The sequence below is a fragment of the Chelonoidis abingdonii genome, chromosome 26, assembly GCF_003597395.2.
Source record: "Chelonoidis abingdonii isolate Lonesome George chromosome 26, CheloAbing_2.0, whole genome shotgun sequence".
Classification (NCBI taxonomy): Eukaryota; Metazoa; Chordata; order Testudines; family Testudinidae; genus Chelonoidis; species Chelonoidis abingdonii.
In genome coordinates, this window is record NC_133794.1 from 8,267,792 (window position 1) to 8,324,957 (window position 57,166).

Sequence of the window (57,166 nt, forward strand, 5' to 3'; positions counted from 1 at the left end):
TAGCGTGTGAGGGAGAGAGGGAAATAGGACGAAAGGGAGGATAGAGATGGGGGAAGGGATCAGAGAACACGGGAGAGGCGAGAAGAGAGGAAGAAAGAGAGTAGGGGCGAGCAGGAAGGAAGGAGATCAATAGCGTATGGCTCATCCGCGTCTGCCAATAGCAAACGCCTCCACCAGCTGGAGATTGGACTCTAGATATGGAGGGCTCTAAGTTCTACCGAGAATTCTTTCCCGGGGTCTGGCTCTAGCCCACATGCCCAGGGTCTAACTGATCGCTGGGTTGGGAGGGAATTTCCCCCAGGTCAGAGTGGCAGAGACCCTGGGGGTTTTATACCTTCCTCTGCAGCACCGGGCACTTCAGGGTTTGAACTAGAGTAAGTGGTGCGCTCGCTGTAACTTGGAGTCTTTCAGTCATGGTTTCAGGACTGGCTAATGCAGCCAGAGGTTGCAAGAGTGAGTGGGCAAGATTCTGTAGCCTGCAATGTGCAGGAGGTCAGACTAGATGATCATGATGGTCCCTTCTTGCCTTCAAGTCTATGAGATCAGGAAGAAGGAAAGAAAGGAAATGGATCATGGGAGCTAAACAGAACTGGGCCCAGCTCTTTGGAGGTGCCACTGGGCCCAAAGCCCATTTTCCGGGAGCTTCCTTTGTCTCCAGACTCTGGATGGGGCCTAGATTGCCAGGACAGCAGCCATCCAAACTTGGGCACCATGGAGATTGCAATTCCTATTCCAGGTTCCTGCTTGCAGCCGGGCGGACCCAGCCTGTGAGATGAAGGGTCAGGTGCCACCCTGGAGCGAGCTAGCGCTTTGATTTAACCAGGAGTGTGTTTTGCTTACGCCAGGGCTGGATCAGTGCCCCGGTGTCTGCACTGACTGTGGGGCACGTGAGATTGGGGTGCAGCCCATGTGACTGTCCCTGGTTCAGGGCGCAGCTGCTGGGGATCACCTATCCCTCCCCCCAGGAACGTTGCCCTATCTGTGCCAGTGTTTGGGGGACGGGCCTCAGAGAACCCCATTGCCCAACATGGGTTCAGCCTGCAGATGCATCAAGCCCCTTTGCTCACCCTTGAAAGGGCTGTTTGCCTGCTGGTGCTTTATCCACAAAAGCTGCAGATTCCCTGGCCAGAGGCAGCTCCCACTTCCAGCCCCAAATCCCACTGGAGCTGAGTGTCTGTTTCCCCTCTGGGAGAACAACAAAGCGAGTTATTTCGGGGAGGAAAGGTCCCTGCGAGGCTGCCCTATGGCTGGAGCCACAGAGCTGCTGTCTGGGCCAGAGATCTGTTTGTGCGGCTGGGAGCTGTGTGTGTTTGCGTGACTCCCCTTTTCCCATCAAGGCCAGAATCTAAACAATCTTGATTCCTGTTCTGGCTTCAGCGGCGGGCAGTGGGCAGGGCTCCCTGAATTGCAGGAAACGGAGCCATCAGCCTGTTTACGTAGAAATCACAGACGGAGGTGGGTGGAGAACCCTGGGCTCCCAGGACCCAGGGGCTCGTCTATTTAGAAAGGGGTCCAGAACCGAAGGAGACGGCTGCACAGCGGGGAGGGACGCTTGGGGACAGGGGTGAGGTCAAGTCTTCATCATGTTTAGTTTGGCAAGAATTCCCTTTTTACAAGGAAGAATTTAAAAAACAAAAAACCCTCCCTCTCCATAGGAGCAGCTGGGAAACTTTTGGCTGCCTGCTAGGAGTGTATTTGTATCACTGATAAGCCTGATACCAAAGCCCACTGGAGGACCCAGTCCGCAAGTCTCTGCAATGCACAGCTGGCCTGAAGGATACTTCGGAGCAGGCCCACGGAGCTGTATCTCCCACCAAATCAATTCCCTGCCATTGCCACGAGCCCCCATATTTTTCTGCCTGTGATCTCCTTTAGTCTAGTACAGATTACTGGCCTCAGGACAGAGGTAACTGGGCGGGGTTTCGTGGCCCGATATGCAGGAAGTCAGCCTAGGTGGTCTGGGGGTCCCTTCTGGCCTTAGAAGCTCAGATTTTGATGCACAGAGGAGAGGTGTGGTGGAGGGGAAGGTGAGTCCATCTTCATCAGGCCTTTCTGAGCCATTGCTCTTTGATCCTGCATGTTCTATTGCTTAGACCTAGTTAAATCCCGCTAGCTGCACTGCCCTGCTTTGCCCTGCTGCATCCCATTACGTCTGTTACTCCCTGGCTCCCCTTTGAACTTCCTAGGTCCCCCATTAGTTCCTGCCGCCTACTCTGCCCCTGCTGTGTTAGTGATCAGATCGTGTGGAACTCGTTGGTTCCCTGTTTTAAAACTGTAGCTTGGTTGGTGCAAGTTGGGTGCTGTGCTCCACGCCAGAGATGGCTGCATTTCAGTGGTGGTGAGGCTGCGCAGCCTGTAAAATGCTTTGACGTAGCTTTCCCTGGGATGCAAGGAAGTGCAGCAACACAAGTTGCTACAATGAAAAGAGGCTGATGTATCTATTGCTCTTCACACGACAACAGAGCATGAAGCCACCGCAGGGACACAGCTGGGTCACAGGTAAGGAACCATGCTTACTACACACATGCCAGACCTAGCTACAACCACCCTGCTGCCCTGGCTGGTTTCTGGTGGCTTCTCCAGCCCCAAACACAGTAAGCGCCACTAGCAGGTTCACAAACCATTTAAAGGTATACCACCCTATACCTGTCTGCTACCCTTCTGTATACAAATGGACTGTTGTCAATCATTGCAGAGTTTGCACTGAGTTTATTTACACGCATTACCAATGCAGACTGATCTTCTGGAGGCTGAGTTTAGCTGAATGCATTTTCATGCAGTTATGTGTCGTAAAGATCTCCTGTAATCGCTCTCAGGAAGAGGTGGTAACTGTGATATCCAGGCCAAGTTCCACTCTGGATAATTCCGTCCTACCTACCTACATCCTGCCCCCTCCACCCTGGCAATTTCAGTTGACTACAGAATCCTTTATTTCCTCTCCAAAGTCATTGTGTAGCTTTGCCGAGCGACTGTGGAGCAGCTGATCCATTCCAGCCCAGACGTGGCTGCATTTCAGGGATGCATGAAGTAACCCCCTGTATGTAATGAAGTTGCACAATAATAATATCATTTGCATTTGCAAAGAGCTTTCAGATCCTCCAGGTGAAAGAGGCTGCCGAATTGTGAGACTGTGCCATTAATTAATTCTGTTTTCTCCAGAGAAAATGCTGCAAGGAGCCACTGGGAGCTTTCTTCTGCTTGTTCTGACTGTTCCAAGGAGCTTTCCAGCCGGTATGTAGCAGAATAGCCAGAGTGACTAAGAACAGTGCAGTGTTCCCAGAGCATGGTTGTTTCTTTATGTAGCATGCAGGTAACTGAAATAAATGGTGGGACATTTGGAGATTTAGTTATATACTCGCCTCTCAAAATAAGTCACCATCCCAGGCAACTTATTTGTTCCCTGTGTGTCTGCCTGGAGAGGTCAGAAGAAGGAGCTGGGAGTCAGGATTCCTGGGTTCTATTCCAGCTGTACCCATGACTAGCCACGTGATCTTGAGTGAGTTGTTTCTTCTCATGTGTCATAGAATCTCAGGGTTGAAAGGGACCTCAGGAGGTCATCTAGTCCAACCCCCTGCTCAAAGCATGGCTAATCCCCAGACAGATTTTTACCCCAGATTCCCTAACTGGCCCCCTCAATGATTGAACTCACAACCCTGGGTTTAGCAGGCCAATGCTCAAACCACTGAGCTATCCCTCCCACTGCTGACCTCCCTCCCAGTGTTAGTTTACTATGGTTCATAACATGCTTTGAGCTCGGTGACATGAAACTGAGAGATGGGATGCAGGGAGTATTCTTAAATACCTAGGGCTTTTCCCTGGGGTGGGATCCTCTTAGTCATGGAGAATGCTGTCTTGGGCTATTAACTGGACATCTCTCAGTGTCCTCCAGTTACCCCAGTCTGCTCATCTCCGTCACTGGTCAGCCCCAGCCCAGGGTTGTCTCTTCACCCTGTTCACAGCTACCCAGTGCTGAAGCAAGAAGGCACTATTTGAGGCCTCGCTGTTAGAGCCAGTGCCATGGGAGAGCTCTGTGCAGAGGGAGACACTGGCGGGTTTGCATTAGAGATGAACCCAAGTTGTGATACAGGCCAAATCCCAACCACAGCATACGTAGGGCTCTGGGGCTTCAAACCAGAAACCTTGCTTGGGGTCAGAGCTCACAGCTCCAGCCTGACTCTGATGGGCCAAACACCCCAAAAAGGCGAATTCAGGTTCAGGTCTCGACTTTGCCCCTGCTCTGGGGAATGCCATGATGATGATGATTGTCCCCAGCCTAGGTTCTGGGTTCCAGACATAACTTTAGGGCCCAGGTTTAGAGACAGGACCAAGACTAAATTCCAGATCCAAATGCCCCTGAGTGGCGCTCAGAGTCCAAATCCACATGTGAAATTGCGATGGGATGAACAAAAACAGCTGGATCAAAAAACACTGACCTTCCTGAAGTTAAAGCCCTAGAGACAAATATCCTGGTTTGAGCCTGTCCCCAAATTCTTTCTCATCTATCCATCACATTTGTCTAGCTATTTATTTAGCTATTTATCTGCCAGTCTAAGCCTGGATTTTCAGAAGATCTCAGGGGCAGATTTTCTGGTGATCAGCACCTAGAAAATCTGGCCCGCATGGCCCAGCCTCGACTAGCTGACCCTCACCTATGTGAGACTTGCTGTTACAAGAAGCTGGTTTGTGTCCTCCAGTATTTATTAATGACCTGTCTCCCAGCCCAGTTAGAGTCCTCCCATGACATTCAGGGAGTGCCGGATGTAACACACCCCAGCTGGAATGTGGGGAGAGTCCTGTGTGCCCACCCTGGCTCGGCCCGTCCATGAACAGTGCTATCTCGTTTGTGTCCTGCAGAGAACCTGATGTGCGCCTGTGATGCGCAGATGCAGCCCTGTCACAATGCCACCTGCTTGGGGAAGGTGTGTTTTGTGAGCAAAACCCTGGAGAATGGGAAGGCCATCCAGGCCAAGGGCTGCCTGAGTAACCATATCCTGGAGCACTGCCAGATTCCGGCCATGGAAGAATATGCCATGAACTGCTGCAGCTCCAACATGTGTAATGAGAACATCAGTGTCTTCCTGAAGGGTACGGCCTAGCCGTGTCCTCGGTCCCTGGCGTGGCTGGGTGGAGGGAGCTCTCCTGTCTGGTAGTTTGTCCCAGGCTCCCACTCCCTGCCTTGGGGAACCCTCCAACAGCCTTTGGGGAGACAGGAATTTCCCCGGAAATCACTCTGAGGCTGCCCTGGTTCCCCTCTGCCCTTGTCCCCTCAGCTCAGGTGCCTCCCAGCCCCGAGCTCAGGCCCTGGGCTGCTGCATCCATGCTCACTGGATCCCAGCAGACTCTGTCCACCTCCTTCAGTAGGAGGAGAGCTGTCAGCAGGAACTGGGGTGATATTTGCTGTCAGCTCTCCAGCTCTCTGCTTGCTGCCCCTGATTTGCTCAGGGCTGCTGGGGAGTCGGACTGGCCCTTTCACACCCACAGAAAGGGTGGCTCCTAGCAGCCCCGAGGCTGCTCTAACTTACACCAGGGCCCTACATGGCTCTAGAATATGAGAAAGAGAAAGGTGGCCTGAAGCCCCCTCCCTGTCCCAGCACAGGAGCACAGAAACCAAGCTGCAGACCGCACAGTCTATTCCATCCAGGCCTGATCCCTGCTCTGACTCCACGCATACTGCATTTGCCTCTGGACTCCACCACAGCTCGTCCTTTTCTTCCCCTCAGGCCAGGAGCAGCCCGAAGAACCCGCCTCTCTGAAGAACCTTCTGCTGATGATCCTCGTCCCCTTGCTGGCCCTCCTCGTGCTCGTCACGCTCATCACACTCTCCTTCTGGAAGCTGGCTCAGCACCGCAGGAAGCGGCTTCTCATCAGACATGATGACTTGGGGGACACAGACTTCATACTGAAAGCCTCCATGGTTGGAGACAGCACCTTAGAGGTGAGTGGTCCTGAACAGCCTGCCCGCTACGGACCAGAAATGGCGATGGCCACAGGCTCCCACCCTGCAAACCCCCCCGGGTCTGAAGGCCCCAGAGTTCTGGAGAGGTTGGATCCAAAGCTGAACTTTGTGGCCAGAGCCCATTGCTGTGTCACAGTGAAGGGCTCTCTCCCTAACTAAGCGGATATAACATTCAGCAGTGCAAGTAAAGCGGTACCCTCCAGTCTGCAGTACCAGTATGGGGTACTGGAAAGCCTTGGGGCTAACCCACTTCTCCAGGGGCAGTGGCTGCGTCCTGCTCTTTAAAGGAGCAGAACGCAGATAGGGAGAGTATTCATTCTTTGCAGCCAAACTAGTCTAACATGCATTTTGTTAACTGGAACTGGAGCAGCAAAACAAAGAAAACAAATGCCTCATTTTCCAGCTTTGTGGGTGAGAGAACGATAAGTGAAGATTATAAGGCCAGACACTGATGGCCTTAAACCAGCTGCCTCAGGAATCTGCCGAGAACTTTGTTGAAAATACGTTCCTCATCTTAGCAAAGGAGCTAAGACTTTTCACACATCTGCCCGCCTTTATTCGAATGAAGCTCCTTCTGATCTGACAGCTCGGGCATTGTCAGTTTCATCCAGAACAATTTACGAACTTGGAACCTTATCCTGTAAACCCTTAATCATTTGATCAATCCCATTGAAAACAATGGGACTATTTACATGACTATGGACCACTTTTGTGGGCTGGTAAGAGTTTCAGGAGTCTGTTCTGTTCCTATAAAGGAAGTTGAACCCCCCATTGAAAAATGCAATGTTTGACAATGCCATAAAGCAGTTTAGGATACAGTTCTGCTTAAAATTTGTTTTTAATGTGTCATATATAGGCTGAAATGACTCCTCACCCAACTCCTATATTCCATAAAGCAGACGGAATACTACATATCTAGGGGGAAAGTGAATAGTTAAGCATGTTGATGTTTGTATGTACAAAGGGGAGTTGTCGGAGGGGACGGGGAGAGCGTGTGGGTCCCGGGCTGGGGGCAGGGCAGGGAGGAGTCACATGGAGGGTCACGTGCCCCACTTGTCTCCCTCTCATGAGTGCAGTACTGGCAAGAAATGATTTCTACTTGCACCACTGATAACATTGAATAGGAAAGGTATATGGGTGGCATGGATTTTATGGTCTCCATAATTCTCTCTCCAGTTCACCTCTAGGTGCCACACAGCCATCTCTGTTCCACAGGTCACTGGTACCCCTCCTTGCAGCTTTTACTTTGTCTCCACCCAGAACAATCTTCATGCCACAACCCCACCATCACGTGCCCACTCTCTGCCCCTTCCTATGATCACACACCCCGTCTCCATGCCCTTTTCCCCCAGCCAATCTACGGCGATGCACCAATCCCCACCCAAAATCCATGCATTAACTCATCCATCTTCCCCCTATCACTGTGCCTATGTGCCCCATCTCTAGCCCCAGATCACCACCAGGCAGCTTCACCACCCTTGTGCACCCCACCTACCTCCCAGCGCCCCGCTCCTGATTGCCATGGTAACCGAAGAGATGGGAATTTAATGTTACTTGAGGGGTTAATGTGCCACAAGCCATTTGCAAGGTTACCTTGCTGCAAGCTCTGTCACTGACTTCCAGTGATCTGTCCCTCAGGACCTGCTGAACGAGGACTGCACGACGGGCAGTGGCTCCGGGCTGCCCTTTCTTGTTCAAAGAACTGTGGCTCGGCAGATTGCTCTGGTGGAATGCGTAGGTAAGAAAACCCAGCCACTGCATCTGCCTTTAAACATCTGCACGGGGTGAAGGAGGAGCCCCCTGGCTCAGCTATCAGCTGATTCCTTCAGCCAGTGAGCCAGGCATGTCCCACACTCCATCCCGGGAGCAGCTAGAGATGACCATGAATCCTGACCCTCGGGAGAAATTTCGGACTCTGGTTAAGGCCATCTTTGTTACCCACCCGCTAGCCCATGGCCCTCTGGAGATGCTTAGTATAGGAGGGGGAAGGATGAGCAGGTCTTGGACTGGAGCTAAGCTCTTCCTAACCCCTAATCCCTGATATCTGATGGACTGGGCTCTGGCCATGAGGCTTCTGGCTTAACTCTTCATGGTACAGACTATGCCTGGCCCCAGGGGACTCGACCTGACCCCTAGCCCGACAGACCAGGCCCGGCCCCGGGGGACCTGGCCTGACCCCTAGCCCGACAGACCGGGCCCGGCCCCGGGGGACCTGGCCTGACCCCTAGCCCGACAGACTGGGCCTGGCCCTGGGGGACCCAGCTTATCCCCATGACTTTATAGGCCAGGCCTGGGCATGAAGTCACCTGTCCTAGCCCCTAATTGCTCAGACTAGACCCGATTAAGACAAAGAAAAGTCCTGGCAATTTGGTAGTGAATAGATTTATTTTCTGACGGCCTCAGGCTGCTGGGTTGCCCAGCGGCCGTCAGAGGGTGCAGTGCAGTGGGTCAGCCATGGGACCAGATTGCCTCTAGTCATTGATCCACAAAGAACATAAAACTTATCCTGAGGTGGCTGAGGTTGCTAAGCCTCTCGCTTAGGCAGCAGTGGCCTGGGCTTCTATCCCGACGTGGTCCAGTGGGGGCAGGGGTGCCCCATGTGAGCCCATCACCTGGGCTCGCTCAGCACCGGCAGGCAGCGTGACGCCGTGTCCGTGTCATGGCAGGGAAAGGACGCTACGGGGAGGTCTGGCGCGGCGTGTGGAACGGGGAGAACGTGGCCGTGAAGATCTTCTCCTCCCGGGACGAGCAGTCGTGGTTCCGCGAGACGGAGATCTACAACACGGTGCTGCTCAGGCATGACAATATCCTGGGTGAGTAGCAGCCCACAAGGGTGTTTATGTGGCGCCTGGCCTGCTAGTGCACCCCTGTTCCATGGCCCCTTCTGCTTTGTCCCCCTCTAGGCTTCATCGCCTCTGACATGACGTCAAGGAACTCTAGCACCCAGCTCTGGCTCATCACTCACTACCATGAGAACGGCTCACTCTACGACTACCTGCAGAGGACGGTGCTGGACACCCAGACCTGCCTGAGGCTGGCCTGCTCCATCATCTGCGGCCTGGTCCACCTGCACGTGGAGATCTTCGGGACCCAAGGGAAACCAGCCATCGCTCACCGGGACCTGAAGAGCAGGAACATCCTGGTGAAGAACAACATGCAGTGCTGCATCGCAGACCTGGGTAAGGAAGGTGGCTCAATGTACAGGGCCAGAGCCAGGGCTGTAACCCAGTTGTGTGTGTCATTTTGCTTGGGGAACAGAGGAACTGACTATATCAGACCTTTGCCTCCTCTATGCCTAACCACTGTCTGGATTCCCTTTCACCTGTGCGCCTTGTGTTGAAAAGGCAGGTGCATCTCTAGGGGATGATAAAAACAAAGGCTGTTTCCTCTGCCAGTGGAAGGGATGGTCTACTCATCAGAGCTTAAATATTTAGTTCCCTGGAGTCACAGGTTCAAATCCTAGTGGGGTCAATTCCGGGGTACTTTTTCCTCCCCAGAACAAAATGGTAGTGTTTCAGGAGGTGTCAGTCCCCAGGTGAAAATAAATAGCCCCCCACTTCGCAGCCCCACTGATCAGTAGAAGGGAGGTGAGTGGGATAAGCCAGGGAAGGAAAGAAAGAACAATCGCCATGGGAGACAGAGGCACACAGGCTGTTCTGATCCAAGGTGGACTTCCCTGGGCTGTAAGCAGAAAACTTTGCCAGGCCCAGATTTCCTCATAGAGAGAGGAATGAAAACCCAGGCCCCCTGTGTCCTCCAGTTCAGCCTGCATGATGCTGCTTCCTTTCAGGGCTGGCGGTCATGCATTCCCAGGGCAGCGACTACCTGGACATTGGGAACAACCCTCGGGTTGGCACCAAACGCTACATGGCTCCCGAGGTCCTGGACGAACACATCCGTACCGACTGCTTCGAATCCTATAAGCAGACAGATATCTGGGCATATGGTCTGGTGCTCTGGGAAATCACCAGGAGGACGGTTGTTAATGGTAAGGGGCAGTTGGGGGGCTTTGGGCAGTGAGACGCTGTGCTCCTAATTCTCTGTCCGCATGCACAGACACACAAATGTGGGTGTCATACAAGGACCCTTCTCTATGGATATGCACACATCTGTCTGTCCTTTTATAGTACCTGGAGACTGCCTGGGGCCCCTGGTCTTTATATATGCACAGAATATCTTGATGTCTGCAGACACCTGAAAGGGTCCTATCTATTCTGCTAACCTTCTATATTCACTGTCTTATACCCAGACTGTGAACTCTTTGGGGCACAGACAGCCTCCTTGTTCTGTTTGCACAGCACCCAGCACACTGGTCTCCTGGGCCAGGACTGGGGCTCCTTGTACAACCTCAATACAGATAATGCATCCTAACCTGCAGAGAAAGAACTGGAGCTCTGACTGGCCGGGCTGAAGCTGAGACTGCCTGTTTTAATAGGAAGTTGGCAGGCTCAGTGTCCTGAGTGTTGCAACAGAAGGCACTGGGTAAATAGGTCGGTTTAGGAGCATGGCACAGCCTGTGGCTGCAGCCGCAGCAGAGAGGCTGAGCGAGCGGCAGGCTGGAGTGAGAGCCGCGTCCTCCTGTGAGTTAGTGAGGCTCCCAGTGCAGAAATCAACGCTGCTCTGGGCTGTTCCGGTGAAGGTTTTCGGCTGCTCTGGGTGTTTTTTGCCCAAAGATTAGCTGTAAATTATAAACACTGTAATCTAGTGTCAGCGCTGGGCTCCCTGATTAAAGGGCCCATTCGACTCAATCAGCGCTTTGTTTGTTCAGCACTGATTAGAAAACAAGCAGCATCAGAGAACTGCTTGGAACCTGGCCACATCCAGGGGACTTCCAGCTCCTCCGGAGCAAGGGCTGGTTAACCCAGAGTGTTTCCCTCGTAGCCTGCCATGGCCAGGGGTTGGTCAGTGCGGGCCTTGGGCAGAAGCAGCTGTTGTGGGATGGGGATGGTGGGGAGGGCAATGGAGCTGAAGTGGAGCAATGACCCAAGAACAAATGGACCAGATGCAGACTCCTTCTCCAGGGCTTTGGGAGGTGGAATTCACCTCCCCTGCCCCATTCTCCTCCTGCAATAGCAGTGTCAGAATGTGGGAGGAGGGCTTAGCTTTTGCAGCTAGGACGCCCCCCAGGCACAGTCCTCTCGCCCTCTGGCAGCTTGGGGCGCTGTGGATGGTGAGCCTGGTGTGGTGGCTTCAGTCCATGTCCCAGTGGCCAGGCCTCCCTGGCAATGGAATGCCTCTCCCCCCACACACACACTCATTGTGGCAGCCTCAGCAGACGGGCCCAGGCTGGAATGAGTGCCACAGAGCCCATCTTTCCCTCCAGGGCAGGGCTAAGGGACACAGCAGGGGGGAAGGTTGACCCAGGTGGACACACACAGAGGCCTGCGGTCTCCCTGGCGTCCAGCTGGCATCTTTCACCAGCAGGAAAAGTCATTAAATGGGGGAAGTTAGGGGCAAAGTGGAAGCTCCCCCAAGTCACAGTCTGGCCAGGCTAATCTCATTTACAGCTCCCAGGAGCTCCCAGATTAAACACTTCACTTAACGAACCCAACAGTGCCCTTGCCTTGGCTGCCTTTACCTTTGTGGGGCCAAAGGCCTCTCCCAGCACTCAGTGCCGGGGAAACACCTCACTGTTCACTGCATCCCGCGGGGCAGGGTGAGGTGGGGGTTACACCCTCTGCCCCGAGGCTTCCAATCCCTTTTTGATGGAGGCTTGTGAGGTGCCAGATAAGAACTTCTCACTGCAGTGGGCTGATGGGACCCTGGAAGGGCTTTGGCAGCCAAAACGGATTAATCTCTGGCACAAAGACATATGGAGGCACTAAATATGAATGAGCCAGGGCCAGCTGCTGGCCAGTCTGTGATGAACAGCTGCCTGGCCTCCAGCTCACCACGAGGTGGCGGTTGGCGCTGCGTCTAAGACGAGGTCGGCAACCTTTCAGGAGTGGTGTGCCGAGTCTTGATTTATTCACTCTAATTTAAGGCTTCACGTGCCGGTCATACATTTTAACATCGTTAGAAGGTCTCTTTCTATAAGTCTATAATATATAAGTAAACTATTGTATGTAAAGTAACTAAGGTTTTTACAATGTTTAAGAAGCTTCATTTAAAATTACTTTAAAATGCAGAGCCCCCTGGACCGGTGGCCAGGACCCAGGCAGTGTGAGTGCCACTGAAAATCAACTTGCGTGCTGCCTTCCACACACATGCCATAGGTTGCCTACACCTGGTCTAAGACAAGGTTCCCAGATGAGCATTGGCCTGCTAAACCCAGGGTTGTGAGTTCAATCCCTGAGGGGGCCATTTAGGGAATTGGGGTAAAATCTGTCTGGGGATTGGTCCTGCTTTGAGCAGGGGTTTGTACTAGATGACCTTCTGAGATCCCTTCCAACCCTAATCTTCTATGATCTGAACTGGTCCCTGGTTTCCTGCAATTGCAACCAGTTCCAAAGGGAAACCCAGGGTTGGGGGAGTTCCCTCCCTATGAGCAGCCCTGAGGTGTTCACTACAGGCTTGGTGCATCTTCCCCGGAAGCACCTGGTAGCCAAGGAGGATTCCACCCAGGGTCTGATTTGGCAACCCAAACAGCACAGACTGAACCTGATGTGAGCTACGCCAGTGTGAATCTGGAGTGAGGGGGTGTAGTTTGTGGGTCAGCTCCTACAACGTGCTAGCACTGTGCCCGGTGTGTGAACACATTCGTGTCACACATCCTGGTGCGCTGCGTATCTGGTCATGCCTGCTCACGTTACATACCTCTGTCACGTTTCGTGCCATCCAGGATGTATAGCATGCTCGGTGTTAGTGTCCCATTGACTGGTTTTGCCCACCCATGTTCATACATATTCATACCATGGGGAGGGTCCGTAAGACTCTGCAGCCACTATCAGTACAGACAGCATGGGGAAAGGATCTCTGGGATGAAATCCTGGCCCCACTGATATCAATGGCAAAACTTCCATTGGCATCAGTGTGAGCAGTTCACCTCTGTTCTTCCGCTCCTCCAGAGACACGGCTGTCTATACGCTGTACAGCACCTAGCGCAGTCTTGACTGGGCCTCAGGCAGTGAGGTAATAGATGTGAGTCTGTTGTTTGAGACCGGAGCTACTAGGGGTTCTTCATGTCCCGAGTACAGTGCTAGGACAGGTTCATCTCCTTAGAAACAGGCACTCAGCAGGTCCGGGTCCATCCAGCAGAGGGCAGTGGTGCAAACGTGCACTCGCACGCGCACACGTGCCTGAGTGGTGCACACTCCTGCTGTTTGTCCTGTGGCTCCTGATGAACTACAGTCATTGGTGCATAGTGCTGATTTTATGCTGCATGACCATGCCAGCTTTCCTCACATGCTGCCTTCTCTTCCTCCGGCAGGGATAGTGGAGGACTACAGGCCTCCTTTCTTTGACATGGTGCCAAGCGACCCCAGCTTCGAGGATATGAAGAAGGTGGTTTGCATTGACCAGCAGACGCCCAGTGTCCCTAACCGGCTGTACTCTGACTTGGTAAGTGTGGCAGAGGGCACAGATCCACTCCAGTGGAGTGACTCTTTTTTAACTCAACCACTGTATAAATCCATAAATCCATAAATAAGATCATAAGACTGTCCAGACTGGGTCAGACCAATGGTCCATCTAGCCCAGGATCCTGTCTTCTGACGGTGCCTGGTGCCAGGTGCTTCAGAGGGAATGAACAGAACACGGCAATTATCAAGTGATCCATCCTCTGTCGTTCAGTCCCAGCTTCTGGCAGTCAGAGGTTTAGGGACACCCACAGCATGTTGCTGTGTCCCTGCCCCTCTTGGCTAATAGTCAATGATGGACCTATCCTCCATGAACTGATCTAGTTCTTTTTTGAACCTAGTTATACTTTTGGCCTTCATCACATCCTCTGGCAGTGAGTTCCACAGGTTGACTGTGTGCTGCGTGAAGAAGCATTTCCTTCTGTTTGCTTTAAACCTGCTGCCTATTAATTTCATTGGTAACTCCTGGGTCTAGTGTTATGTGAAGAAGTAAATAACCCTTCCCTAATCACTTTCTCCACACTAGTCATGGCCTTTTAGACCTTTATCATGTCCCCCCACCCTTAGTCATCTCTTTTCTAAGCTGAACAGTCCCAGTGTTTTTAACCTCCCCTCATATGGAAGCTGTTCCATCCCCTAATTATTTTTGTTGCCCTTTCCATATTTTTCCAATTTTAATAGATCCTTTTTGAGATGGGGTGACAAGATCTCAGTATTCAAGGTGCGGGTGTCCCATGGATTTGTATAGTGGATTTGTGATATTTTCTGTCTTATTATCTATCCCGTTCCTAACATTCTGCTCACTTTTTGGACTGTCGCTTCGCATTGAGTGGATGTTTTCAGAGAACTGCCCCCAGTGACTCCAAGATTTCTTTCTTGAGTGGTCACAGCTAATTTAGACCCCTTCATTTTATATGTATAGTTTGGGATTATGTTTTCCAATGTGCATTACTTTGCATTTATCAACACTGAATTTCATCTGCCATTTTGTTGCCCAGTCACCCAGTTTTGTGAGATCCTTTTGTAACTTTTCCTGGTCAGCTTAGGACTTAACTATCTTGAGTAGTTTTGTATTCTCTGCAGACTTTGTCACCTCACTGTTTACCCCTTTTTCCAAATCATTTATGAATATGTTGAATATTATTGGTATCAGGACAGATCCTTGGGAACCCCACTATTTGCCTCTCTGTACTGTGAAAACTGTCTATTTATTCCTACCCTTTGTTTCCTATCTTTTAACCAGTTACTGATCCATGAGGGGACCTTCCCTCTTACCCCATGACAGCTTACTTTGCTTACTTTGCTTAAGAGCCTTTGATGAGGGACCTTGTCAAAGGCTTTCTGGAAATCTAAGTACACTCTGTCCACTGGATCCCCTTGTCCATGTGTTTATTGGCCTTCTCTCTCTCTCGTCCCAACCCAGATTTTGTCCGCCCTGGCTAAGATCATGAAGGAATGCTGGTACCAGAGCCCCTCTGCTAGGCTCACAGCCCTGAGGATTAAAAAGACACTAAAGAAGCTGAGCAGTTCCCTAGAAAAACCCAAACAAGATGATTAACTGCGGGGAGCAGGCCCGAGAGCGCTGCCATCGGGTTTCTGACTCACTCAACCTCTGAAGCAGCAAAGAAGCCAAAGAGGTTCAAGGTCACCGAGTTTATGCTGCGCCAGGGAGGGGGCCAGGCCTTTTTGCGCAACTCTGAAACAAACCGGTTTTCCTCGAAGTCCAGCCCCGTTGTGGAAGGAGAATTTTAATTGGCCACCACTCCCCAGGGACCATTCCAACCTGCTGCAGAAAAGCCCCACTGAGCAGCTGCCAGTTGCCCCAGCATGTCTTTCGCAGTCGCTCTCCAGTGTCCTCAGAGTTGTTTTTTTGGAGGTTTTTTTTTTTTTTAATTAAAAAAAAATTCTCCCAGCCCATTTATAAAAATACCCGCTGGGTCTGTGAGCTGACGCCAGCCTGTCTCGCGTGCCAGACGGGAACATGAGCAGCAGCCCGTGCCCCACCCTGCTCACAAGAGTGGGGCGTTGACTCTGGACGCCACATCAGGACCATGTAAAAAGCAAGAATCTCAGTTTAGCCTTTGGGATCCTTTTGCACATGGACGAGTGTGCATGCATGTGCATGTGGGCGAGTGTGCATGCACGCATGTCTATCTGTGGGCACGTGTAAAATAACACAGTATGCACCCTGGAATCACCAGGAGGCGAGCAGCAGCGCAGTGACTGGAACTGGGCTGTGATGAACGCTCTGTGCTCATTCAGGGGCTGCAGCTGAAGCCACTGGGGGATGCACTAATTTAGCATCCTATTGAGAACTAAAGCTGCTCTCTATCCCAGTGGAGAGACCTCAGGGGACAGCCTGCCACCCTACCCTGGGGCTGAACACCTGTGGGGCTGCAGGTGTCATTTCTCCCTCCTGCGGTGGAGTTCTAGCCTTCACGCGCACCGACTTTTACTGGTCGTCATTCAGAGCCAGGTGAGGCTCTGTGCGGGAGGTGGGCCCAGGGGCTTTCTGATTTACTTTCATTTATTTACACCGGGCAGGAATTTGGTGCAAGCAGCCATTTGGGGTCTAGTGTTATCTTGACATTTCCTGGGTTGTCTTGATCTACCCTCTCCCGCCCCCAGAGGCAGGCGCAGAAGGGCAAGAAACACTCCCTCTTTCAGTGGGTCTGCCTCATTTCCCCAGCGTGTCCAGCTACTCCATCCCCACCAGCTGGCAAGCCAGCCCTGGCCAGCTTAATCTCACTGCTACCCTTGGCTGGAGAGGTGAGTTCCTGCCTCCTCCTCCATCACTGACACAGCCCAGCCTGAAGGAATCTGGGCTCTGTTCAGACCTGAGCTTCCCCAGTGAATTTGGCACCAGCAGGGCTCCCCGCCCACAGCTCCCCTGGTGACAGCAGCCAGGAATTCCCCGACGGGTGCAATGTGCAGTGTGTTTCTTGTATTCTGCAAAGGATGGTACTGGGTTAAGTCCAGGTTAGCATCCCCACCCCACCTCGCTGCTGCAGATCCCAGACGCCCTGTTAGCTCATAGATACTCCCTGCTGTAAAGGTACTTTGGGGGCATTCACTTCCGTGGGAACGGGAGTCACATCATCGTGTTCCAAGCAAACCTGCTAAAGACGGGTCTGAACCGCTGCGTCTGGCCCTGGCCTTGTCTCCTGTGGAGGCCTTTCCATCTGTGCACACTGGCCATGCAACGTGGCTGTTCTGACGGGGTGTCTTTCCCCCCACATTTTGCACAGGTGGAAATGACAACACAAGGTGCAAGGCAGGGCAGAATAAGACCCCAGGTCTCCCTAAAGGCAGCCCAGACTTCCAGCCACTGGAGGGGCCCACCTGACCCTCCCTTGTCTGTTACAGACAGAGGAGCCCAGAGGGACACTCCAGGTCCGTAAGGGACGCAACATAAGCCACATTTTAGAGCCGCATCTGAACTCGCCCCGGCTTTGGGGGGCTGTTTGGAAGCAGCGTTCTCATCGGGGTCCCTCTCTGGTTTATCCACATCTGGAACTCTCTACAGCTGGGACACCCCACCCCCTAATGCTGCCCACAGCTGCCCTGCTGCTGTCACACAAATGCGAGGACAGCGCTGAACAGCTGCGGGGTTCTATTGCTGGTGGTTTCAGCTGCCCAGCTATCAAGGAAGATACAAGCATGAGCAAAATATTGTGGCTGTGTGTGTTTGTTTTTGATTAACAGAGCCAGGGCTCAGCCCGGAGATATTCTGAGCACCCTCAGCTCCCCTTGATTTCGCCTGGAGCCGAGGGCGCTCAGTGACTCGCGGGGGCAGGTCCCTTGTTGAACAGATATGGGCAAATTAAGGGCCTGAGCGTGCTCCCACTGCAGTCCATGGGCAGTTTTACAACCGCTTTCAATGGGGCACAGCAGGACTGAGTCCCAGCTGTGGCCCACAGCCTCCTGGCAGGTTGTCAGTGAAGCCAAACACGCCCCCCCCCCCCCCCCCCGTGTATCTCACACAGCTCAGTCATTCCTGGAGCTGGGACAAAAACTGCCCCATTAGCACAGTGCTGTGACCAATCCTTATTGAAATCAGTGGCTCGTAGGCATAGATTAATGAAATACATGTCTGTCTCTGTGTATCCTAAGTAGCTCTGATTGGAGTACAGCAATATCATGGATTTCATGTGCTAATGAGCCCCTGAGGAGCCTTTCTCTCCGTCTCAGGAGTATAAGGATAAGAAAAAGCACATTTCCTGGCTCTCCTAAACCCCAGGGGAACAGGAGGACTCACATGCCTAAAGACAGGCACATGCTTTAAGTGCCTTGTTGAATGGGGGCCTGAAATACCTTCCTCTTGTCACCTCTCTTGTGATGCTCACCTAGTAGCCATCACTATATTTAAGGCAGAAAAATAGTTCCCATTATACCCTGCCATATTCTTCTCCCTCCTTCCTTCCCCGGGATGCAGCACCACAGAGATGTTTCAGCTAAAGAAGAAGCCAGTCCCTAAAGTTCTGACCCAGATCCAAAAATGTCTCCAAAGCTTAAGGCTGTTCAGATCTTGGGGATCAGTTTGGTCTCATCTGTACCATCAGTTTAAACAATGCCCAGAAAAACAGCTTTGGGTCCTATTCTATAGTTATTTATATGTTAAAATGTAATATATTGAATAAAATGTAAAGCAATTTTATCTCCTAAGCGCTGCAAAATCTCAGACTTTTGCCCAAAGTGAGATGTCAGGAGACAGGGAAAATCCTGCTGTCCAGAGCTCATACACGGTCTTTATTTATGCTCAAAGTGTTCAACTCCTGTCATATATCTCATTGGCATCCAAATCCTACAATAAACCTTATTTCCAAACCATTTACAATCTTTTCTTATTATAGATTTGGGGGGGCGGGGCTGATGTTGCAGCACATGGCTGCAAAATGAAGCCCCAGGGGATTTGCCTGACCAGTTTGGAAAGATTTGAAGGTGTCAGAGTGTAATTAGCAAGGGAGGATTTGGCCAGGGCTAATGCCCTGACTTTTACAAAAAAATCTGTCATAAGATCTTTAATGATCCATGAGTGGTCAAGACATTGGCTTTACACCAGAGGGCTGTACAATGGACTGGGTCAATTCTGTTTCAGAGCATCACCTACCCAGGAATACTACTACTTAGCACTTTTCATCCCAAGATCCCCACGGGCTGTGTTCAGGAGAGGAGCCCATTGTTATCTCCATTTTACAAAAGGAGGCAGAGGGAGGTGAAGTGATTTGCTGAAGGTCACACAATGAGTTAGTGGTGGAGCTGGAAACAGAACCTGGATTTCCCAACTCCCAGGGCTGCATCCTGCTGTCTCTCCATTCAACTTCCTGCAGCATCTTCCTTTTTCCTTATAGATCCATCCACGTACTAGACTGGTTAATGGCTCCTTAACTTGGAGCAGGATCACAGCAAATCATGGCCATGGATGTGGGTTTGTATATAAAGGTGCTGTGCCTGATTCTGCTTTCACTTACGCCCGTTTCACTCTGGGGTAACTGCACTGAGCCTCATCCACCCCCCTTTAGATCAGTATGAAGTGGCTTTAAATGGTTACCCAAGGGCAATGGAGAACCAGGCCAACAGAGTTACCTCTGGTTTACACCAGCTTGAGTGAGACGGAGAAGATCTAGCCTCTCTCTTTTTATGCCTGGGTGAAAATCCCCTTTACAGAGAGCAGAATCTGGCCACTGGAATCGGATCTGCTGTGTGCGTTACTGTTCCTAGGAATTTACACCAAAAAAGGACAAAAAATGCACCGACAAAATCCAGGTCTTGTTTGCGACCACTGGAAATGGCCTATAACAACATTATTTAAACAGGATACTAGAGGCTCATTTAGCCTGCACCACCCAGCTCCTTATCAACAGATCCACATCATCTAGCATGCAGGAGTTTCCTGCTGATAGCGACACCCCGTAAGTCAAAAGCCTGGAGACAGATGAAAGAGGAACTTGCTCAGAGAGATTTTGTTGCAATCATTCTTTTTTCTGCTCCCTGATTAAAAACCTGCAGGGTGGGTTGACCTTTCCTGGAATTCCTTTTTGGTTCTTACGGGTAGCCTTGCGAAACATACACCAAGCAATTGGCTGGTCTATCAGGCTTGTGATGTGCTCCTAAGATCCACCCACAAGTCAAGTCCCGCCCACGCATGGCCCAACATCAGACCAGTTTGTGCTGATCTGCATGATAGGGTCATTCCACTGTTTCCTTGGGTTCACAGAAATAGTGAACAAAGCCGACATTGAATTTGTCCTCACTGTTGTCCCCCATTTCTCCCCTATAGCAGATTCCCCCTGGATCTCTCAGTGCCCCCAATGTCAGGGTTTCTGTATGTCCTGCCATTCCCTCCTTCCTCTATACCAGGGTCCCATGTTCTCGCATGCTCTCCTCACTATAACAGGGGCTCCATGTGCCCCTCTTTCCCCTCTCGGTGTGCCAGAGTCCCCCATTCTCCTCACCATGTCATAGGTTCGGTATGTACCCCCCAACTTCCCACTTCATTGTGATCTATAGACAAGTGCAAGGTGCTTGAAGTTGTGGCTCTGCTAAACAGATGGCAGGGCCTCCCTGTCTCCCCTCTTAGGGGAGAATCATTAAGGTTCTGTCCATTGATGCTTAAAATATTCCCTTAAATTTTGGACTCAATTGGATGCCGTGGTTCAAAAGTTATAATGTTACAGCTAAAGAGACAAACTGGGCAAAGCTGTCATGCTGGGCCTTGCAAGCGCACCCAATAAATTGTCACTTTATTCCCCTTTCCCTGATTTTCCAATCTAGATGGTGAGCTCCTTGGGTGGGGACTGGCCTTAAATGTTCGGACAGTCCCTAGCATGTCGTGGGCATTACTGCAAAGAAATAAATAACAACAGAACTGCTGCAAACTGTCCCCTTCCCTCTGCTCACAGTCAGCCAACAGCCAAGTACCGTGCAAACATGCCCTAATCTTCCAAATGTCACACATTTTAAGCTGAACGATGATTGGTCTGACAATCTGTTGTGAATGTTCAGTTGCTTGGTATTCATCATTCACCTGTTTATAAACTTTCCATCATCCAGGAAAGCAGTTAAGTGCCTGCTTAAATCCATCCCCACTCCAGTCAGCAAGTATATGCCTGAATGCTTCCCTCAGTGACAGAAGTTTTGTGAATCGAGGTCCCGATCAAGGTGCAGCAATAACACTATGTAGCTAAGGTGCTAAACCAGACTTCCCCGTTATTGGATGTTTGAAGAATGACCAACAGTCTGAAAAAAAGTCGTTGCAATTCTTCAGCATAGATTTAGGACCAACCACTATTCACAACAACTTGGATTGGTCCACAGTCAATTCACTAACCAGAAAAGAAGCTATGGTCCAGATCTTCAAAGATATTTAAGTGCCTAACTCCTGTGCAAGTTAGAAGCCTAAGGATCCTTGAGCGAAAAAGGTCCAAGAGCTGTACAGGTCTGGGACTAGCTAACTGCAGCCCCCATATTCCCTTGTAATTTCCTAGCCTCGGCTTCTCTTTTGTCTCATCTCAGGAAGATTCGGGAGGCTAGACTTTCAAAGGGCTCAGCTCTTATTTGGCCCCTGAACAGAAGGCCCATGAGTTTTGGAAGAGCTGCATGAAGTCCTGGCGTGAGTATGAGCCGATCAGCTAGCCGACTCCAAGCCAAAGTCAGCCATAGGGAATGACTTAAAGAAACTCACCCCAAACGATCTATTCCCGGCCTGTAAACATTCATTATAATGTCCCCAACCAGCAGATGGGTTTGCCCTGTATCCTCATCTATACATTTGTTCCTATGGTTTTACAATCATTTTCTGCTTATGGGCCTGAGCCTGCAACATGTGGGGATCTCAGCACCTTACGGGTATTACTGTTGCTTTGAGATCTTTGTGTGTCTGCATACACGTACACACATGCTTTAGGAACTCAGCAAATTAATCATTGGCTCAGCCTCCAGCAAGAATTTAGGAATTTTTTTTTCTGGAATGCAACAATTGGTGGAGTAAACCCAGCACACCAAGTCCCCAGGGACCCATAGATCCAGGCATTCGCACCATATAGCAGGAGGGGAGGAAAAAGAGCCCAGCAGTTTGCAATGAAATGTGTTTTAATTGGAATGCCAGAGATTCCACTGGTGCCTCTGGGGTAGCAATGGAATGGTCTGGGATGTCCAGCCAGCCAGCCTCAGGCTCACATTGCTGAGTTTGCCTGCATTTAGCATGTTCCCCTGCCAGGTTTGCTGCATGCTGGGGTCTGAAAATAGCCCTTCTGGCCAAGGGCGGGGGGATCCAGTATCACTGTGTCTGCAATGCAGTGTTGGGGGGGGGAATTTAGAGTATTACTGTGTCTGTAATGCATTGTAAATGGTTGTACCACAGTGGATCCTCCACTGTATTGCATACGGTGATATTGACTCCCTCCAAGGACATGGGATGTGCAGATTTGCCCCATTATGATTCGATACATCCCCATGTATTGCCCACGCTGTACTACAGCCTTCCCTACATGCACTGCATGTCGGTGCGCGCCCCTATCGCTCCTCTCCATCTCTTGTACACGACATAGTTCCTTCAGGTATATTTCTGAGTTAGTACGTAACACCATGTGCATTGCAAAACGCGGCACACTACTCCACGTGCACGTCACAGTGCACCATACACATGTCCTGGGGTGGTGCACACAACATGGCTACACAGTGCCCAGCAGGCATTCGCACACACACGGCCCCATATCCATTGGCACCCGAGTGCACATTCGTTCCACGTCATTTGCCTAAACCATGCCCCCATATTCGTTTGCACTAGCCACCGTGCACACCCTGGGCTCAAGGCATTACCCATGGACACTCGCACACTCGCACATGGCCTGCACGCCCGCTGCCCCCTACCCGCGCACACGGGGCGCGCGCCTTCTACCCTACGGGACATTGCTTGTTTACTGTCGCGGACAGCTGCTCTCCCAGCCCCGCCTTAAGGCCGCGGCCCCGCCCTCGGCCCCTCCCCTTTAAGGCCCGGCGGCCGGGCGGTGCTGTCGCTCGCGTCGCTCGCGGCTCGGGTGCCTCGCTGCTGGCCGGCCCGGACGGGAGCGAGGCTGCGGCGGTTGCTATGGCAGTCGGCTCGCGCTGCCGGCCCCTTTCCGCGCTCGCCGCTGCGGCGGCTGCGCTCGCGCTTGCTCCTGCTGCTGCTGCTGCTGCTGGGCGGGCCCGGGGAGCCCGGGGTGAGTGCGGGGGGCCGGGCCGGGGGGCCTGTGGGGGTGCAGCCATTGACGTGATCTTCCCGGGGGGCAGTGGCTGCGGTGGGTGTGGGCGCTCATTGTATTTGAGGGGGGGCTTGGGCTGGGGGGCTGTGAAGTGGGGGAGGTCTCCAGGGGATTGGGGGTGCCTGGGGGGATGGGGAGCATGGGGTGGGAGGGAGCGCCTGGGGTCTGTGTGTCTGGGGGGCGGGGTGCATTGGGGGGAGCGCCTGGGGTTCTGGGGGGGCGGGTCCATTGGGTGGGGGGAGCGCCTGGGTCTGGGGGGCGGGTGATTGGTGGGGGGAGCGTCCTTGGGGTCGTGGTCTGGGGGGGCGGGGTGCATTGGGTGGGGGGAGCGCCTGGGGTCTGTGGTGTCTGGGGGGCGGGGTGCATTGGGGGGAGCGCCTGGGGTCTGGGGGGCGGGGGTGCATTGGGTGGGGGGGAGCGCCTGGGGTCTGGGGGGCGGGGTTTGAATTTGGGTGGGGGGGAGCTGCTCTGGGTGTGAGGCCTGGGCGGGGTGCTGGGGAGGGCGTTCGGCATTGGGTGGGGGGAGCGCTGGGAGTCTGTGGCTGTCTGGGGGAGCGGTGGTGCATTGGGTCTTGGGGATGGGAGCGCCTGGTGGTGTCTGTGGTGTCTGCGAGGGCGAGGAGGTTGCATTGGTGGGGGGGAGCGCCTGCGTCTGTTGGTGTCTGGGGGCGGGCGGGGTGCATTGGGTGGGGGGAGCGCCTTGGTGGTCTGTCGGTGTTACTGGGGGTCATTGCTTGGGTGGCTTGGGGGCGGGAATGAGGTTGTGGTGGCGCGGGGTTGGGGCGATGGGATTCGGTGGGGGCGGAGCCTGTCATTGTGCTGGGGGGGGGATGGGCGGGGGGAGCCCTGGGTCTGTTGTCTGAGGGAGGGTTGGAGCGAGCATGGGGTGGGGAGCGCTTGGGGTCTGTGGTTTTGGGGGAGCGGGTGCATTTGGGGGGACGCGCCTGGGGTCTGTGGGGTTGGGGGGGCGGGGTGCAGTTGGGGGGAGGTCCACTGGGGTCTGTGTGGCTTGGGGGCGGTGGGGAGATTGGGGGGAGCGCCTGGGGTCTGTTGCTTCTGAGAGCGTGGGGAGCATGGGGTGGGGGAGCGGCCTGGGGTCTTGTGGGTGTCTGGGGGGGCGGGGTGCATTTGGGTGGGGGGAGCGCCTGGGGTCTGTGGTGGTCTGGGAGGGCGGGGGTGCATTGGGTGGTGGGGGAGCGCTGGGTCGTGGTTGTCTGGGGGGGCGGGGTGCATTGGGTTGGAAGGTGTTTTGGGTTGTTGTCTGAGGGGTGGAGCATTGGGTGGGGGGTGCTTGGGGTGTGGTGTGTCTGGGGTGGGGAGCATTGGGGGGAGCTCTGGGGTCTGTGGTGTTCTGGGGGGGCAGGGTGGATGGGTGGGGGGTGCTTGGGGTCTGTGGTGTCTGGGCAGGGTGGATTTGGGGTCTTGTGTTGCCTGTGGTTTTCTTCGGCAGGGGCTGAGGTGTATCATGTTGGACTATTTTTGCAGGTCATACTACATTATGTCCCGAGCTGTAATCAATGTGCATGCCTGATAAAATCACATATGATACATGCAGGCACCGTACGTAAAGATTTGAAGTATTATGGATGGGGAAATTGGCAATTTCTCCCTATATTATAAGTAATGGGAAGGAAATGAAAATAAAGTGAGGTACCTTGATTGGGGTCTGTGGTGTCTGGGGGGGGCAGGGTGGATTGGGGTCTGTGTTGCCTTGTGGGGGTGGGGGGTGGCAGAGAGGATTGCATGGGAGAGCCTGGGATCTGTTGCCTTGGGGGGGCAGGGAGGACTGGGGGAGCGCCTGGGGTCTGTGTTGCCTTGGAGGGGGTGCCTGGGGTCTGTGTCGCATTGGGGGGAGCGCCTGGGGTTTGTGTTGCCTGGGTTGGGGCAGGGGGATTGGGTTGGGGGTGCTTGGGGTCTGTGTTACCTGGAGGGCTGGGGAGCATTGGGGGGAGCACCTGGGGTTTGTGTTGCCTGGGGGAGGGGAGGGAGGATTTTATGGGACTGTCTAGGGTCTGTTGCCTTGGGGGGGCATGTCTGTGGGAGGAAGGGATTGGGGACCTTGGCTTAACTTTCATAAGTGAGACATGGGGATGGGACAGAGAGGCTGGGCTGATACCGTATTTAGTGGAGGGAGGCTAATTCTCATGGAGGTTAAGGAGGTACAGGGCTCGGAGTAGAGTCTGGAACCCACTCTATGGGAGGCTGGCAGGAGACTGATGGGCTGTGGGGACTGAGGGTACTTTGCAAGGGGGAATTTGAGGAGCTACATGGCCTAGGTAGGTGATAGGGGAATTGAATTTGTCACAGGGTTTGTGTGTGTCTTGGGGGACTTTCCATGAAGGTGTAGGTTCTCCTTTTTGTGGTGGGGAGGTTTGGAATGCTCCTTTTGTGTCTTTGGAAGCATAGAAGGGAAATGAAGACTTGTAGGACTCTACCATGGGAGATTTGGAAGGCTATCTTCACTAAGGGTGTGGAAAAATGCTTCACCATAGGGATCACTCCCTTTAGAGAATAGGGGAATTTGGGGAACTGTGCAGGGGATGAGTTCTCTTGTCCTCAGTTGACAGATATTTGTGGGTAGGAGACTCCTTCTACCTCATAATGGTGGCTAGTGGTGTCTCAAAATTCTCTTGTCTTTGATCTATGGAATTTCCAGGGCTTGTATTGCCTTGGTTTATAGGGTCTGTTTGGTTTCAGAGTGGTAGCCGTGTTAGTCTGTATGAGGAAAAACGAGGTGTCCTTGTGGCACCTTAGAGACTGACAAATTTATTTGGGCATAAGCTTTCATGGGCTACAACTCACTTCATCAGATGCATGGAGTGGAAAATACAGGAGCAGGTATAAATACATGAAAAGATGCGAGTTGCCTTACCAAGTGTCTTTTCATGTATTTATACCTGGGTCTGCTTGACGACCCACCAGGATTGACACTTGAATAGAGAGGGGGGTGCTGGTATCTGGAAGTACCACTGTTACTCTAGAGTCTGTGCAGAATGTGTGGGGTAATCTGATTATTATGCAAATTTAGATGCACAGCATCTTTACTTTTTTAGGAATTAAAATCAGAGGTTTTAATATTATTTCCCTTGAATTATATTTTAAAATGGCTCCTTTCCAAAGCCTCACACTCCTGGGAACCAGCTCCCAGTAATTGTGGGAGGAATGATACCTTTGTAGAGGAGGCCAGAAGCTTCCAAACCACTTTCAGTACTGCAACATTTGTAGATGTCCACTATGGGGCTGGAGGAAATATATTCTCAGTTGTTGTTTCTGTGCGATTTTATCAGGTGTTATTTCTTTTAACCCGTGGGGATCCTTTTACTTAAGGCCAAGTGCTGCTGCTTTGATTTAAAAAATAAACAAACTGAAACCTGTGCTAGTGAAAGTCATCAGCTTGTTTAGGCTGAAGACTGATGCCTTCCTTCTATTTATTGACGGAGTTAGTATAGTACTAGCTTTCCTGGCAATCTGCCTCAGCCCTGGCTGCCTCTAAGCTCGGGGCAGAGGATAGCTGCTTCTTCATGGCCTATTCAGTTCTTGGCCTCTGGAAAATTGCCCACAAGAATGTTAATAGGGATAGCTGCTTGTGTACAGTAATTTGAATAGGTGTCCAATGAGAATTAAGACCCACAGCTCATTTTGCCTATATGAGATTGTAAAACTTTTTGGGTCTTTACTGGCTCAGATGTGTTGCTAACCTGTGAAGCAGCAGATAATGTATTTGACATTTCTGATTAAATTGCTGTTAATACAGATGCACTTGAGTAGAGGATAGGTATATGATTTTTTTTAAAACTCAGAATGACCTATAGCTGTAGAAATTTGCATCAGCCACCCTCTTTGAAATCCATCAAAGGTCTTCATCTTGCATCTTCCATAAAGTTTGTGCATATAAAAATAAACAGGAAATGGATAATTGACTTCCTGTGTTTTGTGGAAATTAACCTGATTATCTGTAGTTTTGATATTGTACTTTGTATAGCTGGCTATCTTTTTGTGTTTTCATTCACGCTATGCGTGAAAGGTGTTAGTGCAGTATGGTCTTGTGGACAGGGAAGAAGGTGTGAGTAGGTCCTGGTGTTTGTGGAAGGATAGTTATGTGAACAAGCAACTAATTCTGTAGAACAGCACAAAAAGATTATAGGAGACAGTCTTTCTACACTCCCTGCCATTTCTTATTCCACACAGAATCTAAGGCAGTTGGCTGCTTAAGAAGCCATTATGTAAACCTGATGTGCCTTAACAAACAAGGTCTCAGAAGCTTTCTTATTGCACCCTATATTTGTTTTACTTGAGAATCTAACAGCTTCTGGTTTCATTGTGCATTGTAAAAAGATCCTAGTTCACACAGCATTTTGAAGATGTAAAGTGCTATATGCATTAGTAAATAAGACTTACAAAAACACCCTCCTCCTCCCTTCCTGGTTATCTCTAGTATAATGTTATGTGGGATTTTTTGTTTGCTTCTTTTGAATAAAGCACTAAAATGTTCTGCAGTCAACAGTCTTGCACAGGTAGATCCTGTGACTAACATCTGCTTAAAATATACATTTACCCAATTAAATCAGACTAGCTCTGAATGGTACATAATTCATTTTAGAACTCTTCAAGATAGATTTTTTTTTTAACTGGGAATTAAAAACTGTCCAACAGGCATTCATGAACTCTTTTAAACCACTTGGCCAGACGACTCACTTTTTTTTTTCCTCTGGCTACACAATCTGTTGCCAGCAGTGGATGCACCGGAAACCACTGTTGCGAAAGGGGTAAAGTGAAACGTCAGTTCTGAAATAGCAAACAAAGTTCACAGGGTGTCAGCTAGTGGGAATGGTTTCTCTCCATGTGTCCACGGAGTAATTATCCAAGTGGAACAAGTGAATTAAGTTCTCTTTTGTTTGTGCATTCCAGTGGAGTAAGCTGTGATGAGGGAATTTCTGTGATTGAAACCCCCACTAACAGTAAATATTGTAAGTCAGGTCATGGAGTGTGGGTAGATGTGCAGTGGTGGGATGGCTCTTAGGTCCTATTTGTTTCAGCAATAACGTTTCTATTTAGATACATGCTTGTTGCCTAAGCCTCTGGGCCTGCTTACAGTGATAAACAATATTTTTAGTATATCACATCAATAACTGTCAGAGTTTGGGCCCTAAGAACTGTCAGTGACTGATGAACATCTTTGCTTTGCTATAGAATTGACTTTTAGAAGAAGCTTTCTTAATACTGAAGCATGGATTTGGGCTTCATTAAACTTATTGTTCTCCATAACAAATTTTAAAAATTTAAAATTAGTTAAGGCTAGAGTGGGGGTGTGAGAACACAGATCCAGCATTCGTTTTCTGACTTGAAGAACAGCAGTCACAGAGACATCAGGCCTTATTTTAATTAACGTTCAGTGTATTCAAGTAACAATGCATTTTAAAGAAGTGAATTGAAATAAGTCAGTCCACTCAGAGGCTGTCACTTTGTAATAGAGGTTGGTACTGCACAGTGACAACAGCTCACTGTAATAGAAAGTGCATGCCAACTGCATTTTCCCCCTGTATCTTTTCCATTCAGTAGCATTGCTTTAATATCCAATTCAGCCTTTGTCAGAATACTGTAGCCAGCTTCTGGAGTCATACGCACCCAATTTTTCTGTTGTCCCTTTTTATTTCTAACTTCATTGATTCTAGTGTAATTTCTAGTTTCTACAAAATTTTAATATGATCTAGAAAATGATTTAAGCGTTAATTAGTGGTAACAAAGTAAAATGTAAAATATTAATAGCAGTTGGAAAGCAGATTTAAGAAACAATTGCAAGGCACAAGAGACATTTGCAGATGAGATTTGGAAGTAGATGGAAAGTTGATGAGGCACCAAGATGTAGGAAGTCTGTTTCAAATGGTGGCATCAACGGAAGAGAAGGCTCTTGCACCAGTCCTGTCATGATTGTGTGGTAGAACAGAGGGATGCACTTGCTGGAAGAGTAAAGAAACAAGGCCTGTGAAGGAGGCTGGAATGGGTACATGGGTTATTTGTTTCAGAGTTGAGTTCTAATTTGGAACAAGTGAGGTGGCTTTGAGAATCGACAGTGGTGTGCTACTGTTTCTTAGGGCTTGGCTACACTGGAGAGTTGCAGCGCTGGTGAAGGGGTTACAGCACTGCAAGTCACTCTGTGTACACACTTACAAAGCCCAGCCAGCGCTGCAACTCCCTGGCTGCAGCACTGGCTGTACACCTGGTCTGATTGGGGTTTAGCGATTCCAGCGCTGGTGATGCAGTGCTGCTCATCAGGTGTGGACACCAACAGCACTGTTATTGGCCTCCAGGGTATTAAGAGGTATCCCAGAATTCCTATCCACAACAAACCGGAAGAATGGCTGAACGACGAGCTCTAAAAAACAAACACAGCTGCTCTTTGCTCCAGCGAGCGAGCGAGCCGAGGCAGGGGAAGTGCTTTGGAATGTTCACAGCTGTTTGTTTGAGGGGAGAGGGGAGTCCGTGTTAAGCAGCTGCTTCGATGGTCTGAAGGCTATTTAGGAGTGTATAATTTGCATTTAGTGAATAAGAGAGGGGGGGGGAAGGGTCAAAACTTTTAAAATGATTGAAGGTAGCTGTTGTGTATCTTCCAGTCCTTAGAACTTGCAAGGCAGGGAGCTGAGAACAGCTGCTAGTGTTTGCTTGAGGAGAGAAACAGCACGGCGGCTGGGAAGGGAGTCCGTCGGAGAAGCTGCTTATCTGGTCTGTAGCCTTTTTGCATTTAAGAGTGATTGATTGAGAGAGGGGTGGGGGAAATGGCCAGAATTTGCAAGGCAGGGAGCTGTCAGTGTCTGCTCCAAAAATCCACTCTCTCTGTCTCCCCCACGCTCCCTGTCACACTCCACCCCACCCCCCTCTTTTGAAAAGCACATTGCAGCCACTTGAATGCTGGGATAGCTGCCCACAATGCACCACTCCCAACAGCGCTGCAAATGCTGCAAAGGTGGCCACACTGCAGTGCCGGTAGCTGTCAGTGTGGCCACACTGCATCACTGTTCCTACACAGCTGTACAACCACAGCTGTAACTCCCAGCACTGCACATTTCCAAGTGTAGCCAAGCCCTTAGTATGAGAGAGAGTGTGAGCAGCAGCATTCTGTACCTACCAGACTCTAGAACTTGGACTTGGTAATGCCGGCTGCTGTGGGCACAGAGAGTTGCAGAGGTCATGATGAAAGTAGTGGGATGTATCAGGAACTAGCATAGATATGAGCTTGATTTTTTTTAAACTGATTTTCTGTACTCTTAAATTTAAAACAACAAAAAGTCTTCTGCCTAGTTGTTGTTTAACTTTAACAAGGTCTGGCCAACTTGATGACAGTGACCAAAATTTTATCTGGCATAATTGTCTCTTATTGATTTGAACACTGGATTTTAGCAATCTATTAGATAAATCTTGAGTATCCCTTGCCTTATGTTTTGAGAATGAAACCTACATTGTGTCCTTGAACAGCCACTAGCTTTGCAGCCACTGTCATTCTGCCCCGTGCATGACACAATTTATGCATGGGACTGGCAGATAGGAACAATGGATTCTGTTCTTAGTCCTGTAGTGGACTCACGGTCTGACCTTGGGCAAGTCATTTACAGGTGACACACTGATTTTTGTGTCCCATTTTTTGTTTCATTGTAGTGTATAGTGAAGGCCTGAAAGGCACTTATTTCTTTTCCGATGTGCGTGCGTGCATGCATGCGTGCGTGCATGCATACATGCCTCTTAATCATAAAATATAAAGAAGCAACAGAGGGAGCAAATTGTTGTTTTCTTTGCAGGTCAACTTTAGCCTCTGTGTGTGTGTGTGCTGGTGTGGGTGGGCCTGCATACCTCATACAGATACTTGAGGCTTAATTCTTTTAGTAGGCATTCTAGAGTAGATATGGTTCCAGTGGTTGCTAGTGTGTTAGCTTTTGTGTTACATAGATTGCTCGGAGAAGGGTTAAATGACATCCTTATTAAAAGGCTGCGAGAGCCTTGTCTACACTAGCCCACTAATAAGAGTCGAGTAATCCTGCCAATACCAGAGATGACACTACTGCTGCCCATAAAATCACAGAAATGTAGGACTCAGAGGGACCTTAGCAGGTCATCTAGTTCAGTTCCTTCACTGCAGTAGGACTAAGCATTATGTAGACCATCCCTGCCAGTTGTTTGTCCTGTTCTTGAAAACCTTCAGTGATTGAAATTTACAACCTCCCTAGGTACTTTATTCCAGTGCTAAACTACCCTTACAGTCAAGTTTTTCCTAATGTCTGACCTAAATCTGCCTTGCTGCAATTTAAGCCCATTACTACTTGTCCTGTCTTCAGTGGATAAGAACAACTTACCACCCTCCTTTTTATAACAACCTTTTCAGCACTTGAAGACTGTTGTTGTGTCCCCCCTTCCTCTTCTCTAGACTAAACAAGCCCAATTTTTTCACTTTTTCCTTGGTAGGTCATGTTTTCTAGACCTTTAATCATTGTTCTTGCTCTCCTTTGGACTTTCTCCAGTTTGTCCACATCTTTCCTGAAGTGTGGTGCCCAGAACTGGACACAGTACTCCAGTTGAGGCCTTATCAGTGCTGAGTAGAGTGGAAGAATTCTTGTCTTGCTTACAACTTCCTGCTGATACATCCCAGAATGATGTTTGCTTTTTTTGCAACAGTATTACATTGTTGACTCACATTTAGTTTCTGATCTCTTTAACCCTCAGATTCTTTTCTGCGGTATTCCTTCCTAGGCAGTCATTTCCCATTTTGTGTTTGTGCAACTGATTATTCCTTTCTAAGTGTAGTATTTTGCATTTGACCTTGTTGAATTTCATCCTGTTTTGTCAAGATCATTTTGAATTCTAATCCTGTCTGAAGTGCTTGCAGCCTTTCCCAGCCTGGTATCATCTGCCATCTTTCTATCTCAAAAGTGGTGGTATTTCTGCCTAGATCTTTCAGTCCTCCTGAGAACATGAGCTGTTGCTCAGAGTCCATCAGTTCCAGCAGTGCTGGTATAGCTCTTGATTAAAATTCCTTTCATAAACCAAGCAATAAAAAGGGAGGATTCCTTAACTTTCTTCTAGATCCTCCTATTGCAGTGTTGATTGACTGCCTGTGTGCAATTTAAAAAAAAAAAAATTAGAAATGGAACTGGAGGAGCTCTCCCACTCCTCCAATTGATGTCATGACCACCAGCATTCAGTTTTGGATTAAATCACAGTGACAGTTCACTTCAGCATAAATACAGATCTGATCTATCTATTAGAGTGAGAACAAAGCTTTCATTCTGAGGTTCTGCAGCTTAATGTTACACTAGTTTAAACAGCTTCTTTAGGGTTGGGTTTGTCTTTGAGCAGAATGTCAAAAAGACAGTGTACTGAACAGATATAACAGAATCCACTGCCAAGGTCTATAGCACCTTTCATGCAAACTCATCCCTAGGCACTTTAGTGGAACTGAAGATACCAATTGTGTGAACTGTTTTGTTTTCTTTTGTCCAATTTTGTTTAGCCCGGTCAATTCTTCTACTTAAGTAGATTATATATTTTGTTCAAAAAGAGCCTTTTCTTCAGAAAAAGATAGCTATTAGTGTGAAAATTTCTTTTATTCAGTCATTTCTCCTTTTGACTTGCCCAAACATCCCCAGCTGCTCTCAGAATCTTGCTTTGAAAGGAGCTTGTGATCAGCTTTCAAATACCTGTTGTGTTTTGAACACTATCCTAGGTGAAAGAATTGTAGTTTTTCTTTTAGAAATACTGGATTTTGCTCCTGGTTTTATTGATGTAAGAAGAACTATCCCTTCTGGTTAATCAGAACTTGAAATGCTAGAACTGCACGAGTTGCCTTGTAATTCTGTTTGTGCTGGCATCTCTTAATTCCCCTATTTCCCTCCAGGCATCAGTGCAGAGAGGCTCTGGAAAACAGCATCGGAGCCATTATTGCTGCAGCTCCTACAGTTGGCCAATATGGGGCACTTGCAGAAGAACGACGTTCTAGCTGGCCATTTTGCTCTAAGGATAGCTGCATGCATCTATATATGCAAGTACTGGACTTCTTCATAAAAGAGAAGAAGGGACACATTCAGACGTTTAGGAAGAGAAAGTAGTATAATGTTAGGAACAGGGGGTAGGAATTGGACTTCAGATTCTATTCCCAGTTCTGGCACTGATTTGCTGTGTGGTCTGGGGCAGTTTGCTTCCATTTACTTTTCTGTAGAATGGAGTTAAAGGTCACGTGCTGCATAGGAATCGTGAAGTGGAATGTTTGCAAAGTTTGAGGTCCTCTAATGAAAGGTGCAATAGAAGTGTATACATTTGTTCACTGAGAAATAACTTCCCTTACTCTCATACTGCTTTTATGCTAAAGGTTCCCAGATGTAAACACAAGAATCCCTTCATGTCACATGCCACTAAGATGCACAGCAATCTCTGGTGAGGAGGCTTGCAGCCAAGCTGGACGATCAGCACACAACAACACGTGGACAAATCTTGGCCAGTGTCATTAGGTCACACCTTTTTACTTCTAAAATGTGAAATGTCACAGGATCGCTAATTTCCAGACAGAATGGAGAGGACCTATTTAAAAAATTCCCTCTGCAGTTGGAAACACAAACATCGCAGCCTTGTAGAGCCAGGGAACAAAACTAACTAGAAATAGAGTAAACCTAATGGTTTTAGTTTCATGTCCAAGCTGAGTTAAATGTAATAGAGAGACAGCATGACTGGCAAAAAATGTGTTTAAATTCTCTGTTCACTGGTAATCCATGATGTATTGGTAACATAGTGAAGGAAGCATTTCCCAAAGATTATATTTAATTGTCCTTTTAATGATACCTGAAGGATGGAATGTGCCCCTTCTGCTTTCTCTTCTCTACAATGTTGTTTTTGTAGCAACCCAGTGATAACAAACCTTGGTCTGCATGAGTGTGGTCCTCAGAAGTGATTCACTTGGAGTGAGACAGCATTCTAATGAGCGGTGGAAGATGAAGATCGGGAACTCAAGTTGTTTTGTCAAGCCAAACCTTAGCGATTGTTTTGCCTTTTTTAATAATAAAAGCAGGTCCCCTTTCAGCAGCATCTTATAGAAACGGTGCCTCTTGCCCATCTCAGAATAGTCCAATCTAAGTCTTCAGTTTCTCTTTCCCAGCCCCAAAATAGAAATGAGGCCTGTGGGTGTCTATCTGTGCTAGACCCAGAACAGATATGCTAAGGGTATGGCTACACTCGGAACTTCAAAGCGCTGCTGCGGGAGCGCTTTGAAGTGTGTGTGGTCGCAGCACCAGTGCTGGGAGCAAGCTCCCAGTGCTGCACGCACTCCACATCCTCATGGGGTTTAGCTTGCAGTGCTGGGAGCTGCGCTGTGGCACTGTTTACCCTGGCGCTTTCAGCGCTGTATATTGCAGCGCTCAGGAGGGTGTCTTTTTTACACCCCTGAGCGAGAAAGTTGCAGCACTGTAAAGCGCCAGTGTAGCCAAGCCCTAAGTTATGTTTGCCACTTATGAAGTGCTCTTGGGAAGAAAAGTCACTTTTCTCATCTGTTTTTAGTATTTAACTGGTCTTCAATCTCTTGTCCTATTTTACATTGTATAGTTCTCGGTTCACACAAAATCTGTATCCAGTTTAATTTATCTAAATTGCTACAGCTGCCTCTGAGGTGGAATATGACAGCTGTTTAATAGCTCACACAACAGTTTGAAAGAGAAAGTTAAGTGTCCTCTTGACACTTCAGGGAAAATAGAGGGACTTCTAATGTAATTATCCAAATTAGGATTTAGCCAGGATGCTGTCTTAATGTGTCATGATTATCATGACCACAAGTGATCAGGACCTGTTTTGCATTCTTGTCCACTACATTGGCGCTTTGGGTTCAGTGCTGATTCAGAAGGAGGAGATCCTTCTTGCAGCACCCTGGATTTTCGTAGGTCAGTATTTGGATAGAAGACATCAATCTTGACCTACTTGGCTTGTTAAATCTGTTCGTCCCCTGAGATTGTATAACCGAAGGCAATGAGTTCCAGTCACACCTCAGGAAGGTGACTGACATTGGAGTGTGCAAAGTGTAGTCCAGTGTGGTGACTTTTTTCTTTCTCATCCACAATATCTGTAAAGTGGGGGATGAAATCAACAGCAAATTCCTCCAAGTCTGTTTGAGTGGAGGACAGTTAACTGTTGCTCTCATTTATATGCTTTAAATGTTACTTTAAACTTTCTGCCTTAAAAACCATCTCTGGAGCGGGTCTATACATCTTTCTGCATCCCTCCAGGAAGATGGGATCTGATGAATGCCGAAGAAAGTAGTACATGATATTAAACAGTTCCACCTTTCTTCCTAACGTGGTTAAAATCTTTGTTTCGTAGCATGCATTGGCTAGGGATTTGGCTGCAGATTTTCAGGCAGCTTGAGAGAGAAATGATGACAGCTGGGAGGCTGAGATGTGAAAATCTGTCTTTGGAGTTTGTTTGGGTAAAGAGTGAAGGGGATCTTTATCGATCGCAAGAAGCCAGAAATGTATTTAACCCAAGATAGTCTGTCAAATCAGAAAGCAGCTAGTGAAGAATTGACTGGCTCAGGAGAACATTAATGGGATGCAGAGCTTTTTGCCTCTTATCACCGATCTGAACCCAATCTTAGTTAGGAAAACCACATGTTAAGTCACTGAACAGTTCTGTTCTGTGAAATAAGATGGTGAGTCTCAGTCTGATCGGTAGTGGATGGATGTCCATGTTTCAGTTGGGATGCTAGTTTGTAATCTCAGTGAAGGCTCAAGAACTAAGGGCACTGAACTCCTTCTCAACCCTAATGTGGCTCTCCTCCACCCCCGGGTCAGGTTTGGAACAGATTGGTGGAGAAGTATGCCTTGGTGCAGAACCTGTTCTAAGGATTGACAGGTCTTGAGACTCCAGCACTGTCTTTAATGAATAATAAATTCAATTAGAAAAACTATTTCTGAACCTTGACTCATGAATGGGGAATGGCTTAATAATTAGATGCTACCAGAAAAACAGACCCAAAATTTTTCAGTCTCTTCCCCCCCCGCCCCCCTTCTTAGCAACTAAGACAGAGGCCCAGCCATTATGAATATATTTATCAAGAAATAGAATTGGCAGGATAGTTGCCCCCTAAGACCCTCATCTTTCATATTTTATGCACCATTTATAATTTTTTACCTTTTTAAGTGCCTCATTGGGGGTGGGGGCTGGTCTGGCCTAATTCACATTGGCAGACTCCAGCATTGTTCAGTGGCAACTGTCTTCTGTAGCTGAATGCATGTTATCTATTGCAGGGGTGACCAACCTGTGGCTCCTTGTATAGGCACCGACTCCGGGACTGGAGCTAGAGGCGCCAACTTTCCAGTGTGCCAGGGGGTGCTCACTGCTCAACCCTTGGCTCTGCCACGGGCCCTGCCCCCTCCCCTGAGCCTGCTGTGCCCTCATTCTACCCCCGCTGCCCCAGAGCCTCCTATATGCCATGAAACAGCTGATCAGGAGGGGTGGGGGGTGCTGATCTGTGGGGCTGCCAGTGGGTGGGTGGCGCTGGGACTGAGGAGTGGGGGAGCTGACATGGGGCTGCTGACTTATTACTGTGGCTCTTTGGCAATGTACAATGGTAAATTCTGGCTCCTTCTCAGGCTCGGGTTGGCCACCCCTGATCTCTGTTGCATGGCCTGAAAGTTGATCAGATTATCATGGGTGGCTCTTTGTGTTATGGAAATAGAGGGGGATGGGGAATCTATAATCCCCACTGCCTTCCAAAAAACCTAAAACAACCCTCTGTTCCCTAGCTCCTTGAAACATTCAGCAAATGTTATTGGTCCCTTTTAGAGCCAGTTCTGTCTCAGCAAAACCTTAGAATGATTAGTGTCTGACCCCAACAGTAGATGAGTTTCCCTGCTCAAAGCTCTGGTCAGTTTCAAGGAGGTTTCTGTGTCCTGATTTCTGCAGCTTTGATCTGTTCATGCTCCAACTGCAATCAAGCAAACTCAACGTGCAAAACAGATGGGGCTTGCATGGTCTCCATCTCCAATCTGGATGGAGTTGAGCACCACATCCGGACCTGCATCCCTAAAGCAGAGCTGATTCCTGCTGGAAAACCCTTCTACTGCCTGAGTTCAGAAGATCTGCGTAACACACATTGCTGCTACTCTGATTATTGCAACGAAATTGACCTAAGGGTACCCAGTGGTGAGTAAAGAAATCCTCTGTCATCGCCTTCTTGAAGATGGGGTACTGTCTAATAGAGCAGGGAGCCAGGACTCCTGAATCCTGTTCCCAGTTCTGCCACTAGCTTGCTTTTGTAAACATAGGCAATTCCTTCACATCTGCAAAAAGAGAATAGTGGTGGTCTCCCTCCCAGAGGGTGGTGAAGCAGTTTAAGATCCTCTGATGATAAGCAAATATTATCACATTGCACCATTCAGTTTGTAGGGTGAGAAGAAGCCTCTAAATTGGATTTTCTCTGATCTCTCCTTTGGTTCACCCACCTTCAAATGTTTTTGATGTGAACAAGACAGCATATGTCTCTGACCTGATCAGCAGTGCGTTCCCCCTCTTCCCCTCCCCCCTCAAGGTCCTTTGAAAAAGTTAAGTTCTTTCTGCTTGCTGCCACCCAGTCCTGGATGTCCTGTCTCTGCATAGCGCTCTAAGCCCAGGACGGCCTGAGGTTGAGGCACAGACCCTGGGACTAGTCTAAGATCCCCCTTGTGGCATTGAGTGGTGTTGCAGTCTGCGCTTTAAGCAATAGAATTGCCTCCTGTGGGGCTGAAACACCTCTTTCAGTCATGAGTGTGGTTTTACACTTCAGAGTAAAATGAGGGAGATGCTTGAACTGAGTGAGTGCAATAGAAATAGACCTGCCCTGGAATGAGTGCTGGAAGATATCTGATGTGTCAGAGTTCAAGGCCAGAAGGGACCACTGCATTGTCTAATCTGACCTCCTGTAATGCTCAGCAACCCATTCAGTCAGAGTTCTTGTGTCAGAGAAGGCAGATGCTGCTCATCTCCCCCATTCTGGGCAGTTTCTCTGGGTTCTCATGAACTGCAGAATGGTACCATCATCCATCAAGATAGGAGGGGAATTCTGTTTTTTCTGTTTAGCTCAAACCCTTCACCAGTTGTTGGTTTTTAAAGACTCATTAGCTGTTACGTGCGGGGAATAATTCCTTCCTCCTTCACTATAATTTTTATTAAGAAAGTTGGCTTTGATGGTAGCCAACTTAATGCTTTAGCTGTAGTGCTGAGTGAAGGCAATGACCAATGTATTTTGAGGGGAAGGTGGGAAGGAGTGCTCTGTAGTGAACTTAAGTGATCATCTGGCTGATTAGGCAGTAGTGACTGTGTTGGGAGGAAGCAGAAAGCTAGGTTAATCCAAGACGGAGCCTCCTGGGCGAGAATAAAAGGGAAGTTGAGGTGCACAGGGCCCTCCATACACAAAGCTGCCATTCCTCATATAAGTGAGGTGTATTTTGTGCTTAGATGGAAGATGCACTGCAGACTGGTCTTCTGAAATTGTTTGGTTACAGTTTTTTGTTCCAGTATAGTCTCACTTCATGACCTAAAATACACTAAAATAAACCCTAAACTGGGTGCTCAAGTGGGGTCATCAACTGCTTTTTGCAGTTTCAGTAAAAGTGATGACCTTCCTCATCTGTTGTTCCTACCCAACCTGTTTACTTCTGCTTTGCAATAGCTAGTGGATTAATGGTGCTGCTTGGAGTATCCTTTACAAAGTCCTGAGACAGAGTTAAAGTAGTTTGAGCTCTAAGAAAAGGAGTTAGGGACTCTTGCCTACAGAGTTTCGAGTGTGTGTGTGTATATCAGAATCAGGTTGTGCTTAAAATGTTGTTTTTCTCTCCTCCCACTAAAGGTCACGTGAAAGAGAATGAATCTCAGTCTAGCTGGGGCCCTGTGGAGTTAGTAGCAGTGATTGCAGGGCCTGTCTTCCTTTTGTTTGTCGTCATGATTGTAGTGGTTTTCGTCTTTCATCACCACCAACGAGTTTATCACAATCGTCAGCGGTTGGACATGGAAGATCCCTCTTGTGAAATGTGTCTGTCCAAGGATAAGACTCTGCAGGATCTAGTTTATGATTTCTCCACTTCTGGCTCTGGCTCAGGTACTAAGCTGCTTTTGTTTTTTGGAAATAATAAATGACATGTAATTGTAATGGAATCCGGTATTTTGAAGTGCTCATCACCAGGGTATATATGTTCTAATATTAGACCATTGGCTATCCTTCCTTATGTACGGTCTTGAGTTGTAATGGGTCACTGGTGTGTGTTCTTAATCCAAGTGTACATTAGACAGTGAAGCCAGTGGCCCAGTATCAGCACGTGGATACTTTGGCGATGGGAATTGTAGAATGCCTAAGAGATACGGCACTCTATCATAATTGAGTCATTTGGCATTTATCTAAAGTCATCTGTGTGGATTTCAGTATATAAAAGCTAGATTCTACCCAGGAAACACTTCCATCTACCTGTTAATGCAACATCAGATTTAGCTGTCCCTGCTTTCTGTTGTGAACTGGTGATACCTTACCTTGACTCAGGATACAGTACATCTGGTTCATGTGAGTGGTGTTTGGTTCTGTAACCAATTTTGAATTTTAACAAACTTCACTGCACATCTACAGGTTACCAGCTTTCAAATGATACTATCTTCATCAAAGTGGGTGGAGAAATGGCAGAGTCTCTTTATAGAAATTGCATCAGAGTTAGGAAACTAGTATATAGATTTTACGTTTATATAGCACCCTTCAACCCAAAGAATCCCCAAGAAATGTGTAAATGAACTACCCACAAGGTTCACTTCCTGGGCACTTACGTGAATCCTCTCTGGGGTGGAATTGTGTGCTGTTAAACCACACAACACTGTACGACAGGTTGGGACAAGAAATGAATTGTATATTCCATCAGCATTCTGCCTCCACAGATTACCCCTGCAATGTAACTTACCCAGGTAGGCATTTGGCCAGGACATAAGCATTAATGTCCTCTCTCATGTGCAAAGTGTGCTTATGGGATCTTTAATGACCAGAGCTAGTCAGGACTCTAACTTTTTGTGTCTTGCCTGAAAGACTGCACCTACAGCAGTGTAATAGCCCCTTAACAAATGCTGTGGTGTTGCTTATTTTAGTGCTCTCTCTCCACATCTTACATATAGGCTCCCTATGTTCCTTAGAGAACTCTGCTCAGCTTACAAGATCTGATGGGATCACAGCACAAGGTGGTATGCCAGGTCTTGGCCCAAAGTGATTTGGAACAGCTAAGAAATTGCAGGACTCTTGTGGTGTAAATCCACTGAGACTTTTTAGGTCTGTATAAGTGTGTATTGACTTGTTGGTTTTCTTGTAGAGAGAAAGATAGCCATCTGATTTTGCTGATTTGCCACTGCTGATGAAAGACCTTACGTGTTGGTCCTGTTGTAGCAGGTTTAGGGTAACTTTGTTTAGAAATTATATTTTATTTCCTTTTGACAAAGGTGATTCAACATGCATCTGGTTGCTCGGATAGTGTACCAATGAGCACAGCAGAAGAACCTGTATAGAATAGTACTTCGGCTCCAGTCGGAATAACTGGTTACAGAACATGGGGCAGGATTGTTCTCCAGAATCTTTGTCAACAGAATTTTGTTGATCTGAATAAAAACTGAGCTCACAGAAGTGTTTCGAAGTGATCAGTGACTTACAGTGACAGTGAATGATTGGCAATGGGGAGAGAACAATAACTGTCTGATTCATATGTTGGAAGAAAGGCCAAGGATGAGAATGATCTTTTCCAATCACTATTCCCAAATCAGTGAGGGAGGGACATGAAATTTTCTAGTTGTGAAAACTTGTACTTGTAGGCCAAAACGCTTCCTTCCCTGGCAGAATGAATTATGGTTCTTAGGTACCACAGAGGTGAATCTTGGGTTTTTATTTGGACTGCTAAATACGATCAAATCAAACCCAGACAACCCTAAACCTTGCAGCATCTCTTGAGTGTCCCTCATCTGAATTCTTCTTTCAATCTTTTGCCCACAGGTTTGCCACTCTTTGTCCAGCGAACTGTGGCTCGAACGATTGTCCTGCAGGAGATCATTGGAAAAGGCCGCTTTGGGGAGGTGTGGCGTGGCAGGTGGCGTGGAGGTGATGTGGCTGTGAAAATCTTCTCTTCACGGGAAGAGCGCTCCTGGTTTAGGGAAGCAGAAATATACCAGACTGTCATGTTGCGACATGAGAACATCTTGGGGTTTATTGCTGCCGATAACAAAGGTAAAAATGCTGTCTCAGCCTTCAGAGCCAAAGCACTAATGGCCATAGGTTCCTCAGAGTTCCATGTTCTAGTATAGGATTTACCTTTTTTAATGAAATAGTTAAAGAAAGCCCTCAATATATTTGTAAAGTGTTACGATCATTTCCCCAAATTATAAAAATAGCTGGCTATCGTTAAAAACTATTAAAGCTGTCAGTGTGACATAATTTGTTACAAAGGAAGCTTGCATAATAGTTGAATGCATGAGAGTATTCAGGAGACTTCACGTTTTAATGTAAGCTAAATTATTTATTAAAACATTCTTAACATGGTCAGTTCTGCTCTTCACTTTTTTCCAGTTAATAGAAGTATTTGCTAGATCAAAATAATTCTAATAATTTAATGTAGTTAAAACAGGGTTAGAGAACAGTCTGACCTGTGCACTGAAATGCTTAGCAGCACTTCCTTTGTCCCTGAGTATGGGCTTAATCCACAGAACTCACCTTCTTGCTGAGAAGTATCTGTAAAATTGCTGCTGTCACTAGCAGAAACATTGCGTCATTCATAGTAGAAGCTATTGAAGCAGTGACAGGTAATGTGAAAAGCTGCTTGGGAAATGTACTAAATATATATAGCACTAAGGTGCCAGAAGTAATCATTACACTTTGCCTTGCAGTTCTTCCTGGGTCTGCTCAGACTTGCTGTCGACCTAATCTGGCAGCTCTTCCTATGTTTGGTCAAAATGCATCGTAAGTGCTGATGTTATGCTGCTCTCTCCCCTTTTCTCTTGCTGCAGATAACGGGACTTGGACTCAGCTGTGGCTTGTCTCTGATTACCATGAGCATGGCTCTCTATTTGATTATCTCAACAGATACACAGTGACCATTGAGGGAATGATTAAACTGGCCTTGTCTGCTGCCAGTGGCTTGGCACACCTACATATGGAGATTGTGGGGACCCAGGGTAAGAGGGTGCCAGCAAAGTATCCTAAACATGAACTAGACAGTCTTTGGAGAGACTAAAGCAGGAAAGGTGAAGACAGAAATATGGGGCTTGTGTGATGCACAGGGTGCCTTACACTGAGAGAGAGATGGAAGTTAATCATAAAATGAAAGGGGAAAAGTCCCTTAAGGATCTGGGGACTGAATCTAGGCCAGTTTGGTCTTGACCAAAAGTCATTGAAACGAGTTAGTCTTGGTCCAGCTCGTGTTAGACAGGTGTCCACGTCTCACGCGCGCGCCCACGCATTTAACTGCACTGGTTGGGATGGGGAGCACAGAAGAGGTTTGCATAGGCAATGGCAGAGCAAAACAGATTGTAAACTCTTCAGAGCAGAGATTCTGTCTGTGTGGATGAGAGACCTGGTGCAGTGGATCTGCTGCAGTTTAAATAGTACTTGGAGGGTAAATGGAAGCTCTTTAGTGTGTTTTAGCACCTTTCACTGCTACAGAGCTTAATTTATATAAGAGACTGGAAGAAGAATAGGGCTGCAGATCCTACTGTGCATAGAGATGTTAAGATTCAAATTCACTCTGGATTTGACAGCCTCAGTCCCTCCATTTTCTGTGTTCTGCTCAACTGCACTGATCAGATACATTAAGGCCTGGTCTACACTGTCAGGGGTGGGGTGGGGTGGAAATCAATCTAAGATACGTCAACTTCAGCTACGCTATTCTCATAGCTAAAGTTGCGTATCTTAGATTGACTGACTTTGCGTCCTCACGGCACGGGATTGATGGCTGCCGCTCCTCTGTCGACTCCACTTCTGCCTCTCGCCCTGGTGGAGTTCCGGAGTCGACGGGGAGCATGTTCAGGGATCGATCACTACCCACCAATCCGGTGGGCAGTGTAGACCTACCCTAAGGTGAGAGAGGAAAATCTGCTATTGAGACTTATTTTACTCCATCAGGAAAACCAGGGATTGCACACAGGGACTTGAAATCCAAGAACATCCTTGTGAAGAAGAACGGCATGTGTGCCATTGCTGACCTGGGTCTGGCTGTCCGGCATGATTCTGTTACCGATACCATTGATATTGCACCAAATCAAAGGGTTGGAACCAAACGGTAGGGAGAGGGCTCAGCTGTATTCCTAGTCAAGGTTCAGTGCTATCAGAATGAGGGTATAGAACAGCAGTTCTCAAGCCACATGTGGTGTGCTTAAAAAATGAATTTTTACTGCTGTGGTCTGAAAAGGGATAGGGCTAGCTGAAAGGGAGACAGCATCTGGCAGCCTGCTGGAGTGCTCCTGGCAGCAGGGGGCTGGTGAGTGCTGCAGGGGCGCAGGGTGTGGGAGAATGGGTCGCTGGGCAGGTTTGCAGGGAGGGGAGGCACTGGGAACTAGGGGTTTGTGGGGGTGCTGCAGCATCCCCAGGTTTTAGGCTGTGGAGTGGAGACTCTGGTCCCCGCTGCCTAGCTCTGCTCTGTGGAAGGGTCTCTGAGCAGGGGGTGCTGGATATAAGGGACTGTGATTCTCAAGCTGCAGCCCACAGTGATAAATAGGTTGAGAACCACTGGTATAGAAAAGGTGTGAGCCTCACTGGGGATTGGTAGAGTTTCTGTCTTAGGCATTGGCAGGGTTTCCAGAATATCGAAGGAGAATATATTTAGTGGTTTTTTATTTATAAATAAATAATCTAGGTTTGAGGTACTTGAGCAGTCATAGCCTACTGCCTCTTCCGTCTGCTTATGCCCTTCCATCCTCCCTCACCTCCATCCCAGCCTTAGGGGTCACTGCTATCCCTGCCTCAGTGCACCTCTGACCATTCCTGTCTCCCTGTTTCACCACTCTTTCTTTTGGGGTTTGTGTTGTGGATTATTGTTCTATTTGCTCTCTTAACACAGTGCCTGCTTCTGTCTGCATCAGTGGCCTTAGTTTTATTTTCATTGTCTAACTTCTGTGCAGCATCCAAGCACTGTGTCCGGTAACAGATGTTATATACAATAAACATGGAGAATTCATCACTGATAGTCTTCTAGAGAGTCCCTCTGACAAGGAAATTACATTGTTTGTTTTTTCTTTGCTGCAGATACATGGCACCTGAGGTCTTGGATGAAACCATTAACATGAAGCATTTTGATTCATTTAAATGTGCTGATATCTATGCCCTTGGCCTGGTCTATTGGGAGATTGCTCGTAGGTGCGGTTCAGGAGGTAATATGCTTTCAGCTTTTTCTCCCCACTGCTATCTCCCCCTGCCCAAAAAACCCCCCAAAAAAACCACCTCACTACCCTTGTCTTTGACTTAACTGAGGCTCGAAGTTAGAGAATAACTTGTCCTCCAGGCAGTCGTGGAGATTGCATTTACCCCTGTATCCTGGGACTATTGCAATGTCCCCCAAGAGTATGGCCACCAAGATGGTGGTAGTGTGGGGAAGACTCAAGACTGCTCATAGACAGGGCCGGCGCTTCCATTAGGAGACCCTAGGCAGTCGCCTAGGGTGCCAGGATTAGAGGGGTGGCATTTTGTGCGCTCCCCACGGGAGCTTCCAGTTCCGCTCCTGTCACGCCGCTGAAGGACCTTCTGCTGACGTGCCGCAGAAAACCGGCAGGCAATTGAGCAGCTCTATGACTGCCGCTGTCGCCTGCGGCATTTCGGCAGAGGGTCCCTTTTCGGCAGCGCGATGGGAGCCTAACTGGAAGCTCCCGTGTGCCCCCTGGGGAGCGCACAAAATGCTGCCCCCTGAATTCTGCCTAGGGCGCCAGAAACCCTGGCAGCGCCCCTGCTCATAGACCAGGCATGTGAGAGGTGATGAGTAGCTGTACTCTTGGTGGCACACCTATTTCTTTAGCCAAACCTTAGAGCAGGAAGTGGTGTTGCTGATTCAGTACGTAGGTTGCTTCCCTATGAATCAGTGACACTGAACCAGTGTCCTAGCATATAGTAGTGGATGGGGGCAGGGATGGGCATCCTGTTGTTGTAAGTGCCGTCTTTCGTATCCACTAAGTCCTGAGCACTTGTGGTCAGTACACGTATCTTGGCCCTTTTCCCAGGAGAGGGGAGGCGGCTAACCCCAGTGGCCTAACCTAATCCCAGTTTGATTACTTGCATTCTGCTTCCCTGAATTGCTGACTCTTCCCTTTTGTAAGTCATGTCATCCAGGCCAGGGGTATTGTGGCTCTGGGGAAAGTGGTAGTGATTTCCGTTCTCTATGAATGACATTTTTCCTTCCCATGCTTAGGTATCCATGAAGAATATCAACTCCCATACTATGACCTTGTGCCCTCTGACCCCTCCATTGAGGAGATGCGGAAGGTTGTGTGTGATCAGAAGCTGCGCCCCAACATCCCTAACTGGTGGCAGAGTTATGAGGTAGAATCTGTCATCTTCCTTTGAGTCTAAAGGAAATGCATTATCCACTGAATAGGTGAAGTTTAGATTCAGGCCTGGACTGAGTTCCAAATTCAGTAAGCATGGAGGCTGGATTTCCCTACTCCAGCCAGGAGTGACTGGTCCCTCCAGGGTGGGTTTGGGGTCCATGGACAGAATCAGTGTAGGGAAGTCTGGTGGGAAAGTGAATGTGGAGACTTGAGGATCCCATCTGAGGCTAGAGAGTAGGTGGTCACTCCTGCACTCTACTCGGTGGAGAAGGCCAGAGGTGTGTTCCCAGCACTTGGATAGCAGGTCTGTTTCGAGTCCATTGTGTTCCATCCATGTTGCATATGATGGAAATTGGATGAGTGGTTAATAATAGTGAGTGAATTTTGTCACCCTGTAATTGTTCTTGGGCTCTTAATGTAACTGCTCTTCCTCTTAATGCTTGGCTTTTTGAGAGCACTATACAAATGTTAAGTAATGCTCAGAACAACCTCGCTGTCACCATTACGCAGATGGGGTGAAACAGTTGAGTCTCACTGCAGTTGCTAATGGTCCATGTCCTTACAACAACTAGCAGTAATGCATTCCCATGTTGCTGGAATGGCTAAGAATCAGATGGCCCATGAAGAGACTCTGTAGAAGGGACATCCCTCCCGGTGAAGGGGAGCTTGCATTCTGCTGCCCATGCTGTGCCTATTCTGGGGATAAGCAAAGGGCTTCAGTCTTGGCACAGTTGTGCCAGCCCCTTCCACAAGCACTGGATTCACTTTAAAGTGTTGATTCTCTGTGTTAGCAGAAGAGACTGAACTCTCTGAGGCCAGGTCTACACTGCGACTTTAAATCGGTTTAATGGCCGATACACCGATTTAACGCTGTATCCGTTCACATGACGTCGTCGTTAATATCAAGTTAAACGGCTCCTTAAATCGATTTCGGAACTCCTCCCAAACGAGAGGAGTAGCGCTAAATTCGCTATTGATACTCGGATTAGGGTCATGTGGACGGAAATCGACGTTATTGGCCTCCGGGCGATCCCGAGTGCAGCACTGACCGCTCTGGACAGCAATCTGAACTCGGATGCAGCGGGCAGGTAAACAGGAAAAGCCCTGCCAACCTTTGAATTACATTTCCTGCTTGCCAGCGTGGAGCTCTGATCAGCACGGCTGGCGATGCAGTTTGAAATCGAAAAGACTCCAGCATAGACCGTACGGGAGATACTAGGTCTGATCGCTGTATGGGGAGACAAATCTGTTGTATCCAGCTCCGTTACAGAACACGAAATGCCAAGCGTTTGAATAAAAAAACTCCAGGATACACAGCGCTGTGTGACAAGCGTAACGCGGAAGCCAGAGACTCAAATGGACGCTCATGAAGGAGGAGGGGGTCTGAGGACTCCAGCTATCCCACAGTCCACAGCAGTCTCTGAAAATTATTTGCATTCTTGGCTGAGCTCCCATTGTCTGTAGGTTCAAACACAGTGTCTGGCATGGTTCAGGAACAGCTCCTCAGTTTATTTCCCCCACCACCACGTGAAAAAAAAAAAAGGGAAAGATTGCTGTGCTATGGCGTTTGCTCAATGCACTCCGCGAAAAAGGCGCCAAAGGGTTGTCTGCTGCCTTCACAAAGGGAGGGTGAGGCTGTACCCAGCACCACCCGGGCAGTGTTCTGCCCATCAGGCCTGTGCTCTCAACACGGGAAGTGGAGAACTATGGAAGCTGAGGAACAGCTACCCACAGTGCACCGCTCCTGAAATCGATGGTAGCTTTGGACCATGGACGCAAACAATCGATTTCGGGATCCCACTGTGGATGCGCTAAACCGATTTTATTAGATCTGTTTTGTAATATCGGTTTAAGCTAATTCGAAATAATCGTGCAGTGTAGACGTACCCTGAGAGGGAAAGGGCTGACGTTTCTCTCTGTTTCCTGGCCAGGCTTTACGAGTGATGGGCAAGATGATGCGCGAGTGCTGGTATGCCAATGGTGCAGCTCGGCTAACGGCCCTTCGCATTAAGAAAACACTCTCGCAGCTCAGCATCCAGGAAGATGTGAAGATCTAGCCCACAAGTTGCAGCATGAGGAAGCTGCCCAAAAGCTGCCATGATAGTTGACGAGATTGAGGCCTACCTCGTGTTTCTACCCAACCTACTGCTACTGACCAGACCGTGTGACCTATGGGCTGCTAGCTAGGGAGGACAGAGCCTATTAAAAGAAATGTTCTTTTCCTGGTTTGGGTATGAAACAAACAGAACCCTTTTATAACCACCTCCTGACAGCGTGGAGACTTGAGAGGGATTTGTGTGGATGGATCTCGCCATGACCATCACTTTTGTTTCTTTGATGGAAATCCCTGTGTAGTCCAGTGAATATGGCATGTTCATTGGGAAGCATTCAGGGCCTGGGAGTGGGGAGGGACAGGGACGGTGGTATTGCCATACCTGCAGGCTTTCCAGGGTCTGGCACAGACACACAGAAGAGGCATTGGCTTCATGAAACCATTTCTCCTTCTTTTGAGCTTGAAAAATTCAAAAAGCCAGACTGGCTGTGTGTGTGGTGTGTGTGTGCGTGCAAGTGTGTGCATGTGCAAAGCCATGTGTGCCCTGTGCCTGCTTAGTCCCCCTTAGATGTGCGGAGTATCTGCTTGTAGGTTCGCACATTCCTGTTTGTGTTTTTCTGTGCATGTGCAAGTCTAAAGTGCTGGTGCCTTGCCTGTCCAGTAGTGAGCATTATCTAGCTTGAACAGGCTACTTACAGCCAGATCTTCTTTCTCCTAGAGCAGGGCTCTATCCTGCCAGTTGTACACCAGCTGCAGGAACTTTCTGTCAAGTTGCCTCACTGCCATCCCTCTCCTTTTTAAAGCAGGGTACTGATTTTTGTCCCTGAAATTTTAAGCTTTTGTTTTGAGAACCCTGGTTTGTAATGTGTGGTAGCATGGAAGGATTGCCTTGCCAGAGGAGTCATCCGCGGGAGGGGTGCAAAGGAGACAAGAGCGTGTCTGAGAGATTGGAGCTGGCGCTACCCCTGGGTGGAGGGGACCAGGCCACAGGGACATGCAGGATATCAGCCTCTTAGGAGCATAACCCATGGATCTCTCAAAGGGTTTTGGCAGGAGCACTCTAGAACTTGGAGCCAAGCATAAGGTCTGACCTGTGAAGATCTCTGTGCCCACGAAAACAGTTGTGCACAGCACCTCTCAAGGAACACTCGGCACACTGCAGGATCTGACCATTGGTGACTAGGATTGGAAATACGTGTCCATCTTTTAAATATACATATATAAATATCTCCTATTCTGGAAGCAGCTGTGTATAACTCTTTGGGTTGGGTAGGGAGGGGGTAACTGCATGAATCTTATTTTAATTGAATAACCAATCAGGGTGAAGTAGAATTGATTTGAATGTTGCCTAGTGAGTGTTAGAAATAGCCCAGGGCTGAGTCCTGTGTCTGAACTGAATGCAGCATTAAAGACAACATTAGAAGGCTGGGTTGTATGATGGTTAGGGTATTATCTGTGCTATGTGACTCTGAAGCCATAACTTTTAACTGGAGTGCATTTGATTATTTTTTATTTGATTGGGAGGGTCTGGATTTTAACTTTTTTTAATATTCTTAATTTTTATAAGAGAAGAGAAACAATCTATAATTACCTCTCAACCTCTTTGTTTGTTTGTAAAGAAATCACTGCAAAAAAAGGAAAAAAAAATGCAAATGCACACAGCTGAATTTACACTGGAACTTTCTACTCGAACCTTGAGCCTGCTCTGTAAGGTGAGCGTTCATCTCTTCTCTGGCTCACAGGTGGTTGTGTTTTTTTTTTTAACAGACTTTCTGTTCTCACTGTCTGTGTGTCTCTGTTCCCTCAGGCCCCCATCCCATCTGTGATTTAGATCCCTCACATGAGGAGTCTTGCATTGTGTTTGGAGCCATTTTGCATTCTTCCCTTGCTTTTAAATGACAAGCAGGACAGAGCTGCTCCCTGCCTGCAGTGGTCTGCATCTTAGACCCTTGGTTCATGTGGCAGCATACGTGGTTGGTGAATGTACAGCTTCCCCTTCTGATTTTGTTCTGATATTTCTCAGCCAGAAATTACTGCATCTCCAGTGTGACTTGTTACTTACCGAACCCTTCTTCTGCATTGAGAAACCAAGGTGGTGTGTGCCTTAAAAATACCTACAAGAAAGACTCGTCAGCTACTGTAGCGGGACCATTAGGATGAGACTTGTGCAGGGGCTGGGGAGGAAGTCTGAGCAACTGAAATAAACTGCCACAGAGAGGCCCATCACACTGATGAGTAGGGGTTGCCATCTGGTCTTCCCATGAGCATTAAGAAAATTCTCCCTCCAGAGCACAAGGTCTCCAGTTCCATTAGCTGTCCAAAGACTTTCTTTGAAACTAATTCAGCAATTTAATTCCTTGGTTGATCCGCTCCGCCACCCCCAACAGTAGCCACACATGTACCTGCCTCAATACCATACCAAACAGCACATGCCAGCATTGTACTGGACCCGCGTGTCTGGAAGGAATTGGTATCTCCTTGTGATAAGGATTATGAAACACTCAGTTCATAGGTACAGATGAGAGCGGTCAAACCCTGGCTGGACCCTCTGAGATGGGAATAACAATGTAGCATTTATACAGCACTTCTCATGCAAATGTGCAAGAGTGGTGTGTGCAAACCTTACTTAGCTGACTTGTCGCAAATCTAGGGATCACTTTGCCCGGCACTGAAATGCAGCCTTGTCTGAAGTGAGACACACCAGCTGTTTTAGCAGCATACAGTAACAAAACAGTTGGGTTTAGGCATTTGGTTCAACCAGGGGAGGTTTTCAGGTTGATCAATGGATCAAACTGGGGAGGGGTTTCAGGTCAAAGCTTGTGCCTCTAGTCTCTGACACAAGATGAATGGATGGTACTCTGGCTTCAGAACAGATCTCTCTGGGTACTTATCTGCCCCCTTTCTATGTACGTTTTATTAGAAAAGGACTGTAAAATAGTCACTTAGACACTTTACCTCTTCAGTATGCAAATGTAAATACATTGTAATATAGGAAATCTTGTGTTTAATATAAGAACAAGCTGTCCAATTTCTGCTGTACATGATTAAAGTTCATTTTATTCATACAAACTGTTGGACTCTCTCTCCAACTCAGCTTGCTGTGGGTAACCTGCAAAGGGTTAGCCCTGGCCAGTGGGTATAGCGGTCTGCGAACAAGCAGCAGGAAGGGAATGGAGAGGGAGTAACCAGTGGTAATGAGATGGTACTTGGAAAATAAACTAGACTAGGAGGCGTCAGACCGTGAAGCTGCCTCCAAGGTCAAATGGGAAAGGTCCAATGCTGTGGGATCCTAAACAGGATCCTAGAATCTGCACAGTGGCCCTGCCTTGATCCCTGGGAACTCACCTGGAATGACCCTGGGCTCTTCCTACTGTCAACTCCAATAGGTGAGTCTGGTCTAACTTTTTTCCTGTGCATCACATGATCTGTCTGCATGACTTGTCAGCCGTGGGGATTGAGCCCAGGTCTGCTAGCCTGAAGCCAATGACACACACGCATCATCCACCTGCTAGTCTACAGCAACTCTTGCCCCCATGGGCAATACACCTTGCTTGGTGTTTTCCAAACATTGAGTCACAACCAGGTTGTAGACTGGTCATGGGCCTGCTGTGGAGGGCAGGTACCCGCCCCACTCGCATTGTAGCAGTGGGACTAGCCACAGTGTGACAGGGCCACTCCGGTTTGGACTTGTCCCCCAGAGAGGGGTGGGGCTGTGATCCTGTGCATCAGGTCACATTTCCTGGAGTGGGGTGTCGCTCCCATCCTGCAGGGCTGGCCCTTGTGGGGTGAGTGCAGGGCAGGCTTGCTATCCAGTCCCCTGTCCTCCCCATCTGCACCAGGCTGGGATTAGGGTTGAAGTGCTGGAATGGAAGGTATGGGATGGTGGAGGGGAAGGATGCTGGCCTATGGCTTTGGGCCCCCCACCCACAAATTTGGACCCTGGGTGGGCTGCAAAAAAGACTGCGGTGGGTGAGTCACCTTACTAAAATGTTTGGGAGCCACTAACCTAGACTATTAAAGATGCAGTGCCTTGGCTCCTCCTGTTTTACAGCGAGGGGGCTGCGTAACAGTGGCTTCACTGTGTGTTTTCCAGTGAAGACCGAGCTGGAGAGCTCCAGGGCCAGCTAACAATGGCTTAAAACTGCACTAGGATTTTAATACTAGTTACCGGGTTAGTTTCACAGGAGTTAAACATGCTTTAGTGACCTTCATTGGCTGCCACACTTCAAAAAATACCCCTTTGCCATCACTGGGCTCGCCTAAGCGAGGCTGAGCTGGAATGAGAAGTTTTAGGTCCCAGCCTTCACCCCCATCCACTAGGTTTCTGTGGCTGTGCATTGAAAGTGGCCCTTTTGGTAGGGGGAATTGGAAATGGTGGTAACAGATGTAACTAGGCCTGTGGATGGCTTATTACTGAAACCTACTCCAAGGAAGGTTTGTGGGCCCCCTCCCTCCAGACTGTTTCAAAGTGGAGTGCATTTTAGGCCTCAATTGTATTTGCTGTTCAAAGTGCCTGAACTAATTCCCAATTAGCCCCCACCCCTTCTGAACAGAGCATGTCGTGAAAGGATAAAGGAGCCAATCCTCTCCTAACATTATGATGCCTTGAGTACCCCTTGAGATCAGACTAATGGACTTAGCTCAGGGGAAGCTGCCATCTGGGCCTTGCCCTGGATTTTAAAGCGTAATAGCCTTTCTCTAGCACACCCTGCCCCCTGCTCTCAGTCAAAATGCAATCCCAGGCTGTGACTTGGGCAGAGGGGGGAGGTGTACATTACCTCACCCTGGGCGGTGCCACATCATAGCCAGGTGTACTCAGGTGTGACTCTCCCCCAGTTCCTCAGCTCAGATACTGGTCAGGCTGCAGATCTACAAGCAGGTGCCTAGTACAGCCCAGTCCTTATCAAAGGCAACTAGCTTGAATTTAAACTACTCTCCTGGCAGCCTGAGGATGTGTGCAAGACAATCTGATGGTTACAAACTAATGGTTCACTTTACTCTGGGTGTGTCTTAAAAATGTGAACATGTGGGCAAAATCCTGACGTCCAAATCCTGGCTGAGTGAAAGCAAACCCTGTGTTTGGGCAGGCTCTGTGAATGCTCCTTAAACTTTAGAAACAAATCAATTTTTAGTACACTTACACCAAATCATAAGGGAAAATTCCCACTTATTGCTGTTTCTCTCTGTTTAAACGCTGTGACCTCCGGGTGCCTCTGTACTGAAAACTTACAATAGCTTTTCTGCACCAGAAAGAACAAAGAGTACTTGTGGCACCTTAGAGACTAACAAATTTAGTGCACCACTGCCTGAAGCATCTAAGCTGCAAGCTTCCGCTGTTGATTAAATTGCCTATTGAGGCTAAGACAGGTGGGCAGTGGGGCTGTGAGCTCCTGGGGCAGCGCAACTGCAGACTGGCTCTGACCCGGTCTCTGTGCTGTGTGTTGGCAGCATGGCCCAGCTCCAGCCGTGTGGCACAGCTGTAGCACCACCAGCCACTGGTGCTCCAGGCAGCACCATTAGGGGGCAGGGAGCAGGGGGGCTTAGATAGAGGGCAGGGAAATTCAGGGTGGTGGGCAGGGGTGTAGACAGGGGTTGGGGCAGTTGGGAACAGGGGGTTGAATGGGTGCAGAGGTCCCGGGGCGCTGTCAGGAAGGAGGAGGGGTTGGATGGAGCAGCAGGGGTTCCAGGGGCAATCAAGACAGGGAAAGGGGGTGGTTGGATGGGGCAAGGGTCCTGGGGGGGGCCATCAGGAATGACAGGAGGGGTTGGATGGGGTGGTGGAGGTCTGGGGGCAGTCAGGGGACAGGGAGTGGGTGTGTGTGCATGGGGCAGATAGGAGGTGGGGGCCAGCCCGTAACCAGACCTCTGTACAATTTATGAAACCTGGTGCGGCCCTCAGGCCAAAAAGTTTGCCTGGCCCTGGGCTAAGGGCTTCTGCTGCCACCTGTTGGTAGATCTGCAAATTGACTTCTTAAACACCTCTCAGAGGTAGGGTTCTATCCTGTTCCCATTGTTCAGGGGCTGAAACTGAGGCTCAGACTGAAGTGACTTATCGAAGGTCCTACAGCAAGTCTCTTATGGAAGCAAGTACATAGAAACAAGGGATCCTGATGTAGAACTGATAAATGAAATTGTTTTGAATTATTAACTTGTTTGCCATCCACTACACTTGTCTATATTGTAACTTCTGTTCACTGTTTGCCATATTGCAAGTCAAACCTCATTTTAAAACGCTCACTCCATTTTGTAAAAGCTTCCTCCAACCTTCGTTTTTGCAAACCCTGCTGTAATCTTATTAGTTAAGTTAGATGTGTGACTGAGGTATGGATGGATGATGGAATCAACCTCCAGCTCCAGCCTGTCCTGATGAAATAAAGTTCAAACCCCAACGGCTGAAGATGCAGACAAGAGCCCTAACAAAGTAAGAAGTGTCCACCCTTAAAAGAAAAGGTACAATAGAAGGAAGATCAAAGCCAGGTCCGAGGCTGAAAGTCACGCCTGCAGTTGACGGATGATCAATCACCAAACCCAGAGGCAGTGACACAGCAAGACCTATAGACCCTGGATTCAGACTAAAGCCTACACAAAGGATGGGTGAGATGGAAGACTTTGGAGGGTAACATTCTGCTGCCAACATGGAAGGACATCGGTTCAGGCCCAACAGAGACCCAGCTTGTCCTTCTGCCCAGCTTTCCTGGCCAGTTACCACCACCAGCTACGAACCCAAGCTACAAAATCAAGCCACGAACTCAAGCTATCTTCAGGACTGGTAACTATGCAGCAGCTGCAGAACATCTGATGGGTGGGTGTGTGTATGTATAGGTATTAGGTAAAATGTGTGGGTATAAGGATTAAGATATTAGTCATTGGTCATAAATCAAATTATCATAATAAATGTGGCATCTTTGTCTTGCCCCCTGAAAAGATCCTGTGTAATTTTGTCTGACACAACATTGACCCAGAGTGTTTACATTTAATGCATACCACCCTCCCTCCTCTCAAAGATGCCTTCCTTAGAGCTCCACCAGCAGCTTCGGGGTCCTGGTTGCCTTTATCAACTTAATTTACAAAGATTTTAACAATTCCTAACAGCAAAATGATGCAGGATCTTTTTATTACCTTGATTTTTTTTTTAATCAAGATGAGATCTTGGACATGTCCTGTGCTGATATCGCATCATGTTAAGCCTTATTTTCTAACAATAAGATCAACTCCTGAGCTTTTTATAAGCCTCTTACAAGCTTCTGTGGTGTATTATCGATCTCAGCAGAGAGAACCTCTGGTTGGTTTTGTCACTCTTAACTGCAGCCCCCCTCTAGTGAGGTACAAAGGATGCTGCAGCGTGGCTGAAGGGTAACAGCCGGAAACACTAAAACGATGCCTTTGGGTAGCAGATAAATGTCTTAAAAAACCAACTCCTCTCCAAAGGGACACGTGAGGCTTTGTTTACACACTGATGTAATTAATCTGTGCAACCCCCTTGGGCAGACACTTCTCCTAGTCTCTGCCTTCTGTTGGCCAAGGATAGAGCATTGTCTAGTTAAAGCAGCACAATCCCCCTTGCGTGGGCACATTTATACCAGTAGAAAGGCTCTTCCCACATGGGAAGGGGAATAAGCTATCCCAGTATGTAGGATGCCTGCATATTAACAGAGCTGCATCCATGCTAAGGGGGTTGTTCCAGTCTAGTTACAATGATACCACTTTGTGTAAACGAGGCCTTCGTTAGGCCCTCTTAGAAGTGGTTTGAAATCCCATGTGGGAAGATGCTCCGGAAGCTCTAGGTGTTGGCAACCTGACCTGGTATTTATGTGTGGTGACCACTTCTGCGGGCAGGGTTCATGCTCTGTGCTCGGGTCTGGCTCCAAACTGCCCCAAAGTTTGTATGTGCTTGGGTCTGGGGCTTGAGTGCTGCTCCTTGCTGATTCTAACCCAGCTGCTCTCTCCCCAGTCTCCAAGGATGATGCTTTTTTATATTGCTCCCATGAGCTTGTGAGAGGTTTGACCCCCTCTGGGAACAGCTGTTTCTGTTCAGTCCTGGGAGGGTGAGGAGCAGGCAGATCCCTGCCAACCCTTCCTAAAAGGGCAATTCCAAGAACAAACCAGCAAAAGGAGGGAGCTCTACATAACTTGCATCATTCCCGAAGAAGTTCCTGCAATGTTGGAGTCAAGCTGTTGTGAAATCTCCCTCAGCTGCCAGCCATCTGCCCCCAGACACATGGCTTTTGAGTTTGTTCTCACTGAGAAATGTTCTGCAGCTAACAGTGCATCAGTTCATTCCTTGCTAAACATTAAAGCCAGCTGCTGGATCCAAACCACACACGCAGTGGAAATATTTTCTTGAAGGTGTTTCGGGCCAGGCCCTGGCACAGAAAAGCAGTTGGTTTTAGGTCCTGTCTATGCTACTGTCAAAACGGGGGCAGCAATGGCTGGACTGTAGGCATAGAATGAGAGTGTCATGGAAATATCAGAACCTTGAGAAGCCATCAAATCCAGCCCACTTCGCTGAGACAGGGCCAAGTAAACCTACAGCATCCCTGACAGTTGCTTGTCCAGCCTGTCTTAAAAACCTCCAATGGTGGGGATTCCACAGCTGCCCTTGGAGGCCTGTTCCAGAGCTCAACTACTCTTAGAGTTAGTTTTCCCCAGTATTGAACCTAAATCTTCGTTGCTGCAGATTAAGCCCATTACTTCTTGTCCTACCTCCAATGGACTGGAGAACAATTGGTTCCGTCGTCTTTGTAACAGCCCTTAATGTATTTGAAGGCTGTTATCTGGTCTCCCCTCAATCTTTTTCTCTGAAGACTAAACATGCCCAGGTTTGTTAACCTTCCATAAGAATGGCCATACTGGGTCAGATCAATGGTCCATGTAGCCCACTGTCTTGTCTTCTGACAGTGGCCAATGCCAAATACTTCAAAGACTGAACAGGGCAATTGGTGAGTGATCCATCTCCTGTTGTCCAGGCCCATCTTCTGGTTTAGGAACACCCAGAACATGGGGTTCTGTCCCTAACCATCTTGGCCAACAGCTAGTGATGGACCTAGCCTCTATGAACTTATCCTTCACAACATTCCCGGGCAATGAGTTCCACAGGTTGCCTGTGTGTTGTGTGAAGATGAACTTCCTTATGTTTGTCTTAAACTAGCTGCTTATTAATCTTATTGGGTAACCCCTGGTTCATGTGTTATGTGAAGGGGTAAACAACACTTCCTTGTTCACTTTTCTCCACACCATTTGTGATTTTTATAGACCTCGATCATATCCCACTTTAGTGTCTTTTTTCCAAGCTTTCCTTATAGGTTGGGTTTTCTAAACCTTTTATCTTTTTCTTTGCTGTCCTCCAGTGCTCTACAATTTGTCCACATCTTTCCTAAAGTGAGGCATCCAGAACTGGACACAGTGCTCCAGCCACGTGGGATGATTACCTCCCGAGGCTTACATATGACACTCCTCTTAATACACCCCAGAATGACATTAGCCTTTTTCACAACTGCGTCACGTTGACACACATTCAGTGTGTGATCCACTATTGCCCCAGATCCTCTCCAGCAGCACTACCACCTAGCCCGTTTTCCCCCATGCTGCAGTTGTGCATTTGATTTTTCCTTCCACAGTGAAGTACTTTGCATTTGTATTTATTGAATGTCATCTTGGGGTGAGCTTGTAAGCATGGGGATCGCTAGCAGGTTTGCCTAGATTTGGCTAAATCCTCCAGGGGAATCCCCTACCTGCCAGCCTTCCTACTCCCAGATTACATCTACTTGTGCTCAGTGGAGCAGCTCTGATGTCTCCAAGATTTGATGGTACTCTGTGTTCTCCCCACTCCTGCAGATGTGGGGGCACTAGAATGTTTACA

The 57,166-nt window shown here is 48.6% G+C and overlaps 2 protein-coding genes across 2 annotated transcripts; both read left to right on the forward strand.

Moving 5' to 3' along the window:
- Nucleotides 1–99: 99 nt before the first annotated feature.
- ACVRL1 (activin A receptor like type 1) lies at nt 100–18,293 on the forward strand. Its single transcript, XM_032785641.2, has 10 exons — nt 100–2,499; nt 3,160–3,231; nt 4,855–5,085; nt 5,721–5,935; nt 7,595–7,694; nt 8,623–8,769; nt 8,860–9,135; nt 9,747–9,944; nt 13,326–13,456; nt 14,897–18,293. Exons 1-10 carry the CDS (start codon nt 2,433–2,435, stop codon nt 15,029–15,031), a joined length of 1,572 nt encoding a protein of 523 aa, XP_032641532.1. The 5' UTR covers nt 100–2,432; the 3' UTR covers nt 15,032–18,293.
- Nucleotides 18,294–22,468: 4,175 nt separating this feature from the next.
- Nucleotides 22,469–48,918, forward strand: ACVR1B (activin A receptor type 1B). Its single transcript, XM_032785640.2, has 9 exons — nt 22,469–22,673; nt 36,642–36,881; nt 38,563–38,811; nt 40,723–40,953; nt 41,730–41,897; nt 42,844–43,000; nt 43,963–44,087; nt 45,116–45,246; nt 47,186–48,918. The coding sequence occupies exons 1-9, from the start codon at nt 22,562–22,564 to the stop codon at nt 47,309–47,311; spliced, it is 1,539 nt and encodes a 512-aa protein (XP_032641531.2). The 5' UTR covers nt 22,469–22,561; the 3' UTR covers nt 47,312–48,918.
- The last annotated feature ends 8,248 nt before the right edge of the window (nt 48,919–57,166 follow it).

What these genes read in the sequence shown, in the direction of transcription:
- ACVRL1 (XM_032785641.2), top strand. Translation starts at nt 2,433, where the DNA reads ATGTATCTATTGCTCTTCACACGACAACAGAGCATGAAGCCACCGCAG. An exon ending in CAGGAGGACGGTTGTTAATG is followed by an intron (nt 9,945 to 13,325) that starts GTAAGGGGCAGT and finishes TTCCTCCGGCAG; the next exon opens with GGATAGTGGAGGACTACAGG. An exon ending in ACCGGCTGTACTCTGACTTG is followed by an intron (nt 13,457 to 14,896) that starts GTAAGTGTGGCA and finishes GTCCCAACCCAG; the next exon opens with ATTTTGTCCGCCCTGGCTAA.
- ACVR1B (XM_032785640.2), top strand. Translation starts at nt 22,562, where the DNA reads ATGGCAGTCGGCTCGCGCTGCCGGCCCCTTTCCGCGCTCGCCGCTGCG. An exon ending in CACTTCTGGCTCTGGCTCAG is followed by an intron (nt 38,812 to 40,722) that starts GTACTAAGCTGC and finishes TTTTGCCCACAG; the next exon opens with GTTTGCCACTCTTTGTCCAG. An exon ending in TATTGCTGCCGATAACAAAG is followed by an intron (nt 40,954 to 41,729) that starts GTAAAAATGCTG and finishes CTCTTGCTGCAG; the next exon opens with ATAACGGGACTTGGACTCAG.